This window comes from Nicotiana tomentosiformis, chromosome 12 (assembly GCF_000390325.3).
Source record: "Nicotiana tomentosiformis chromosome 12, ASM39032v3, whole genome shotgun sequence".
Classification (NCBI taxonomy): domain Eukaryota; kingdom Viridiplantae; phylum Streptophyta; class Magnoliopsida; order Solanales; family Solanaceae; genus Nicotiana; species Nicotiana tomentosiformis.
Window position 1 is genome coordinate 92,467,996 of NC_090823.1, and position 72,089 is coordinate 92,540,084.

The 72,089-nt window shown below is 35.7% G+C and overlaps 4 protein-coding genes across 14 annotated transcripts; 1 reads left to right on the forward strand and 3 right to left on the reverse strand.

Moving 5' to 3' along the window:
- The first annotated feature begins 6,737 nt into the window (after positions 1 to 6,737).
- Positions 6,738 to 7,058, forward strand: LOC138903042 (uncharacterized). The gene has a single exon (XM_070190953.1). It carries the CDS (start codon positions 6,738 to 6,740, stop codon positions 7,056 to 7,058), a length of 321 nt encoding a protein of 106 aa, XP_070047054.1.
- An 11,856-nt stretch (positions 7,059 to 18,914) lies between these two features.
- On the reverse strand, positions 18,915 to 24,178 carry LOC104116892 (transcription initiation factor IIA subunit 2). Of its 2 annotated transcripts, none has more exons than XM_009627847.4 (4): positions 24,067 to 24,178; positions 23,784 to 23,931; positions 23,008 to 23,058; positions 18,915 to 19,368 (listed from the first exon to the last, which is right to left on the reverse strand). In XM_009627847.4, exons 2-4 carry the CDS (start codon positions 23,910 to 23,912, stop codon positions 19,228 to 19,230), a joined length of 321 nt encoding a protein of 106 aa, XP_009626142.1. In that variant the 5' UTR covers positions 23,913 to 23,931; positions 24,067 to 24,178; the 3' UTR covers positions 18,915 to 19,227. The 2 variants fall into 2 exon arrangements, with proteins under 2 accessions (XP_009626142.1, XP_009626143.1); XM_009627848.4 differs by having other exon boundaries at positions 23,999 to 24,141.
- A 2,874-nt stretch (positions 24,179 to 27,052) lies between these two features.
- LOC104116890 (uncharacterized) lies at positions 27,053 to 32,631 on the reverse strand. 4 transcript variants are annotated; one of them, XR_690939.4, is made up of 16 exons: positions 32,103 to 32,629; positions 31,922 to 32,021; positions 31,365 to 31,486; positions 31,061 to 31,120; positions 30,611 to 30,730; positions 30,399 to 30,518; positions 29,943 to 30,084; positions 29,665 to 29,835; positions 29,247 to 29,402; positions 29,051 to 29,157; positions 28,869 to 28,959; positions 28,609 to 28,750; positions 28,448 to 28,516; positions 27,980 to 28,096; positions 27,656 to 27,782; positions 27,053 to 27,524 (listed from the first exon to the last, which is right to left on the reverse strand). XR_690939.4 is itself a non-coding variant. In XM_009627845.4 (16 exons), exons 2-16 carry the CDS (start codon positions 31,961 to 31,963, stop codon positions 27,288 to 27,290), a joined length of 1,908 nt encoding a protein of 635 aa, XP_009626140.1. In that variant the 5' UTR covers positions 31,964 to 32,021; positions 32,103 to 32,625; the 3' UTR covers positions 27,053 to 27,287. The 4 variants fall into 4 exon arrangements, 2 of the variants coding, with proteins under 2 accessions (XP_009626140.1, XP_009626141.1); XM_009627845.4 differs by having other exon boundaries at positions 28,363 to 28,516; positions 32,103 to 32,625; XR_690940.4 differs by lacking the exon at positions 27,053 to 27,524 and having other exon boundaries at positions 27,742 to 27,778; positions 32,103 to 32,631.
- A 26,809-nt stretch (positions 32,632 to 59,440) lies between these two features.
- Positions 59,441 to 64,532, reverse strand: LOC104096991 (uncharacterized). 7 transcript variants are annotated; one of them, XM_009603477.4, is made up of 7 exons: positions 64,393 to 64,532; positions 64,121 to 64,189; positions 63,066 to 63,201; positions 61,628 to 61,698; positions 61,425 to 61,542; positions 61,191 to 61,312; positions 59,441 to 59,781 (listed from the first exon to the last, which is right to left on the reverse strand). In XM_009603477.4, exons 2-7 carry the CDS (start codon positions 64,162 to 64,164, stop codon positions 59,622 to 59,624), a joined length of 651 nt encoding a protein of 216 aa, XP_009601772.1. In that variant the 5' UTR covers positions 64,165 to 64,189; positions 64,393 to 64,532; the 3' UTR covers positions 59,441 to 59,621. The 7 variants fall into 7 exon arrangements, with proteins under 7 accessions (XP_009601772.1, XP_009601774.1, XP_009601773.1 ...); XM_009603479.3 differs by lacking the exon at positions 64,393 to 64,532 and adding an exon at positions 63,907 to 63,990 and having other exon boundaries at positions 64,121 to 64,260; XM_009603478.4 differs by lacking the exon at positions 61,628 to 61,698 and having other exon boundaries at positions 61,425 to 61,562.
- Between the last annotated feature and the right edge of the window lie 7,557 nt (positions 64,533 to 72,089).

Below are 72,089 nucleotides of genomic sequence, written 5' to 3' on the forward strand. Positions count from 1 at the left end.
GCGAACGCGAGTAGACCTTCACGAACGCGTGGGCCAAAAATCCTGGCCTTTGCGAATGTATCACTCTCCATGCGAACGCGAAGGGCAATTGGCCAGTTCCCACTTTTCCTTCTTCGCGAACGCGAGGGTCCTTCTGTGTTCGCGAAGAAGGAAACTAGAACTGGAAATTCTGGTTTTTCCAACTTAGCTCCGGGTGGTTCAAAACTTACCCGGGACCCCGTCCAAATGCGCCAACAAGTCTGAAAACATAACAATGACTTGCTCGAACTCTCAAAACACATAAATCAACAACGAAACTAAGAATCACACCCCAAAATTGAATTTGATCAAAATATGAACTTCAAGTTCCTAAATTCCTCTGGACGCGCTGAATCATACTTATACTACCTGGAATGACACCAAATTTTGCGTGCAAGTGTTAAATCACCATACGGGACTATTCCCTGGCTCGAAATTCCAAACGAAATTCAATTACTCCAAAACCTACTCCAAGCCAAATTTAAAGAACCTTAAACCTTTAAATAGTTGATGTTTCACTATTAAGTGTCGAAACGCTCCCAGGTTGTCCAAAACCCGATTCGAACATTCGCCCATGTAACGACCCGACCGGTCGTTTCGAGAGTTATAGCCCTATTTCCTCATTCCTGCTTCTTTATGTGTTGTTCGGTGGTGTTGAGTTGTATCTAGTTGGTAGGTTTGGGTACGGAGTAGTTTTGGAGTGAAATGAACACTTAGTCTCTTAGTTAGAAAGTTAAGTTAGAAAAGTGAACCGGATATGGATCTATGTGTAAATGACCTCGGATTTGAATTCTGATGGTTCTGTTAGCTCTGTTAGGTGATTTTGGACCTAGAAGTATGTCCGAAATATGATTTGGAGGTCCATGGTAGAATTAGGCTTGAATTGGCGAAATTGGAAATTTGGCAATTTTGGTCGGCAGTGGAGAATTTTGATATCGGGCTCGAAATGGAATTACGGGAGTTGGAGTAGGTTCATAGTGTCATTTGTGATGTGTGTGCAAAATTTGAGGTCATTCGGACGGGTTTGGTTGGTTTCGGCATCGGTTGCCAAATTTGGAAATTTAGAAGTTCTTAGGCTTGAATCTGAGGGTAATTTGATGATTTGATGTTGTTTTGAGTGATTAGAAGGTTCGACTAAGTTGGTATATTGATATATGACTTGTTTGTATTTTTGGTTGAGGTCCCGAGGGGCTCGGGATGATTTCGGATGGGTATCGGGGAATTTGAAAGTTGGAAAATGCAGCTGGAAGCTGCTGGTGTAAGGCTACTGGTGTGGCCGCACCTGCGGATTGTGAGCCGCAGGTGCGCGATGATCACAGGTGCGGATGACATGTCGCAGATGCGAAAAATAGAGGCCTGGCATTGAGCGCAGGTGCGGAAGAGAGGATCGCACCTGCGAGCCCGCAGGTGCGAAGAGGCAGCCGCAGGTGCGAAGCTTGGTGTCTAAGTGACTTTTGCAGATGCGCACCTGGGACCGTAGATGTGAGTCCGCAGGTGCGAGAAAGGATCTGCAGGTGCGGAATCCCTGGGCAGATCCTATATATCACACTTCGCGAATTTTGGTGCATTCTTCACCATTTCTATCCGGTTTTGGAGCTTTAGGGAGATATTTGAAGAGGGAATCTAGGGGGTTTCATTAAGGTAAGTTACTTGAGCCCTAATACTTGTATATATGGTGATTTTCCATTGTTTAATCGTTGTAATTAGTGAAAATGGGGGTTAGGGCTTGGGATTTTTGGAGAAGTAATTTAAAGATTTGAAGGACCAAACGATGTCGGATTTTGATGAATTTTATATGGTTAGAATCGGGAGAGGACAAGGTTTATTATTCTGCCATTTTTTACTGATTTCGAGACGTGGGCCCAGGGGTCGGGTTTTGGTCGATTTCAGATTTTTGGCATATTTTTTAGTTTTTCTTTTGGAATTCATTCCATTAACGTATATTGATGGTATTGTACTGATTGTGATTAGATTCGAAGCATTTGGAGACCAGGTCCAGAGACGAGGGCATCCCCGGGTAGGAATTTTACGTTGTTAAGGAAACTAACAGTTTTAACTCTGGCTTTGAGGGTATAAACTCAGAAATTTGACATCACGTGATTGTTTGCAAGTGATACACACGCTAGGTGACGAGCGTGTGGGTGTGCACTGCGAAGAATTGAGACTTGGTCCGTCCCGTGAGGCTGTGAGGCCTAATGGCTATTATCTGTGGTTATGTATTTATTTGTTGTTGAACTTGTTTGCCTTCATGTTAGAGATCATGCTTAGGCTTTATTCATGCTCACATTATTTGTACTCAGTCATAGAAATTATTGTACATGTTACCTCAGTATCTATTATTTGCTAATATGCGGTGATACTTGATGTGGGCTGCGTTCCCTTATTTGTTGGTGATGATAAGGCTAGTGAGGTACATGATTGAGTGAGGCCGAGGGCCTGGTTGTGAGGATATTAATACCATAGCGCGTGAGTTGTTCGCGTAGCACGTGAGTTGACCGTGCGTGTCTAGGTATTGATACCATAGCGCGTAAGTTATCCGCGTAGCACGTGAGTTGACCGTGCGGATCCAGGTATTGATATGATGGCACGTGAGTTGTCTGTGCTTAGCGCTTGGGCTTTGGGAGCCCCTCCGTACTCTGTACACACCCCTAGTGAGCACCGAGTGTTGAGTATTTTGAGTATTGAGTGTTGAGTGCGAGTGATAAGTGATGGAGTGACACTGCTGTGAGGTTGTATTTATTTGTGTTGTTATTTCATTTATCTGTTAAACTTCTTTGTGCCATTTACTGAGTTATGAAATTTACCTGTTTATTCTGTTTATTTTTAAATTGTGAAAATAAATAATTGGACTGTTTTACTTAGCTCGTCACTATTGCTCAGTTCCTTAGTTATTTTTGTTACTTGCTGAGGTGGTTATACTCATGCTACACCCTGCACTTTATGTGCGGATTCAGGTGAGTTAGAGTGCGGCGATCGTTGATTTCAGGCCGACTATCTGTGGAGATTGCAAGGTAGCTGCTAGCGTCCGGAGGACCTTGTCACTCCTTTTATCATTTCTTCTTTTGGATTGTATCGACAGTTAGACAGTTTCATTTCTTAGTTCATAGATTTAGACGCTCATGACTTAGTGACACCTCGATGTTTGGGGCTCGTTTCCATATTTCTAAAATTATATTTAGAGTTGATTTAGTTTATGAGAAATTCAAAAATTTTATTAAATTCTTATAATCGGTTTAGTAGTAATATATTGGGAAGTAGGCTTGCCTTGTAACACGATAGGCGTCATTACGACCATGGTTAGATTTTGGGTCATGATAGCCCAAGTCCAAAATCATCATACAAACCTATTGAAACCGTCAAATCCCGATTCCGGGGTAACTTTCTTAAAATATTGACCAAAGTCAAACTTGGCCTTTTAAAGACAGATTAAAGAACTAAGTGCTCCGATTTCAACCCGAACACTTCCAAATTTTGAACCAACCGTCCCCGCAATTTATAAATTAGTAAAAGCACATATGAGAAGTTTTATTTAGGGGAACGGAGTTCTAAGAGTCAAAATAACCGGTTGGGTCATTACATATTCAGTTATTTAATTAGGCAACTAGACAACAAAGACGATCATAATATGTGTCACGCTCCAAATTGGGGTGAGACATAATTTGGTACCAACCTATTTTAACATGTTGAGTGACTACTGCCCAGTTGGCTGAAAGATACTTCTGACCTTAGCATGTTAAAAAAAAGTTGATAATATTCATTTAATAGTATTTGAAAAGTAAAATTAAGAATCCAAAGCAATAAAATTCTGGAAAAATAAATCTACCAACAAGTCATGAGTCTCTACAAACTAAAATCTAAATACATAATCTAGGGGGTATTTTTTGGAAATATTAAAATATCTGCTAAAATTACGTAAGTTGGATAAAATACTAGATACTGTTGGGAAGAATCAAGGAGCTCACCAACTAGGTCTATGAATGCCTGATTCTAGCCATGAACCTAGTCCTCAATGACTTCAACACCTGCCACACGACTTAGCACGCTCAAACGAATTAAGTACCACTAATCGAGTACCCAGTAAGTCTCGTTGAACAACCCTTAAGCGGAGGACAAGACTAGTTTGAACTAAATAAATATAAAAAGAAATACAAGAAAATAACGCAAGCAGTTCATGTATTAAATTCTAAAATTTGAAAGCTGAAATTGAATCTAAAATCTGAGTGACAAACTAAAATTTAAGTTACTATTGGAATGCATTTATCATAATTATTTTTTACAATCTATGGTCCTACTTATGTGAGATCTAACAACACGTACTAGGAGTGTCTACATATCTCCCACCTCAAATAATAGTACCTGCAAGTGTAGGGTAGCAAACTCTGGCCTCCGGTGGTACTCATACTTGGGGAGATTGACTATTTTTTCCTCTCTGAATGTGATCACACTAATATGAACATGATATGATAATCCAAGCAATACAAGCTCATTCTCCCTGAGTGTTTATAAGGCGATTCTCAAGTGATTTGCGCGATATTCATGAGTCTTTGAATATAATAAAATATCATCAATAATAATAATAATAATAATAATAATAATAATAACAACAACAACAACAACAACAACAACAACAACAACAACAACAACAACAACAATAATAATAATAATAATAATAATAATAATAATAATAATAATAATAATAATAATAATAATAATAATAATAATAATAATAATAATAATAATAATAATAATAATAATAATGAAGATTATTGTAACAAAGTTTCAACTATTCTGTTAGCTTTATAACAGAGACAGAAATGGAGTAAAACAAAAATAATAACAATAATAATTACAATAACAACAATAATAACAATAATAATAATAATAATAATAATAATAATAACATCAATAATAACAATACTAATAACAATAATAACAATATTAATAACAACTCCAATAATAATAATAATAATAATAATAATAATAATAATAATAATAATAAAAATAATAAAAATAAAAAAATAATTGAGGAAAGGCTTGAAACATGGTTCATTAAGTCCATAAACGCAGCTGGTGCGTTCATCAGGCCAAAAGACATCACCATAAATTCAAAATGGCCATAACAGGTACGAAAAGCTATCTTTGGTATATCTTGCTCTCTTATCTTCAGTTGGTGATATCCTGACCTCATGTCAATTTTTGAAAAGAATCTAGCTCCTTGAAGTTGGTCAAACAAGTCGTCAATCCTAGGCAAATGATATTTGTTCTTGATGGTCATTATTAAGTTGGAGATAATCAATACACATCTGTAAAAACCCATTCTTCTTTCTAATAATTAGAACTCGTGTTATATCCCATTTTAAAGTGGTTAAAGTAGGGTATAACATATAGGCGATTCTGAATTTGATTAAAGTTAAGGAGTCGCCACCTAATTATTTTTTTATGGTAAATAGGACACATAAATTAATTAAAGTAATATAATAAAGTATAACTTCGTGAATAATCTACTTAATCTAAAGATTTTAGGCAACAATTCAATTAATCTAAAGGGAATGTTTTAAGGCACCCTTTAAGATACATATTAAATGGCTAAATGACCGAACTAAGTTAATTAACTAAGTGATAAGTTATGTGCCTTTTGTATTTTGATGATTTAACAAACTTCATATGAGAACCAAATAGGAAACCTGTTACACATCCTCAAAAGTGCTTAAGAACAACAAGTCACAGTCTAGCACAAGTTCTAACATGATTAGTCAAAGAAACGGCAGAGGGAACAGATGGCTATCAGTTCCTCTGGTGACAGTACAAGTCAACTCCCTATAGTTGTTTAAGTCGTTGCATTGTTTCTCTGCACACGCAACAGTGCAGCAGTCACTTTATGGAGCATGCCTTGTACCGGATAATTGCATACATCATCCCAATGACCTCATTTATATATATTACCAACATGAGGCAAGGGAACACACACACTTGAAAACCCTAAATCATTAAGTCTCTCTCCCATGTGTGTTGTCGCCTCTGAGTGACTCAAAGGCTTGAAGAACAAAGTAGCAACAGAATAAGGACCAGATCCCAACACTGAGTTTATCATATGTCCTTAGTATTGTTGTATCTTTGTTAAGCTTTATTTACTTGTAATTCCTACCCAGCTTAGTTAGAAGCTTTCTATAGGACATCATTTGTAAAACCATAAACCTTGTATTTGTGTTTGGCAAGAGTTAGTCAAAGTGTGAACTTTGTAATAGAGTTATTACAAAGAGGATTGTAATAGAGTTATTGCAAGTAGGTGAGGGATTAAGAGGTTAATTCCTACATTACAATAGGTTGTAATCTAAAGTTTGCTAGGTTAGTGAAGTTGAAATCCTACGAGTGTAGGTCGTGGTTTTTAATCTCGTGAGTTGGGAGTTTTTCACGTAAAATATTGTTATGTCATTTACTTACTGTTGTGTATGTGTGTGTTCTGTGGGAACTGATAGAGAACCAAATTCTCTATACAGTTTGGTGGACTCTAATTTTTCATCCCCACAGAACAGAGAACCAAATTTTCTATACAGTTTGGTGGACTCTAATTTTTCATCAATTGGTATCAGAGAAGGTTCTTTCTATAAGGCTAACACCTAGAAAGGATCCACATGGCTTCTCCACCAAACTTTGAAGAAGGTCAATCAACCTATAGACCACCAAGATTCAATGGACAATACTACGGAGAGTAAAAGACAATGATGCATGATTTTATCATGGCTGAAGATTCAAAACTTTTGGATGTCATCTGCGATGGACCCTTTATCCCTATGAAGACCATTGGCGAGCCAGCAGTGATAGTTCCAAAGATAACAAAGGAGTACAACGATGCCGACCACAAAGCTATAGAGAAAAACTTCAGAACAAAGAAGATGCTCATATGTGGTATTGGACCAAACGAGTATAACGGAATTTCTGCTTGTCAATCTGCCAAGGAGATCTGGGAGGCTGTCCAAACCGCACATGAAGGAACAACTCAAGTCAAGCAGTCAGAGATTGACATGCTCACTACTGAGTAAGAACTCTTCAGGATGAATGATGACGAGTCCATTCAGGACATGCATACTTGATTCACCTCCATCATCAATGAGCTCCACTCTCTAGGAGACATCATCAAAGGAACAAACTTGTCAGAAAAATACTTAGTGTATTACCTGGTTCTTGGGAAAGAAAAGTCAATGCTATCATAGAGGAAAAAGATCTGCAAAAGCTGACCATTGACGAACTCATTGGAAATTTGAAGACCTATGAAATGAAGAAAATAAGGACCATGAAAGAAGAGAACCCAAAAAGGAAAAGAACCTTTTCCTCAAGGCAGACAGTAGTGATTCAAGTGGTGAGGATGCTGACATGGCCTATTTGACAAAGAGATTTCAGAAAATGGTTCGCGGAAATGGAGGCTATCCGAAAAAATACAGCTCCATCAGATCAAAAGGTTATGACTTGTGTCATAAGTGCAGAAAGCTAGGATATTTCATCAAAAATTATCCTCTCCACAAGCAAGACCAGTACAAGCACAACACAGACAAAACAGCCAAGAGGAACCCTGTTCCTGACAGGGAATTCAAGAGAAAAGATATTGCTGACAATGTTGTAAAACAAGCTCTTGCTGTATGAGGAGACTTCTCCAGTGAATCTGAGGGGGATGATGAACAAGGTGACACCTCTATGATGGCACTAGAAAGAAAAGCAGCTGAATATGACTCCATCTTTGCCCTGATGGCAAAATATGACGAGGATGAAGATAATGATGACGATGAGGTAAACTTTCTTGACGTTCAAAGAAATTTGAAGTCTTATTCCCAAAAAAAGCTTGTATCCTTAGCTAATGTTCTGATTGATGCTTATCACAATCTTATCAATGATAAAAAAATGTATTATCTGTGGAACTAGGAGAGGTAGAACATGCGAGAGATGATTTGGTAGTCGTAGTGGTTGATTAAAAATTAACCATTGAGGATTTAAAGAAAGAAAAAAATGCTCTAACTGAGAAAATTAAAAATGTAGAGTATGAGAGAGATGATTTGTTGGTAGTAGTTGTAGATCTAAAAGAAATAGTAGAAGAATTAAAAAGAGAAAACAGTTCTGAAAACACTTTAAAAGGTAAGGAAGTGGCAAGTGAGGCACAACTTAAACTCAAAAATGAGCTCAAAATGGTGAAATTGACTCTGTGTTCTTAACTTGAGAGAAATAGACACCTTCAGGAAGATCTAGGCAGGGCTAAAAATAACCTAGATAAATCTCTAAAGTGGACCTGATCCTCTGATACAATCACTGCCATGTATAAAAGTAACGGGGGGAACAAGCAGATAATTGGGTTCCAAAAGAAAAAAGCTACATACAACCCACATAACAAGTATGTTATTGTCCCTAATATCTGGATTTGCACTTATTGTTGTAACACTTGGCACTAATAACTGGCTAGATTTCAGTCCCAACTAAAAACAAAGTTTTTGTTGAAAGAGTACCTACTGCTAAGGAACCTGGTCCCTCCAATAACAAAATGTGTGATTCCTGCCTGGATAAGAAGAAGTTTAATTCGCCCTTATCCTCACTACAAAGAACCCAAACTTGTTTGGGTTCCTAAGTCTAATCTCCAATTTCCTTGTGCAGGGAGCAGTGAAAGGAAGCAGTCAAAGTTGGTATATGGATAGTGGCTACTCTAAGCATATGATTGGAATCATTGATGATTTCCTTTCACTTAAAGCCTTGCAAGGTGGGAGTGTGTCCTTTGGTAATGGCAAAAAGAGATATATTTCGGGAGTTGGAAGAGTTGGGAAGACATGCACTCACTCAATTGAGAATGTGTACTATGTGAATGGCCTGAAATACAGCCTACAGGGTGTCTGTCAAATCTACGACAAAGGAAACAAAGTTGAATTCTTATCAAAGACTTACACAGTCACCAATCTTGTGACTGGTGAAGTGGTTCTAATGGCAACAATATTCAAAAACATCTACGTTGCTAATTTTAAGTCCTTGAACAGTGGGGATCTTACATGTTTGAGTGTTGTTGATATTGATGCTAAGCTATGGCACAGATGATTGGGACATACAAGTTTCTCGTTGCTGAATAAGTTGGTTAAGAAGGACCTGGTTCATGGGTTACCTAAGTCAAGGTTCAAGGATCACAAGGTATGCGGTGTATATGTAAGAGGAAAACAAGTTAGGTCTTCCTTCAATCCAAAAAGGGAAGTAAGCACCTCGAGGCCACTTGATCTTATTCATATGGATTTGTGTGGACCTATGAGGGTGCCCAGTAGAGGAGGAAAAAGTATATTTTTGTCATAGTTGATGACTACTCCAGATTTACATGGACCTAGTTCCTCAGAACCAAGGATGAAACCTTTCTAGTCTTTGCTGCCTTTGTGAAGCAGATTCAAGTGAAGATGAACCATAATGTTGTAAGCATAAGATCTGATCATGGCACAGAGTTCGACAATGCCAATTTTGACGAATTCTATGCTGAAAATAGTATAAGTCATAATTTTTCAGCTCCCAGGATACCCTAACAAAATGGTATTGTGGAGAGGATAAATAGGACTCTTGAAGACATGGAAAGGACGATGCTAATTGACAGTGGTGTACCAAAAAGCTTTTAGGTGGAGGCGATCAACACTGCTTGCTATTTGATAAATAGGTGCATGATCAGGTCCCTCTTAAACAATACCCCGTATGAATTGATGAACGGGAGGAAACCCAAGCTGAATCACTTGAGAACGTTTGGTTGCAAATATTTCGCTCTCAATAATTGTAAGGAAGTGTTGGGAAAATTTGATGCCAAAAGTGACGAAGGAATCTTTCTTGGGTATTCTTCACAAAGCAAAGTGTACAAGGTCTACAACAAAAGGACTCAATGTGTTGAAGAAAGCATACATCTAATATTTGATGAATCACACCACTTATGTGGGAAAGATTAACCTGATAAGAATGATCAAGATAGTGAGTAGTCAAAGGTTCTTGGAGAAGTCATTGATATGGCAAATGGAAATGCTGATTCGATGAGTCAGGTCAAGGAATTTAATGAAAAAGATGCAGCAGAGCCTCTAGCTGATACAGAAGAACTTGGTTCCTCCATTACAACAAGTGAAGTAGAAAATAGAGTTGTTGATGTCGTGTAAGGAACTCCTGATGCTGAGCCGAGAAGTGGCACTCACTCTTCCATTGATGCTAACGATGGATCACATTCAGAGGAACTTGGGTCTTCTCACAATGAGATTCAGGTGTCCAACTGGAAGCACAAGTTCACATCCTCTCCAGAATGTGATCATTCACCTTGATTCAGGGATGCAAACTAGATCAAAGACGAGAATCATGTTTGCCTTCTCAACTTTCCTTTCTCAAATTGAGCCTAAAAATATCAAAGAAGCATTGAAAGATATTGACTGGATTACTGCTATGCAAGATGAACTCCATCAATTTGAGAGGAACAATGTATGACACTTGGTTCCTCGACCTTCAGATAGAACTGTTTTAGGAACCATGTAGGTGTTCAGAAACAAGCTTCATGAGTTTGGGAATACAACAAGGAACAAGGCCAGGTTAGTGGTTCAAGGATATAATTAAGAACAAGGTATTGACTATGATGAGACTTTCGCTTCAGTTGCACGAATAGAAGCCATTAGAATTCCCATTGCCTTTGAATCTCATATGGAATTCAAATTATTCCAAATGGTTGTCAAGAGTGCATTTCTAAATGGGTATTTAAAGGAAGAAGTATTCGTCAAACAACTACCTGGTTTTGAGTTTCATGAGCATCCTGAACATGTATTCAAACTTGACAAGGCACTATATGGCTTAAATCAGGCCCCCCGTGCATGGTATGAAAGGTTGTCCAGGTTCCTTCTAGAAAATGGCTTTATAAGAGGAAAAATTGACAACACTCTATTTTTAAAGAAACGAGGGAGGAACCTGCTGATTGTGCAAGTTTATGTTGACGACATCATTTTTCGTGCAACAAATGATTTCTTGTGTGAGGAATTTGCCAAGCTTATGGGAAGCGAGTTTGAGATGAGCATGATAGGGGAATTGAACTTTTTCTTAGGTCTGCAAGTTAAGCAACAGTAAAGACCCGACTTGTCATTTTAAGAATTTATGCCCCGCTCAGCGACTTAATATCCCGAGCAACTTCGTAATACGTATTATGACTTGTATGTGCAATCGAGTTTGGTTTTTAGAAGGTTCGGAATTTAAATTGGAAGAACAATCCTTATTTATAAGGTTAGAGAGACAAGAAAAATCGGCTGCACCCAACTCCCTCCAACACCCAGCCGCCCATCAAATACACACACAAAACAGAAAAAAATAAAAAATAAAAAATAAAAAAATAACTAAACAAAAAGGGACACAAAGAAATGGAGAACAAAATCTCCAAGAACAACCGCCCACCCTAACTTCCCCAAATCCAATACTCCCCTAAGTATAATTTCCCAACCCAGAGACACGCACACACATGGGGTGAGAAAATAAAAGGGGGGGGAGGGGGGGACTGAAAATGAAATAGAAAAGAGAAAGGGGAGGGGGAATGGGCAAAAGGAAAAAGATGCAGTAAAGTGTTCTTCTAGTTGAAATCAAGAACCAAGTGTGATTCAGTTGATTTATATACCATTCTTGTTCTGGGTTTTGCTTAATTAGTTTTTAGTATTAGTAGTTTTAGGTGTGATCATTTAAGCTGAGGTGATCAAGGTTGTTCTGTTGGATGTTCTTTTCACTTGGTCTTTCTATTTAATTAGTTGATCAAAGTGATGGATCTAAGTGATAAAGGAGGGGATTCTGGATAAAATAAAATAAAAAAGGAGCGGAGGGAGATAGCTAGAGAGGGGATCATCGAATTTTCAGTCATTGGAGTAGGGTCGCTACCGGGACGAAGTTTTTCGATATCCGAAGTTGCCGATCGAGGTCTCCGGTCGTAGGTTCATTTGCTCATTTAAGGATTTGTTGGGTGTTCTTTCATTAATCAGGCTTTCAAAGATTTTGACATTGAGATTTGAGCTGTCCAGAGGATTTATTCAAGCAAGATGGCTATTTTGGAATATCGGCATAACTTCAAAAAGGTAAGTATCTTGTCTAATCTTGAGTGGGAAAATTATCCCTTAGGCATCGAATCTTATGTGCCATTTGTGAAATGTAAAAAGCCGTGTACGCGAGGTGACGAGTACGTACTCGGTCTTATATGTGCAAAATTGATTGGGTTAAAGTCTTAGGCATATTGTGTAGTAAATTGGATAATTATTGGCATTTATTAAATCATCTATTTGTCGTGCCTCAATTCACGTTTGTTGAATTTATTTTTATATGACAATTTGATGTGGTTATTGCTTGTATATTTATGTGAATTCCGTGAGTTTGGTGATTTGATATTTCCTGAAAATAATTATATTATGGATTTTCCACCTGCAAATAATTAATGAAATAAGTTTAAACCGAGGCGTTATATAATTATCATGAATTTGGATTAATGAAGGCGTTGCCCTATACTCAGTATTTTTCATCTCTGTTATTGTTTTGAGGTTTATATACATTGTGTGGAGCCTTGGGCTATTTGTTGTGAAATTAATTAATTTTATTATATCTTTGAAATTGGTTGTGGCCATTGGGCAAATTGTGATATGAATTGATTTTGTTATGTTGCCGTGATAATATTCCGTGTAAATCGCTGTGTTATTTGAGTTATTATTTTGAGGATATAAGGGTAGCATTTCACTGTTGATATTATATGGGTATAAGGGTGACATTTCATTGTTGTTATGTGTGTTGGGATATTATCGGGCGGAGCAATAAGAGTGGTTATATGAGAGATAAGAGTGGCTATTGATATTGTCAGGGCGGAGGGATAAGGGAGGCTATAAATATTATAGGAGTGATAAGGGTGGTTATAGGAGAGATAATGATGGCTATTGTCAGGGATGATATATGATGATGTGGAGTTATTGCATTGGTAATTTTCATGTGATGTTGTGATTTTCCTTGTGTTTATTTTTATACCTTGTGCAATTTGTCTTGTTGTTAGTAAATTGATAATAGTCTGATCTATATTGAAATTGGGAGCTTGTGGTTATTGCTAGGCGGATTATGAAATGAAATGTGGGCACGAGGTGTCGTGAGTAAATAATGATGATATTGGCGCATGAACTGTCCGTACTGTTGTGATATGAAATATGGGCACGAAGTATCGTGAGTAAATAATGATGATATTGGCACGTGAATTTTTCGTGCAGCTGTGATACGAAATGTGAGCACGAGGTGTCGTGGTTAAATGATGATGATATTTGGCACGTGAGTTGTCCGTGCGGTTGTGATAGATAAATTGGCGCGAGGTGCCGTGAAAATATAAAAGTGGGCTGAGACCCGTATTTTATGATTTTGAAATGAGGTGTCACATGGTGACTTTTATTCGAAAGATATTTATTTGAAAGAATTATATTTGAAAGATATTTATTTGAAAGAATTATATTTGAAAGATATTTATTTGAAAAAATTATATTTGAAGGAATTATATTTGAAAGAGATTAATTTTTAGGGAGTATATTCGAAATATATTTATTGGAAAGTATTATATCCTGAAAATTATTATTTAAAAAACATATAGGCGAAAGATTTATATTTGAAGGACTTGATTAATTGGTTGTACATGTATTCATTATTTGTTGGGCAATATTTATGGTGTTCTTGTTGCTCTGTTGTGTATATCACTGGTTGATTATTGTTGCCATGATTGTTATTTATTTCCTATTATTTTTGTATACTATATTGCACAGGTTATTAGACTAGTGAGTGTCTTGACCGTACCTCGTCACTACTCCACTGAGGTTAGTCTTGATACTTACTGGGTACCGACTGTGGTGTACTCATACTACACTTCTGCACATTTTGTGCAGAGCTAGGTATTGGAGCTATCGGACTCGGACAGAGTTAGAGTGTGATCGTAAGGATTCAAGGTAGAGTTGCTTAGTCGTCGCAATCCCTTGAAGTCTTTCCATTTTATTATACTGTTAATTATTAATCAAATAATATTGAGTATTCGATCCTTGAGATCATTTCATGTATTCAGTTAGAGTTAGTGACTCACTATTACCAGTCTTGGGAGGCTGTTTGTAATTATTTTCGTTGTTGGTTTCGATTATCTATTTAAAAAAAATTGGATTGACTTGTAATTATAATCGGCTTACTTAGTCTTAGAGATTAAGTGCCATCACGATGCCTGTGGTGAGATTTTGGATCGTGATAAGTTGGTATCAGAGCTCTAGATTAAATAGGTTTTACGAGTCACGAACGAGTCTAGTAAAGTCTTGTGGATCGGTACGGAAATGTCTGTACTTATCTTCGAGAGGCTACAGAACTGTTAGGAAATTTCCATTTCTTTCATTCTTGTCGTGCGGAATTTGTTGAATTTGGAATTTGAGCCTTTGCATCTCTATTCTCTCATAGATGGTGAGGATACGTGCTACCGGTTCAGCTGAGCAGACACCCGCGCATATTGCTAGGGCCGCAAGAGGCCGAGGTAGAGTCCGAGGAAGGGCACGTGTCGCGACTAGAGCACCTGTCAGAGCAGCAGTTGAGGAGCTGCCAGTAGCTCCAGTTGGGGGACAGGTACCAGAAGCACCTGTTGTTACCCCCGGACTTCAGGAGACTTTAGCACAGTTCTTGAATATGTTTGGTATATTAACTGAGGCGGGATTGATCTCTATTGCACCAATTATTTCACAGATTGGGGGAGTAACTCAGACTCATATCGCCCGTGCTCTAGAGAAGAGAGTTCACATTGGTCAGGTTCCGGGTGTAGTACCGGTACAATCTGTTATTCCGGTTCAGTCTGAGGTCAGGCCAGAGGCATCAAAAGATGAACAAAAGAGACTTGAGAGGTTTAAGAGGTATTGTCCACCTACTTTTAGTGGCACAGCTACAGAGGATGCCTAAGGATTTCTAGAAAAGTGTCACCGTATTCTCCGCACCATAGGTATTGTGGAATTGAGCGGAGTTGCCTTTACTATATTTCAGTTGTCAGGCACAGCGTATCAGTGGTGACAAATCTATAAAGAAGGTAGATCAGCCGATGCAATACCACCTACTTGGGCTCAGTTTTCAAAGATGTTTTTGAAAGAGTTTGTTCCCCAGACTCTCTGAGATGCGTGGCGCACAGAGTTTGAACTGTTACGTCAGGACACTATGACAGTGTCAGAATATGCTATCGGGTTCAGTGAGTTAGCCCGTCATGCACCTATCTTGGTTCCTACAGTTAGAGAGCGAGTCTGCAGGTTCATTGAGGGGCTCAATTATGATCTTAAAATATGCATGGCTCGAGAGTTGCAAACTGATACTCCATTTCAGCAAGTAGTGAAGATTGCGAGTAGGATTGAGGGTGTTCTAGGTGAGGAAAGGGAGTCTAAGGAGGCCAAAAGGTCTCGAAGCTATGGAGGGTTCAGGGGATTTTACTCTTCAGCTATGACCCATTATGGCGGAGGCTCGAGCAGTCGGCCAACTCAGTCCGCACATCAAATTACTCGGGGTGCTCCAGTAAGTTCTTATAAAACACCACAGATACAAAATTCTTACAATGGTCATTCCACTTATCCGGCACACACTCAGTACGAGCAATCGTGACCTCATAGGGGTTGTTATGAGTGTGGTGATACTAGGCACATCATGAGAGATTTTTCTAGACTTGGGAGGGGTGGATTTTATCAGAACACTCAGGTTATGGGGCCCAGTGCAGCTACTACCCTACGTGCACAGCCAGTTAGGGGTGGAGGACAAGCGGGATGATATGTGATGATGTGGGGTTATTGCGTTGGTAATTTTCATGTGATATTGTGATTTTTCTTGTGTTTATTTTTATACCTTGTACAATTTATCTTGTTGTTGGCAAATTGATAATAGTCTGATCTATATTAAAATTGGGAGCCTGTGGTTATTGTCATGCGGATTATGAAATGAAATGTGGGCACGAGGTGCCGTGAGTAAATAATGATGATATTGGTGTGTGAACTGTCCGTGCTGTTGTGATATGAAATATGGGCACGAAGTATCGTGAGTAAATAATGATGATATTGGCACGTAAATTGTCCGTGCAGTTGTGATACGAAATGTGGGCACGAGGTGCCGTGGTTAAATGATGATGATATTTGGCACATGAGTTGTCCGTGCGGTTGTGATAGAAAAATTGGCACGAGGTGCCGTGAAAATATGAAAGTGGGCTGAGACCCGTATTTTATGATTTTGAAATGAGGTGTCACATGGTGACTTTTATTCGAAAGATATTTATTTGAAAGAATTATATGTGAAAGAGATTTATTTGAAAGAATTATATTTGAAAGATATTTATTTGAATGAACTATATTTGAAAGAGATTTATTTAAAAAAATTATATTTGAAAGATAATTATTTGAAGGGAGTATATTCAAAATATATTTATTGGAAAGTATTATATCCTGAAAATTATTATTTGAAAAATATATAGGCGAAAGATTTATATAGACAAATAAAACTGTGTGAAGTGTTTAAGCTTAATGTCAAAACTGGGGAAGAGCAAGAAAAGGAGTAGATTACTTTAATGGTTTCAACCCGCCCCGCCCCACTGCCATCACTATAAAGAGGCTTGTAATAGAGTTACTACAAGTAGGTGAGGGATTAAGAAGTTAATTCCTAGATTACAATAGGTTGTAATCTAAATGTTTGCTCGGTTAGTGAAGTTGAAATCCTACGAGTGTAGATCGTGGTTTTTAACCCGTGAGCTGGGAGTTTTCCACATAAAACATTGATGTGTCATTTACTTACTGTTATATGTGTGTGTTCTGTGGGAACTGATAGAGAACCAGGTTCTCTATACAGTTTGGTGGACTCTAAGTTTTAATCAGTAAGGCTAAGTATTGTAAAAAAAATATGATATTTTATAGGTATAGATAAAAGAAGTTAGCATTAAAGATTAAGTCATATGAAAAACTCAAGTGTTTAGAGTATTAGAAGAAGTATATATTTTGATAATAAATAGTTATTAAACTGACAGAGGGTTAGTTAAAATATGGTTTAGGCAAAAACATGATTACTTTAAAAAAAAAAAAAAAAAAGCCCGGTACACTAAGCTCCCGCTATGCAAGGGTCCGGGGAAGGGCCGGACCACAAGGGTCTATTGTACACAGTCTTACCCTGCATTTCTACAAAAGGCTGTTTCCACGGCTTGATTACTTAACTGAGCTCAAAATAGAGTCTAAAACTCATCTGAAAAATCTTAGAGTAAAAGATTTCGTGCTGTTTTGAAGAAATTGCCGCAACATAAACGATGTCTCAGAGTTGCTTCAAAACATTTTGGACATTAACGTGTTAAACCAAAATGAGACAAATTGCAGTACACTAATCTTTCAAAAATATTAACTCAAAAACCTTACTGACAAATAAATAACTAATTTAAGTACCTAAAAGGTAGATTTTTGGGTTAACTAAAGGTCAAGATCCCAAATAAACTTGTCATAGTAATTCTTAGCTGAACAACAATCATGATACAATTAAAGAGAACGTTAGTCGCATAAACAAAACAGAAAGGAAAGGAAACGTTAGTCACATAAAATAGCAAAAATGAAATGAAATAGCCAAGAGCCATGTAAGCTCCCCAGAAGATTTTTTATTTCCTGTATTTTTTGTTGTATAGAGAAGCAAGGGCGGATTTATAGGTTTAATTATAGGGAACGTGAACTCATAGCCTTTCCGTAAAATTAGATATTTTGTGTACATATTTCCTAAAATTCATACTTTATAATATTTACTGCTCGCACCCATGCTCCGAGAAGGTTGAATGGTGCACTTAATTGAAGGTTAAGTTATTTACCAAGAGGTATAGTGATCGATTCTCACTAAATACATTTTTGTCTCTTTTTTTTAGTAGTACACTCATGTACTAGAAATCCTAGATCCGCCGGAAGTAAAAGTTGGACACGAGTGAGGATATGCATGACTCTTTTTGGCAGCGACGTCGTTTTGAGTCTCAAAGTGAAACTCTTCAGCCCCGCTGTTCATGTGAAAGAAAAGAAAAGGATTGTAGAGTTAGAAGGAGAATTCGATTCTCAACATAGTATTGCCTATACATATGGTGTTGGATCAAACAACTCTTGTCGAATAATCATGTGATATAATTATATAAATGCATTTATGTTGTTCTCTATATTTTGCGGTGCTGTTGCAATTAACAAATTGCATAATATGCTGTTGGATAAAAAACGGGAAATTGAAATTGAATTTGGTAAAGGTATAGGTTTTGTCTGGTGTAGCTAGAGAAGTGTTCAGTAATAGAACGTTTAGTTTGTGTAATGCTTTTGGTAACTGTTGGAACCTTTGCTGGTATGGTTGATCCAGTTTTTTGCTTGATCTTTTGCCTTTAAACCAGTGAAAATGAAAATTTAAGTAGGCATTTTTATCAACTTTTGAAAAAATCAAAAACGTCCTTGGAAAATTTAAGTAGGCATTTTTATCAACTTTTTAAATTTTCCAAGGACGTTTTTGATTTTTTCCTACTTGTATCTTGCAATTAATATATTAGTTTACTGTTATTATTATTACTCAATCACTACATTATTTAAATTTTGGTACTTGTTAAAAGATGAGTAATATTGTGTACCAGTTCCACCTCTCTTCAAGATTGTTCTTTATTTGCCTTCCCATATTCATCTATAGGGATGAGTTCCATATAATTGCCTTACATGGAGAATATTCTATTTTCTTGAATTTGGACGAACAAATTCCAAATTTTAGTCAACAATTTCAACTATGTAACATATAACAAATTCTTTGTCGTAGAAGTGTTTTCAAAAGAACAATTTCACGTGCTGATATATGCTGAAGAATTTCACTTTCACCCCAAAATGAGCAAGTTACAAGATTTCAAAAAATATAAGAAGTTCCAGATAGGATAAACTAAATTCGGTAGCTCATATCAACGTCAGAAATACTAAAGTTTTAACATTGTACAGAAGGTCCATCAAATACATTGGCATCATAGATATAACAGTTTGACTACTGATAGCTATAGATGTTTGCTGGTTTGTACAAAAATAAATGTAAATGGCTGCCTGGAAATATACCCGGAATGGATATAATCACACCTCCTGCACCATCTTCTCCCAGATTTCTCTTACGTCGATTTCTATATTAAAGATAGAAATGCAAATCTGTAGCAGATTATTCTCTCCATCGGCTGTCTTCTCACTGTGTGAGCAGCTTTGAGTCACATGCCACAATCTTAACGCGGCTAACAGTCTCTTGGCATTCTTCGCTCTTGAACACAGCATCTTGTAAGATAAATGTCCACACATTGTCACAGAATCTGTAGGTATGAAGATGTCCCTGCACCAATAGTTGGGCAAATTCAAAGAATATAACTGAAGCTTTTTCATGCTAATAAGCCCCAAGAAACCATAGAAAGAACAACCAAATTCAGTAACAGTTAAAGGAGAGAGAAGACAAATAAAAAGGGTTGAAAGGCCTAACAGACAAAAATCCGTATTTCATTATTTAAAAAAAAGAGGCCTAACAGACATAAATGCTGGCAAAAGGACAACATCAAGGGCAGCCCGGTGCACAAGGCATCCCGCGTTCATGCAAGGTCCCGGGAAGAGGGTATGATGTATACAGTCTACCCTAATGCAAGCATTAGTGGCTGTTTCCACGGCTTGAACCCGTGACCTATAGATTACACAGAGACAACTTTACCATTGCTCCAAGGCTTCCCTTCCAAGAGGACAGCATCCTTCACAAATAATTCTGACCATAGTATAGCGAAAATCAAAGAGATCACAAAAGAAAGGAAGGACCTATCAACAGAAGTCCTAGAGCTCAATTTCAAGGTTGCAGAAACTAAACACACAAGATCTCATTCCACAACTAATGAAATGTGAGCACCTTCTTGAACACTTTTTTTTTTATGATACCTTGTTGAACACCTATCCCACTTGCAGGAACAGTCATGCATATTTTAGCATCCAACAGAATGTTGTTCTTGATATATATATCACCTCCAACAGACCGAAAAGTGTGACCTAGAGGTCAACTGTTAATGAAGCTAGAATGAAGACCATGGAAGAATACGATCAAATCCAAATTGAGACCTAAGAAGCCCCGTGATTAATCCTACTGCCTAACCCTTGTGGGTAGAGTTACCTGATACCTGTATTAGTAAGAGGTTGTAGGTATCAAGTGGAATAGTCCAGGCGCGTACGTTGGCCCAAACACTACCAGCTAAGCTATAAGCTAATTACAAAATTAGCACGGAAAGGATGACCAATATCCCTATGCCAAATAGTTGACATCCAAATGTTAATGTTAAAGTTCTATCCTATTCCCCAGAGGAGTAGAAGTTAGTTAGAGTAGGAGTTAGTTAGTGTCTGGCTGGACTCTGGTGAAAGGCAATCGCTTTTGCTTGTGCATACTTCAATCAATTATTCTCAAGTTGTGCAATAGCTTTCTAGTCGAAAATTTGTAAGGCAGCCCTCATGGTAAGTGGAAAGACATGTTGGGTTACAAACAGGGGCGGATTTAGGGGGGCAGATCGCCGAAAAATTACAAGCAAAATCTTAAGAATGGGGGAAGAGAAATAGGAGAGCTTTTGAGGAGATTGAGTCTCCTTTTTCACATCTTAAGAATAGTCTTTTATCATTGATCGCTTTTTGGTGCACTCATTTAGCCCCTACTTGTATAGAAGATTGGGCGTCTTTTGTAGAGAATCATGTTCTGATGTAAATTCTCTACGTCTTTGGTATACTTCGTGTACACGGGAGTTCTCTCCCTTTGGATTAATACAATTTACCTTATCAAAAAAAAAAAATATAAGGCAAAATCTGTTTTTTACTTCTATATATTATGTTTTGAATCCCCTTGACACGGCCCAAAAGCATAGCTTAGTGGTCAAGGGGGTTCAAAACCTTTGTAAGGTCTTTAGTTCAATTCCCACTAGTTACAATTTTTTTTAACTTTTTTCTTTTTTGAACCCCCTTAGCGGAAATACTGCCTCCGCCACTGGTTACAAAGATAATAGAATAAACAAGGGAGTGGAATGCACACAGGAATCGAGATAAAGAGCAAAATCGGAGTCTACATATAAACTTACTTTGTAAAATCAACCTGAAAGGAGGTGGTCTCTTATGCTTCAGGTTCAACCACAGCTTTTATTGTGACAGTTGTATAATAATCAAAGCAGTATGACTTGAGCCTTATTGTGATAGTTGTCAAGTCAAAGGCTGTTGTGCAATTTGTGATTTAAAATTAGCGATAACTTCAAGTCTTCCCTTATGTCTTTCTTGTCATCAAGAAGGATCAGACAGTTAATCACTTTATTTCGAGTAAAGTACCAGATCTTGAAAGATTGCTGTATTTTAGTGGATTAAGTTATTTATATAATTTGCTCTTCTTATAGGAAAGCACTCTTCAGAATCTGTTAAAATTTACAACAGTTTTTCTTCTAATTCAAGCTCAACTACTGAGCAATCATCCACCATACCTACTACCTTCAAAGACATCAACTGAAAGACTTCTCTGCTCATTTAACCACTTTAAGATACCTACCCCATTTAGTTGGATTTTCATGACTCCTGACGGTCAGGAGACACAATTTGGGTATAGTACCTACCTATATGTTGTAGATGTCTATTGTAAAGAATAAGCAAATCAATAAAATCAGCCTCATCGCTCTGATTGCAATCACTTGGCAATATGAAGATAACTAAACTCTACTCCTAGATGTTTACGATGCCAGTTATATCATATAAGACGGAAAAATATAGCAACAAATCATCTATCCTCTTCAAATCTTTTTGTTTTTTTCCTAAAGGAGAATGATAAGCTTCAGTCAGATGGATTAGAACGAGCATGATTCAAGCGGAAGACCTCAAGTTTTGCAACTGCAATACTTATGAGGTCCATTCTCAAATGTTCTTAGACAAAGAAAGCGTAAAATATATGTGCTTGATCTATTGATAATATAAAAAGGAAAGGAAAAGATCTGCAAGTGAATGCTATGTCTCAAAAGTAATATGCTAGATATCAAACACAGCACACAAATCCAGCAGGATGCAGTCAACCAAAAGTTGCTTCTAAGTTAACAATTTTGGGGCGGGAACTTTATCAACCGAGTTTTGAACCATGCGCCAGCTGACACTCAGGGATTTCTCGGTTATCAAGAAAAAAAAGGTCCGCCTTATACTCTTTTTGGTTTTTTTCTAGAACAACGTTATTCAAATTCATTGATGGTGTTAAGAATGAGAGGAACCAGCTGATATCCTAAATTTTCAACTAATGAGACACAAACATTTCAATTTATGGTGAAACTATTTGAGATGCCAAAGATATCTTAACAGAAAACAAGCCAATAACCCATAACAACATAAGTGAGGTTTAGAGAAATGTTGCTCATTGGTAGATAACGTCCCATGTTCTACTGTATATCTTAATTCGAGTCCTGGCCAAGTGGGGAATATTGGACAATAACCCCCCCCCCCCCCCCCAACAACCCCCAAACAACTAATAGGACAATATGGATTATGAAAATAACTTATGATGATGCGACTCATTGGACTGGACAAATGAAAATATTGTGATGTGACCTCGTATTATGGATGTAAACAGACACACGAGTGAATTCATCAGCTTCTTCATCTTCCATTCTTTTAAATAAAGCCAACAGAGACAGTTTCAGCCACAACTATTTCTGCTTCTGTTTTGTAACACTTTTGCATCTTCTTGATGCCATTAATGAAACCAATTACTTCATTAAAAAAAACAGAGACAGATTCAGCCACTACCACTAGTAAATTAGATCATATAGTAAATTTTCACATTTATAAAAAAGACCCAAAAAGCCAAAAAGAGTCAGTGATTCTTAATTATGTGAGTCATAAAACTGATCCAATGATATATCATCGGTGTGAGCTCATATTATGGATCTAAACTGACAAACAAAGATAACATCAAACAAAAGCAGATTACAAGTACCTTAATAGTAACCTTGGTCTTTACTTGACTCTCCAAAGCTTCAGTCATTGACTGCAAACAGTGCAACAACAAAAGAGATAAACGTGGCCTAAACTCCAAAAAGCCAAACAAAAGAAAAGATGTTTTGACTGCTATACATGATTTTAGAAACAGATTATTTGTATGGATATGTACATATATACATGCATATAAAGGCCAGTATACACTTACAGAAATAGGTTGCCACTAAATGCGAGGGAAGATGCAGTACTTGGAGCCATTGCAGTAGACTTGAACCATATACATAGTTGAACAATTTCTCAAAAACGTAATTTTATTTTTAAGTTTGCACCCAGTAACACAAAATGGAAGTGGATACAATGACATCCCACGCCTCTAGCTTAAAATCATGGAGACTAAATGCAAGGAGATTTAGTCCTTGGGCAGCGGGTTCCAGTCCATTGGCCTCAACTTAAACCACATACATAGTTGAACAAATTTTCAAAAAATATAGTTTTGTGTACAAGTTCACCTTCGCTACACGAAAAATTAGTGCTTTATTTTTAGATATGTTTAAATATTAAAAACAAAAGTTATAACTTATACAGACCCGGTGTTTACACCAACCGAATGAATACTAAATCATAGTTAATCAATACACATTCTCACCTTAATTAATGACTTAACCATGATATATTAGTATAATTAGGTGGAAACGTTGTGTGCGGGTAAGTGTTTTAAACTGCACCTACTGATTTAAAATCCTGGATCTATCTGTGAGGGAAAAACAAACTGACCTTGTCAAACTGAACAAGAACTTGAATGGCGAGTTCTGGGCTAAGGATACCGTTGGAGACCATCTCATCAAGTGTTTCAGTCAAACACATCCCAATCGTTGACCTCCTGTACAGCTCGAATGTCGCCATTTTTAGTCCTTTCCAAGATCTGCAAAAATTAAGAATCAATTCAAAATAAAAGGCAAATTTTCAAGAGAAAATTAAATACTACTTACTAAATAGGTTTCAATAATGTACAGTTATTAAATGATGAATTAATGAATTCAGGTTTTGAGGGAATTACAATTGAAGGTGAGAGAATAAGGAGAGAGAGAGATAGGAGTTCGGTTCGAAGAGAGGGAAGAGATTTGGGGCTTTTATACCCTAATATTCGTAGCGGATGGCATATATAGGCGAGCGGTGGAATCGTTAACCTGAATTGACCAAACTACCCTTCTATTGCTCTCTATTTCCTAAAGGAATTCTATCCCAAATACAAAACAATTGAAGTACCTTTGAGGAAGATAAATTTCCATCAAACTCTTCATTTTATTTTGTTATCACGACTATGTTCAAGCTAGTTTGTATACATTTAAATTAATTTATTGAATATTTGTTATTTTTTGCTAACACAAATAATTTTATTTATCAAAATTTATAGAAGAATTATCTAATATTTTTTTGTCTTCACTCTGCTGGAATTTGTCCATCAAACTCTTCGTACTAAAGTAAGTTAATTTTACTTATTAAGGGACACTTGACATACGTTAAAATTCATTAATAAGAAATTGACGAGGATGAGACTAAGATTAATGCAAATAAAAATATTTAAGATTTAACTATTGATAACTAATGTTGGATTATTTTTTTTTTTTAAATCCAATCGGCCATCACAAACATAACCAAGTATTTCAACAAAAGGAAAAAAGAGATGGTGACTAGTTTTAAAAATTCGTATATTGGAAAATAAACTTTTGAAAAATTCTAATGAAGTATCTAGTTCTACGATGCGAACCATTTATCAATATGCTCAAAAAAAAAAAAGCATTCTCAACTAACGTATAAAATAGTAAATTACGATGTTTTAGTTCTATCTTTAGATAGCCCATTTGTCCGGCAACAATTGAAATCCAAAATTTATTCTGTAATTGCACAACTTCAATAGCCACAGGCGTAAATTGATCATTCTAAACGCTTTTACTTATCTTCTTACGTTCTCAGTTTGGGTGGAATTTTATGATCTGAAATTAGTTTTAGAGTTTAGGATAAAAAATGTCCACTTTTGTTATACATACTGCTTAAATTAAGTGTTGTACATCAGGGACCAAAATAGTTCAACCCCTATTCCTAAGGACTATTTTGAGCATAGTATTAGTCTCTTTTTTTTCCACAAAAGTCCACCATGATGGTGGGGGTTTAGGTTATACCCCAACCTTTAGATAATCAAAAAGATAAGTACACAGAGTAGGACATAAACCATAGCCTCCAAAACATGATGGAGAATGATAGTACTCATTCTTGCGTACATTTGATCAATAAGATATTGCCTAGCTTTGGTGGTTACATACTTTACCGTATTTATACATCGAGCTTCACAAAAAGATGCTATGAGCATAGTTGTAAAAACTACACAAACATCATCACTATCTAAGGTTAGCATCATTAATTACAAAATAGTTCTTCCTTGGTATGAATCTGGAGTTTGGAATGATCTGTCGATCCAATTTCACAATTGCCTTCACATAATCTGGTAAGGAGCTCTCATCATCAAAGATAACTCGATTTCTCCCTTTATCACCCATGTTTGCTAATTGATCTGCAGCCATATTACCCTCTTTGAATGTACGGACAAAATAAAAATTACCATTACTTGAGAGAAGAATAATCTGGTCTATGATATGTTGGATGTGCCAAGGAACCTTCATTTTGTTGTTAATCATGTCTACTATCAATTGGGAATCAGCTTCAACTATTACATTGCAGTATCGACCAGTAATGCACATTTTTATACCCTGAAGCATAGCTTTGGCCTCAGTCATGTTGTTACTACAAGTGCCATAATAATCAGCAAATGCGAAAATGCAAGTACCTTGACTGTTTTTGAGTATTCCCCCTCCGCCAGAGTTTCCTAGATTCCCTTTACTGCAGTCATCCGTGTTTAATTTTATCCATCCATCATCAGATTTATACCACCTTACTAATTGACTGGTAATGACCTGTCTAGCCGTCTCCACTGCTGCGTATAAAGCATGCCAAGGATGAGGAAGAGTAACTTTGGGGAATTGAGTTTTTAAAAAGAGAGTATTTAAAGCATGCCATGTGAATGTTTTCAAATTTGGAAGCACACCTATTCTTCCAAATCTCATAACATATGACTAATGGTAGGCATTGTAACAAAGCAGCATGGATTTTATTCTTTGTTTTTGCTAGCCACCAACACATTAGAATCTGTCTGATATTATTCATTCTCAAGGTGATACCATAATATCTACCAAAGAATAGCCAAACTTGTGTAGCAATCTGACTTTTGCAAAAGAGATGAGTGACAGTCTCCTCATTGCGATTAGTACAACAGGAGCACGTGGATGGAACTATTCTATCAAATTTCTTAATCATTTCATCAGTAGGAATTCTGGACTGAATCATCCTCAACATAGAAAATGAGATTTTAAAAGGAATTCTCTTGTGCCATATCATAAATGCAGTGAAAGATCAGACAGATTCTAAGAGTATTAGTCACAACTTTAGAATCTGTTCATCTCCTTTTCTTCTTGACATGTTATCACTACTAAAAAAAACTAAAATTAGCTACGAACTTCGTCACTAACCTGTCGCTAAATTGCTCATAGCTAACAGAATTTTTTGATAATTTATTGTTAATCCGTTGCTAAGTAGGATTAGCAACGGATTTTGCTGTTTAGTTATAGAATTTATCCGTTGCTAGTTCTCATTTTGTAATAGTATATAATCCATAAATCTCAAATCATTTTACTGGACTGAATATACAAGCTAATTGACACCATAAACTCCAAGTTTAGATCATTAAGTAAATTGGCGGACAACAACCAGAGGCAGATCGATCCATAATTTAAATTATATGAGTTCAACCTTTAAGGTTTTTAGCATTGAACTCATTATATTTTTAAAACTATGGGTTCATATCTACTATATGTTACAATTTTTGTAGATTTTTGCATATAAATTTATGCTCCACATCGAAAATTATGGGTTCGAACCTGTCATCTTAATGCTACAAATGCCCCTGATAACAACTGAATAATAAGTAAAAGTGAAGACCAGGGAAAGGAGAGCATTTTATTATTTGATGCATAAAAGTTGCCTCCTTATGTAGTAGCCAAATATTGGAAAGTAAAATCCATCTCAGGCAGTCCAACTTGAAGAGATCTCTATCAAATTACTGCAGCTCTAGTTAAAAGTGTGAGAATGCTGTAGAAATGTATAATCTTTTTTATTTGTGGCAACAAATGAGTAGTTCTCTGTGTGGAAAAATCAAAGGTTTTCACTCTAGCACGAGGGACCTTCCAAGCGAATATAGTCATACATAATCCCTTGGAAAGCGTTGGCGGTCTTTGTTTGTGTCAATAATATGATGTTTTCTCCTCCCAAAAGTAGAGAACCAGGTATTGTTACATTGAACAACCAATAGATCCCATGAATAGCATGCCTTGCAATTGCATTGTCTCCTCCGATTTCTCCACTTGAAAATAGGGGAGGATCTGCTGTTGGATCATTGATCCGGACCTTTTACAAAAATATTCAACTCATGTTAGTCTTCCACTAATTAAGTTGAAACATAAATTTACTAGGTGAGATACAACGCCAACCAATTCAATTCATGTCCACATTATTTGAAGAATTACTGATATGATTACCTGCAGTTCAGCATGATTGGCAGCTGCAAGCGCCAAACGCAATGTGTATGCTCCAACCAGATTTACATTATCAATCTTGAACTTGATTTTCCATGTAGTACTTTGATATGCATTTTCGCCTATCTTCCTAAACATCAAGTAATTACACACTGATCAGTTCTGTGGAGTCTTGGGATTAACTCAGGAGTCTATAGGAAATTATCGGTAGCACTAGATTTAATCTTTCCCCTAAATTAAGTGGATTTCATGAAAAATGATTTCGTATCGACTAATACAACTCATAATATGAGTGTTTTGGAAAAATATTAGACAAGGAGTTGTCACCTGTTAACCTGAGCAAAGAACCAGTCCTTTTGATACTCATTAACTCCAACTGTGTAGACTAAATCATTATCAGGATATAACTCTGCATATCTCTCCCACAAACCATACTGTCTAAATCTGGGAAAATGTTACAACAGAAAATTTCTTTGAATTACCAATTGTACAGAAGTAGGGAAACAACATCAGAAGTATTCCTTAAAGTGTTAAATTTAGTGGTATTTTCGCATGTCTTCCATAATTTGAAATTCTGAGAAAAGTGAAGTGCAACTGATTCAAATTAGTTTGATGGTCTAAAGACATATATGTAAGTAAATTTCTATATTCAGTTATTGCTTCTTGAACACTAGCGTGGTTAACTTTATGAAGTTGTTAAGAAAGCTCACTTGTCTTGATTTATGTAAAGTTTGTTAACATATTTTGGGTTTGGATCGGGAATATAAAATTCTGCAGCAGAGCGATCAGGGATACCGATCTCCCACAAGGTAGGACCATCTCTTGGAGGCTCATAAACAAGCTCACCCAACTCAATATTACAACCTGCATTTGCATTAATGCTAATGGTTAGATCCTTCCATAAAGCATAAGTTTCAGCATAGATTCTAATCAAAAATGCTGCTACTTAATAGAACCTTCTGTTATAGTTATTACAACTTCATACTTGTAATCCCCGATAAATCCAGGTACCAATGCATAAAGACTATATGATCCTGCACGTATGTTCTCAATGACAAAGTAGCCGTCTTCATCTGTTGTAGTCCAAAATTGGTAACCCTGGTAAAACGGTAACATGACTGTTAGTGCTATAAACTGGTTTGCATCCATGTCAGATGAGCTGGTTTACTTGAAATGCTGTTTTTCTTGTTTAGTCTAAAGTGAAGGAGGCAATTACCTTATTCTCTCTTTGCCATGATCCAGCATCTCCTGGAGCTGCGAGTCCTACATATGCATCTTTTCCAGGTAAATTTCCCTTGCTTAAGTATCTTTCCTTAAAATCGTGGGACTTAACTTAGAAAACATAGTTATCGAACCTGGAAATGCAAAATGTTGAATTAAGGTAAGAGAGGACGATACCTGTCTTGTACTAACAATCGACCTTTAACTATGCCCCTTTGACCACACTTAGGAAATTCTTCAGAAGCTGGGAAACTATAGGGCCAGGACTGGACTTCTTTGTTCATCTAAATAAATTTGAACGTGAGATTATGTCAAGTTATAAAAATACTATACTGCTTTACTGTTGTGGGTTCAACTTCTCTTTGCCCCTAACCTGTCTTTTTGCATCATCCCAAAGTGTTAGAGCCATTTCTTTGTCTGATACAGAATTAAAATATGTGAACACGGGCCCGAGGACTTTCTTCCACTCCTCACCAGGCTCGAATTTTACCAAAAGATCTGGACCAGCATAGTGGGAAGTTAGAAATATCTGCAAGCAAATCTTAAGAAATTACTTGTGAGAAGTAATATTTAGAGGAATCATATTAGTTAGGTCAGAGAAAGTTCACTATGTGATTGTGTTCATATAAACTAATGTATGGCTTTGATTGCTGATCAATTTATATACTAGAAAAACTTGAGAGATACTGAGGATTACAAAACAATTGAATGCATATTTTTCACTGAAATGATGCATACAGTTATTTGTCTCTAATTTATAACTAGAAATATTGATTATGTTAACCGCTTACAGCAAGGGTAGTCGGGTTCACATGCGAGGTTAAATCTTGTTTGAAGGGTCCTCCTGTTCTAAATTCATTGCTAGGAGTGATTTGCCAAAATCCCACAGGAGGGTCAAAACATATCCATCCATGCACTTGATTATCTTTGTTTTCAAGTGAATATTGATATTTGTCATCCACCTGCACTTGCGGATCCAAAGAAAATACAAAATTAAGTGCACTATTAACTTTTTATTTACAATACAGGCTTCCTCGTTTCATGCTGTAATTCACCATAAGTATAATACCTCTCCTTTGAATTCAGGTTCTATAGGATCAACAAGGAGAACTGCTTCAGGATAGGCTAGCGCTTGGCCTCTCTCTGCAAGCCGGTCTTCTGCACTAGGCATAAATCTTTGTCTATCATCTGTTATGGCCATGTAGTGAAACCTGGTAAAGCCATAAAGATAGTAAAGAGTTTTCCTCTGGCTTCTGTTTTCAGTGGTCATCTTGTAAGAATTTGTCATTCTATATCCTTAAGGACACAACATTCTTCTTTACGAAGACAGCTTTCAAAAGAACGTTGGACAAATGCATTTTGGACTACATCCTAGCTTTTCCTTCCTTTCTTCCGCCTATTAAGGTAATTCCTTTCCCATGAAAGAATATCGAATAAAAAGAGAGCACGACCGTTGCAAATGAATCAAGTTCGTTCACTTCAACATGCTGCTTCATTTTAAGAAAATAGCTATGACGATTCTTACTTTTCTTTATTGAGCATGAAAGCGATTCTGGTTGTGTTAAGGTTGAAAGAAGGCATGTCTTTCGTGTGCTCAAAGATGGCATATGAGTAAAATCCTGGGACATCACGAAATACTACAAACCTGCAAATAAGTACGAATCCAAGTTGTTTGTCATCATTTATGAGAAAATGAAATGAAACTTCAAAAGAAACTATCTAACTTCAAGCAAGAACCTTCTATCAATATATAAAGGAGCTTGTTCACCCTGGACTGCTGGATTCCACATTCTTGTGAATGACAGCTCAATCTGCTTCTCATTTTCCACTATAACTTGCAAATCTGTTCCTTCTATCCTGCATTAATAATCCACACAACAAAACAAAGGACGATAAAGCAATCTCTATACTTCTTAACCTTGGTCAATTAACTGTAGCTTGGGCGGAGCCAGCCCTTCGGCTACGGATTCGGCCGAACCCAGTAGCTTTGGTCCAAACCTTATATTTGTCTTAAGAAATTATTAAATATGCACAAATTATTAAGTTAGAACCCACTAACTTAAAAGAACTAGAATTCTGAAGCCATAAACTTCAAATCCTGGCTCCGCCTATGACCGTAGCACCCTAAAGCTGATACACTAAGCAATATTAAACTTCTTCTATAGGAAAAGGATAAAGAGTACATACGTGTCAAACTTTCCCCTTGTTTTTGTACTACCAGCCTCACTCCAATTAAGGTCCCAGAACCTGTTTGTTTCAACAACATCAAATAAATCACTATTTATTCAACTATGGTTGCAAAAACACTGGATTATCATCCTAATAAAATGATAGAAAGACAGACTCGGATATTGTACGTCCAGAAATACATTTTTCTTTGATCATCAGAATACATAACGACTTTAAAGGCCTTAAAATAGTTCTTAAGAGGAAAGACCAGAGCTTGAAACAGAAAACAAAGGAGTTGTGATAACACCTTCTTTATACTTACCCTCCATTCAAATCTTTATTGTTTAGTTCGAGCAAGTTGTCAATTCCCTTGTACTTTATCCCTCTGATAATTCCCCCTGGATTTGTCCATGTTATTTCCACTACTCCATTGTTTATCACCACCTACAAAAGTAAACACTCTTATAGAAAGAAAGAAAAAAATCAATCTTTTTCACAAAAATGTGGTGCGATAGATGAGATTCCTTAACTACAAGTCTCGTATTCGAATAGAGGAATCTCCGGGTTTCGGACACAAGAAAAATCAATCTTTGCACATTTCCCCCCCACCCCACATAAGTAGTCAACCTTCTCTGCAGATCCCCCCACCCCACCCCACCAAAAAAAAGGAAACCTAACCAGCAAAACAGAGTTTTCGCTTGTTCCTGAGATAATTTCTCATAAGGCAGATACATATAAAAGCTAACGAAAGAGGTTATTAAGTGTATGATTACCACCTGGAAAAATAGAAGGAAATTATTATGAACAGCCAAAGTGAATAAGTTCTAAAAAAGGAAATTTTGCATGATTGGATTGGAATAAAAAAAGATAAAACTTTACATAGTCATTTTGAGCATTTAACCGCAGTCCTGTAGAAGACATTGTTTCTCTTATAACAATTTTTTTCCCTCTGTGTCCCCCCGTACAGCAGATCAACCACCTATGAAGAATAACCATACATACATATATCAATATATACATATATGATGAGAGAGAGAGAGAGAGAGAGAGAGAGAGGTACCAGTGTGGTATGATTCTGAATATGCTTCAAGATTTGAAAAAAGAAATGTTGAACTGCCTTTGGTTATTTATAGGTTTGTAGGAGAGGAGAGAGATGCATATTAACAGCATCTCCTAATAGCTGCAGTCAGACATTAGTAATAATAATATGAAGTAGTACTATGAATTATGAACACCATTAACACATGCCATAACTGTAGTCTCAGCAGCCAAAGCCAGAAATTTGAATTCAAAAAACGTCAAAGTAACACATCTAATGCTTTAACCTATGTTATACTATATGTTTTTATCCATTTTACATGCGTAATTTTCTGGACAAAGCAAATTCAATGAACCCCTTTACTAAAAGTAGCTACGTCTCACAGTGTATTAACCTGAATAAATCTTTTATATTATCAAGTTAAATTGACCTACACAATGACAAATAGTTCCTTTTAGCAAATCTAATATAATAAGCTAAAAGATAGAATAATAATTTACTTAATCCAATAAAATTACTAATACTGCAAATATATAAAAATTAAACCCAATTTAAAAAACTGATAATTAATACAAGTGTTCACGAGTGGAAAATATTGAAAAGCATAATAGTACGAATGCTTAACGTAGAAGAGATAATTCTGATATCTCTGTCTCAAAAAGACAGAGGCAGAAAAAGTGATATGGTTTGGTTCGATCGTGACATTCTGTCGTATGTTTCCCTCATTACATCTCTCAATTACAAAAATCTGTCAATCTTGTTCCATTCTCTTTTCCTCTTTATTTTTTTCTTTTTCTTTTACCAACTTGTTGCGTTGTGTTCTATCTATTCACTTGTTCTCAGTACTACTTTATCTTCAAATTTTACGGTGTTAATTTCTAACCATCTTTCAATTTCACTAAAGTCACATAACTATTTTTTATCACTTAAAAGTAACTAAATTTTATCATTGTCACTTAAAAGTCATTTTGCCTCAAACTCCTACCATAAATATGACATGGCATTAAATTTTATGAAAAATTCCAAAAATAAATGTCACATAAGCTAATATGGGTCATACCCATTTTAGATCCATTTATTCTTTAATGTGATTTGATCCATAATCCAAATGAGTTTCGATAAAAAAAATATTAAATCCACATTAGTTTAAAATGATTATCCTATACTACAAAGTTTTGTCTTTTCTGTCGCAATACATTCATAATTATTCTATACTAAATAATCTATGCTAGAAAATTCTTATCTTGTTTGTATGCCCCATCCGAATCATTCATAATTATTCTATACTAAAATAATCTATGCTAGAAAATTCTTATTTTGTTTGTATGCCCCATCCGAGTCATTTTAAAATACTATTGTATACAATAGTATTTTAGCTTCAGTAGAGTTATAAAATGACTCAGATGAGGCATACAAACAAGATAAGAATTTTCTAGCATAGATTATTTTAGTATAAAATAATTATGAATGTGCTGTGACAGAAAAGACAAAACTTTGTAGTATAAGATAATCATTTTAAACTAATGTGGAATTAATATATTTTTTTATCAAAACTCATTTGTATTATGGATCAAATCACATTAAAGAATAAATGGATCTAAAATGGGTATGATCCATATTAGCTTATGTTGCATTTATTTTTAGATTTTTATCATAAAATTTAATGCCATGTCATATTTATGGTAGGGGTTTGAGGCAAAATGACTTTTAAGTGATAATGATAAAGTTTAGTTACTTTTAAGTGACAAAAAATAATTATATGATTTTAGTGAAATTGAAAGATAGTTCAATGACCATAAGTAAAATTAATCAAAACTTTATGGTTATCTTTATCAACTTTCGAGTAGTTCCTAATTCTGTCTTTTCTTCGTTTTCTTTTTTTGGCTCACTCCTAAAACAGTAGTAATATAACTCATCCATCCAAGAACTAAGATAAAAAGGAAATGTTGGTAATAATGACATTTTCATTATGAGAAGTCTTATAAGTTGTTTATGTTAAATATAAGTTTTAATGATGAAAAATTACATATTGCTATGGTGCAGGATCACGAGGGATAAAAGAAAAGGACTCAAAAAGCTCTATCATTCAAGTATGGAAGAAGTAAAGAAGATTAAGAAAAAAATCTCTCAACGGAAGCAAATAAGGAAGGAGAATGATGGAAACTCAAGAAGCAAAGGAAAGGAAAAGTATCAAAGATTAGAGATGAAAAAGGAACAAGTAGTGATAATCCGAAAGAAGAATCAATCAATGATTTGATAGTAGATTGACAGAGGATATTATAGAAAGGTCCCAAATTAAAGGAAAACGAGATTGCGAAGCTCTGTACTTGAGATTCCTCGATCAAAGGCAGGTCGTTAAAGCCCGGAATCCTGGGATCCAACTTTGAACACTCAAATAACAGAAAGATCTCCTTAGCAGAAGAAAAGTCCATCAAGGCCATAAGTCAAAGAAAATCAACGAAAACTTCACTTTATTCTTGGAAAGAACTAGTCTTCCACTAAGAAACAGCCTCTCTACCCCTTCGAGGTCGAGGTAAGGTTTGCGTACATTCTACCCTCCACAGACCTCACTGGTGGGATTCTACTGGGTTGTTGTTGTAATCAGTCTACGATTCCTTTCAAGGATCAACTTCATTGGGTCTGTAATCTCTCAAGATTCACGTCAATCAAGAGTCAAGAAGGCCTCACAAAGTATATATATATTTGTACCAAGCTTGAAGCAGATATACTTTGAACGAACCACCATCACTTTTTTTGTTCTACTCCAAACAAGCATTGTAGTTCTCTTTAGATCTGTTGTGTAATTAGTGAGAGAAGAAAAATAAATAAACACTGGTGAGGCATTGTATCAAGAAGAGAGAAGTGACATAGTGACTAAGCTGTTGGTGTAAAGCTACATCAACTCTCTTATAATCGAAAAACTTCAAATACTGAAAGAGAACACCTTTGCAACCCAAAGGGACTGGACGTAGGATTCACATTGAATCCGAATTAGTATAAAAATTCCGGTGTCTTTAATTCCTACACTTTACTTCTACTTTACTTTTATTATGTTCTTATCTTCAGTCGACTAATTGGTAAACTAGTCAACTACGTAGAATACAAAAATAAAAATCGACAATTCACCCTCCCCACTCTTGTACTTTCAATTGGTATCAAAGCAATTCTCACACTTTTTATCTTTTATTTAACAGCTAGTGAGAAAAGATCATGTCAAATCAAGTAATGATTGGAGCACTCTTTCAAGAAGGAACATCGCAAGTAAGGCCACCATACTTCAATGGACAACATTTCTCCCACTGAAAAGTGCGCATGGAAATTTATGCAAAATCCTATGATGTCAAAGCATGGCATGTCATAAAAAGGGAAACTATCCACTCCCAGCAGCAGCTCAACCACCGGCTGATCCTGAATATATAGATGAATACACAAACGAGCAAATATTTATCGTTCAAGTTAATGCTAAGGCACGAAACTTGCTCTATAATGCTATAAGTAGAGAAGAGTATGAGAAAATTTCAAACTGTGATACTTCCAAAGAAATGTGGGACAAACTGAAAGTTACTCATGAAGGAATCAGCAAAGTAAAAAAAAAACTCGGATAAATATGTTGGTTCATGATTATGAACTCTTCCAGATGAAAGAAGGAGAATCCATTAAAGAAATGTTTGCAAGATTTAGCAAAATCATTGGCGATCTGAAAGCCTTTGGTAAACCCTACTCAAGTGGTGATCAAGTTCGAAAAATATAATGACCCGACCGGTCGTTTTGAGTATTACAACCTCGTTTCCTTATTTACTGCTCAAATTGGGCTTTACAGTTGTTGTGTGACTTGTCGGGGAAATTGGTTCGGGTCCGGTGAGGTTTTGAAATGAATTGAAACACTTAGTTTCAAGATTTAAAGCTTAAGTTAAAATAGTGACCGAATGTCGACTTATGTGTAAACGGCCTCTAAATTTAATTAGGATAATTCCAATAGCTTCGTATCGTAATTTTGGACTTAGGAGCGTGTCCGAAAAATTATTTGGAGGTCCGTAGTGGAATTAGGCTTGAAATGCCGAAAGTTAAATTTTTGGAAAGTTTGACCGGGGGGTTGACTTTTTGATATCGAGGTCAGAATCTGATTCTGGAAATTGGAATAGCTTCGTTATGTCATTTATGACTTGTATGAAAAATTTGAAGTCATTCCAGATTGATTTGATGTATTTCGGCACAAGATATAGAATTTAAAAGTTCAAAGTTTATTAGGCTTGAATTGAGGTGCGATTCGTAGTTTTAGCGTTGTTTGATGTGATTTGAGGCTTCGACTAAGTTCGTATGATATTTTAGGACTTGTTGGTATAATTGGTTGAGGTCACGAGGGGGCTCGGGTGAGTTTCGGGGTGGTTTCAGACCATTTCTAGGCCATTTTTAGTTGTTGGTTTCTACCTACAGAGGTGTGCACCGCGATCGCGAACATTGGGTCACGTTCGTGAAGAGCAAACAGCAGTTTGGAACCTTGTGAATCGCGATCGCGAAAGCTCTTTCGCGATCGCGTAGAACAAAAATCTCTACTGCACTGACCCGACTTTGGAAGCTTACATCTCACAATCTATAAGGAATTTGGAGATAATTCAAAAATAAAAGTTGTAGCCCTTGATGTCTAGTTTTCAGAAATATAAACCATTGTCATTTGGAGTTGTGTATAAAAAGTTGTGGTGGATACACTCTAGGCTGTCTGGGAAGAATTTGGAAATCTCTGTTGCATAGGATTAACTTTGGAAGCTTATATCTAACAACTATAAGAAATTGGGAGATGAGAAACAAATGAAAGTTATATTCCTTGGTATCTAGTTTTCAAAAAGTTAAACCAATTGCAATTTAGAGTTTTGTACAAAATGTTATGACCATTATACTAGAGGTTGTCTAGAAGAGTTGGGGAGTTTGTTCTTCGCAATCGTGAAGCATTTTCCGCGATCGCGAAGAGCAATTTTGGGGTTGAAAATTTTTGTGCTTCGCGATCGCGAAGCATTTTCCGCGATCGCGAAGAGTAAATGCCTGGACAGAAGATATATTTTGAGGTTTCGGTCATTTTAACATATTTGGAGCTATGGAGCTCAGATTGAAGCAATTTTTGAGGCGATTTTTACCATATGGATTGGGGTAAGTGATTCTAACTCGGTTTTGGTTAAATTACACGAATCTATTATTGTTTTTTATCAACAAATTAGTATTTTGGGTTGAAAATAGTAGAAAAGTTTATATACTTTAATTGAGGATTTGAAGGCCGAGTTGTGGTCGGATTTGAGTAATTTTGGTATGGTTGGACTCGTGGTTGAATGAGGGTTCGGATTCTATAAGTTTTATCGGATTCCGAGACGTGGGGGTGATTTTTGGGGCGTAATTTTGGATTTTTAAAAAATATTAATGTTTTGATATGGAATTAATTCCTATAATTTTTGTGAGCAGAATCAAATTAATTGTGACTAGATTCGAGCCGTATGGAAGTTGATACGCGCAGAATGGAATTTCTGGAGCATTGCTTAGCTTGCTCGACATTGGATTTGGCTTGTTCGAGGTAAGTAACTCTTCTAATCTTGGAGTTGAGGGTCTGAACCCTGAATATATGTATTTCGTAAATTGTTGGGAGGTGACGCATATGCTAGGTGACGGGCGTGTGGGTGTGCACTATAGAAATTATGACATAATTGTTTATGTGAAATTTTGTAGTTAAATGATCTTGGCATTTTCCATGCGATTTTATGAGTTAAAGAAATTGAGCTGAAAAGCATATTAAAAATCATGTTAAGGCTATGTGCCAGTATTATTGGGACCCACAGAGGTCATATTGTTGTGAAATATTTAATTTAAATTGAAAATCATATTCAGTCATATTCATTTCATTGCATATCATATCTCAGTCTCTGTTGTTATTTATTGATACATCATATTATCATTTTGGGCCATTATCATGACATTGTGAGCCCATGAAAGAGAGACTGGAGAGATTGATGACTGAGGGAGGCTGGGGGCCTGATTGTGAGAATATTTTTGGGATCGGGCTGCATGCCGCAGCAGGCCATGTTGGCTTTATAGATATTATTATAGCACGTGAGTTGGCCGTGCGGATCCAGATATTATTATAGCACATGAGTTGGCCGTGCAGATCCAGATATTATTATAGCACGTGAGTTGTCCGTGCAGCACGTGAGTTGTCCGTGCGGATCCGGATATGATATTATAGCACATGAGTTGTCCGTGCAGCACGTGAGTTGTCCGTGCTTATAGCGCTTGGGCTGTAGGAGCCCCTCATGAGTCTGTACACACCCCTAGTGAACTATAAACAGGGATCGGGCTGCACGTCGCAGCAGGTATTATATAGCGCTGAGTGATTGAGTGTGTTGAGTATAGTGAGAGAGAATGCGAGACAGTGAGATTGAGTACTCTGAGAGTGTGAGTACATGAGTACAATCTCTGAGATACATTGCATTGACATACACACATGACATATATGCATAGAGATGTGTTTTCCTCATGTTGTACGGTATCACATTATTCATGATTTCTCACACATGTTGACAGATGGGCATAGTGATATATTTGTTTTACACTGGTTATCTGGAAAGAAAATGAGATATTTTATTTATTATTGAAAGGATTTTGGAAAAAATTCTGTTTTCAAACATATTCACATTTTTGGTAACTTTGGCAAAAGATTTGGATTTTCACTTATGTACTTGAAAGGAAGAACTATTATTGCTGAAATCATGAGGTGACTGAGCATTTTATCCCTGAGTTACTTCTGGTATTAATTGCTTTATATTTTTATGGAGTGTTGTGGACTATTGGTTTTGGACCCGACCTTGGTGGAAGCTCGTCACTACTTTCAACCTACGGCTAGGTTTGTTACTTACTCAGTACATGGGGTCGGTTGTACTGATACTACACTTCTGCACATTTCGTGCAGATGTTGGATGTTGTTGTTGATGTGCTCGATGGTTGCAGGATCTGAAGATGTACCTGCATTCCTGTTGTAGCTGCCTCTTGTTCAGGGTAGCCTTAGATTTATAAAAAGCTCTGTTTAAGTATTATTCAAACAGACTATTTATTTATTTTATTTCCGCTTTGTATACTCTATTCTTAGAAGCTCATGATTTGTACTACCAGTTATTGGGGATTGTATAAGATTAAGATCTTTATTCACTTAAATTGCTTTAATAACTATTATTGGAATTGAATAATTGAAAGTTGGCTTAACTAGCGGGTTGGGTTAGGTTCCATCACGACTAGTTGGATTTTGGGTCATGACAAGGTAGTATCAGAGCTCTAGGTTCATAGGTTCTACAAGTCATAAGCAAGTGTCTAGTAGAGTCTTGTGGATCGGTATGATAACGTCCATACTTATCTTCGAGAGGCTACAGGGCATTTAGGATATATACTTTCCATCTTTCTTTCCTTATCGTGCGGAATTGATTCATCTTGAAATATAACTCTTTGAATTCCTTCCATGTATTTGTATGCGCACATGAGCGCTCGGTATCAGCTGTGCATCGCCGGCTTCTGATTTTATAAACGAGGTTCAAGATGTGTATTCTGTGTTTTGGTGATGAGCCAGTCTGGAGGAATTGAGGCCAGGTTTAGACCGCAGCTTAAGCTCGGTAGCTTCAGTTGTAACATGTACAATTGGACTCATATGTCCGGTAATGATCCTGCAGTGGAATTTGTGGCTCGATGAGTGGTGGAATGGCTTTGTGATGAGTATGATGTAACTGCGGAATATATTAAGATGATTTGAATGTGACGAGAAGTATTTCCTTGAAATGTAAAGGAAGGCCATTGGGTGCTTGATTTTCGTTTTGATATGATGTACAGTCTCGAGTAATGAATATTTTGAAGGATCTTTCACGTTATTAAATTGTGGGACAAATTAAATTCTCATGTCTTGTTAATGAGTTTGGACTCAAAAAGATTAAGTGATTGCATAGTAATTGTGGTTGCGAAAGGGTATAACAAGATGCCAATTTGAGGCTGAGCAGGTGGGTTATCTTCTGCAGAATAATCTACGTAGGTGTGTTCCTTATAATGTTGAGTGAAGAGTTTCTTTTCTACCAGCGGAGGGTATGTGTTGAGATTTGAATTTGAATCTGGTTGATAAAGTTGAATTGACTGTCAAGAGAAATAAACGCATTCTTAGCGGATGATTGAGGTATTTTATGGTTGGTGTTGCATGAGTCGTTGAACTCACTATAGTATCCTGGCAGTAATACGGTATGGGTGTTGTGATTTATTGAATGAAATGATTTATGGCTTTGAGCCAAGTGGGGGAGCCTGCTATTGATAATTCAATTTCATGATTATATGTAAAGGTTTAGTTTTGGGCTGAGGCATATTGGTGGGTCAGTTATGACTTGCAGAAGTTGAGATCGATAATGACTCAAATAAGGAAATTCCTGGATACAAGGGTTATATTGCACTTATGAGTATATGAAAATCGTGGGATGAGTGAGTTGTTATGGGTGAATGATGTAGTGTGTACGGAGTATGAATTTGATAGGTGGTGTTAAAGTAGAGTTACTTCTTTGAGTGTTGTTGTGCTAATGGGGCACGTGTCTTTTGGCCCATTTGGGCGGTGCAATTAAATTTGAGCAAAGTGTGTGACTTCTGAGAAAATTCTAGTGGGTATGAGAATTATATTTAGCAATTGAGAAAGTTTCCGTACTTGCGTATGGTTAAAATATGAGATTTTTGTTTGATGGTGCCTGGACTTGCGGGAATTTTGTATGACTATGGATTCTACACTTTTATATAAGGAAGGTAAGAAGAATAATTTCAAATTCACATAAGGTATTCTCATAGTAAGGGTTACAGTTGTAGTAGTTTTGAAGGTGCTTAAGAAGAGTACAATTGCTTATGGGCCATAGGGCGTTGTGGTTCTATGTTAGGTTGTGGGGTGAGTTGTGGTTAAAGATCGTGGTGTTTTAGCAAGGACGAGTATCAATTTGGAGGCAAATTCGGAAGGGACTCGGAGAAATAGGACAACTGGTAGTAGACTGGACCAGTATGGTAATGGTAGGATCGGTCCTTTGGTTAATTACGACGTGTAAGACTTTACAGATGTTTTGGTGGCAATATTCTTGGGTTTGGTGACCTGCGTGGCTTGGTTGAGTTGGAGAGATTCGGTCCTAATGGCTAGGTTGTACAAATGGATTTCAAAGTATTCTTGATGGTTTCTACCGGTGTGGAGAACGTGTTGTGTATTGTGATTTTCTCTTGGAAAGAAGCAAGAGAAAGTTTTCTAACTAAAAGGGTATGTAAATTATTAGTGACTCAAAGTTGATAATGGGATTCTTGTGCTTGTCACATGATGGCATAATAGATGTGGTGTGTTGTGTGGGATTAAGGTTGGCATGTGCAAGGTCATGGTTTGGCTTTGAAAGGGAGGTCATAAATTCTTAGAGGGCATAAACAGTTTTCGATGTTTAGATGAATGCTATAACTATTTGGTATTGCGTGAGTAGAGCGTACATTTCAGAAGGTGCACTATGTTTTGAATTATGGATATTTCATAGGTATTGCGGCATTTTCCTGGTTGATCGACTGCTGATGTTCAAATTTTGTCTTGTGGCACAGAAGAATTTTAGAAATATTCCTCGTGGGATGATCGTGTATGAGAGATGTGTTAGACATTCGAGCGGTGGAGATGGGACCAGAAATGGTGATGCGTGTGTTCTATGGATTTGGAGACTAGGAGTTGCGAGGAACAAATTGTTTCATGGTTATGGACTGTGAAGTTGTGGTCGGAGCTAGCCAAATGATAGAATGTATTATGATTCAGTCATTATGGATTTTTGGAGGGATTTTATCTATTTGTAGGTAACCAGAGTGATTTGGGGGTCCATTGATAGGCCAAATTAGGATGTATATTCTACACCGAGTCGGGATGGTTGGCTCCATACTGCTATTGTTGAGGGATGTGCCATTCGGTTGATGTTGAACTTATTCGTGTTCTGAAATGATCTGTGAGTTACTCCTTTATGATATGATGAGTTGTGATTCATTGGTTATGTGCACACATGGTGCGGTTTTTATTCGGGGCCTTATGGCGGAATTTGAACAATATGAGCATTTGAGTACATTTGAATTGTTGCGTATGGGTGCACAGATGGCACGGGTTGTGGCTCTGAGTTATATTGGTGCGACATATCTGTAGAATAGATGTGTTTATTAAAATAAGGTCATTGGACCTGGAATGGGTACTATCAGGTTTGAAACGGTATATTCGGGAGGATAATATTGAAATTCGGCTTAGAAAGTGATTATGGTTCTGGTTGGGGCGAGAGAGCTCTATGACTTGTTGATCTGATAAGGGGTCATGATATTTCTGCGTGTTTCTTTTATTATCAACAGTGTACGAAGGTTTTGGGATAAAGTTTAGTTCGATATGGGTTTAATATTAGTACTTGGTTGATTTTGGATTAGTTACTATGATCAGGAATGGTGCTACGAGCATGCGAGTTATGTAATATGCTGGGTGATTATATACGTGGTTATAGTTATAGCTCGATACAGCTTGTTTGGACTTATACAGTATGTAGATGTGAGATTCAGGTCTTGAAAAGAATTGTGGATGTCAGAAATTTTGCTTCATGGGTTTTGGGCTAAGGTTAAATTAACGATTTTCAGTTATATTGTGTGGTCAGGCCTATATAGAATAGGGTGACGTGAGATCACCCCGAGTACATGTGTGGTAAGATGGAATAGTGATTTGATGGCTTGGAAACAACTCTTGGCATGTTCGAGGACCGACGTATGTTTAAGTGGGGGAGAATGTAACGACCTGACCGGTCGTTTTGAGTATTACAACCTTGTTTCCCCATTTACTGTTCAAATTGGGCTTTACAGTTATTGTGTAACTTGCCGGGGCAATTGGTTCGAGTCCGGTGAGGTTTTGGAATGAATTGGAACACTTAGTTCAAAGGTTTAAAGCTTAAGTTAAAATAGTGACCGGATGTCGACTTATGTGTAAACGACCTCGAAATTTAATTCTGATGATTCCAATAGCTCTGTATGGTGATCTTGGACTTAGAAGCGTGTTCGGAAAATTATTTGGAGGTCCGTAGTGGAATTAGGCTTGAAATGCCGAAAGTTGAATTTTTGGGAAGTTTGACCTGGCGGTTGACTTTTTGATATCGAGGTCAGAATCCGATTCTGGAAATTGGAATAGCTTCGTTATGTCATTTATGACTTGTGTGCAAAATTTAAAGTCATTCCGGATTGATTTGATGTATTTCGGCACAAGATATAAAATTTGAAAATTCAAAGTTCATTAGGCTTGAATTGAGGTGCGATTCATAGTTTTAGCGTTGTTTGATGTGATTCGAGGCTTCGACTAAGTTCGTATGATATTTTAGGACTTGTTGGTATTATTGGTTGAGGTCCCGAGGGGGCTCGGGTGAGTTTCGGGGTGGTTTCAAACCATTTCTAGGCCATTTTTAGTTGTTGGTTTCTGCCTACAAAGGTGTGCATCGCGATCGCGAACATTGGGTCGCATTCGCGAAGAGCAAACAGCAGTTTGGAACCTTGTGAATCGCGATCGCGGAAGCTGTTTCGCGAATGCGTAGAACAAAATCTCTGATGTACTGACCCGACTTTGGAAGCTTACATCTCGCAATCTATAAGAGATGAGAAACAGATCAAAGTTATAGCCCTTGGCGTCTAGTTTTCAGAAAGTTAAACCAATTTTCAATTTGGAGTTTTGTACAAAACGTTATGACCATTATACTAGAGGCTGTCTGGAAGAGTTGGGGAGTTTGTTCTTCGCGATCGCGAAGGGCAATTTTGGGGCTGAAAAGTTTTGTGCTTCGCGATCGCTAAGCATTTTCCGCGATCACGAAGAGTAAATGCTTGGATAGAAGATATATTTCGAGGTTTCGTCCATTTTAACACATTTGGATCTATGGAGCTCGGATTGAAGCAATTTTTGAGGCAATTTTCACCATATGGATTGTGGTAAGTGATTCTAACTCGGTTTTGGTTAAATTACACGAATCTATTATTGTTTTTATCAATAAATTAGTGTTTTGGGTTGAAATAGTAGAAAAATTCATAGACTTTAATTGAGGATTTGAAGGGCGAGTTGTGGTCGGATTTGAGTAATTTTGGTATGGTTGGACTCGTGGTTGAATGGGGGTTCGGATTTTGTGAGTTTTATCAGATTCCGAGACGTGGGCCCCATGCGTAATTTCGGATTTTTGGAAAATATTAATATTTTGATATGGAATTAATTCCTATAATTTTTGGGAGCTGAATCAAATTAATTGTGACTAGATTCGAACCGTTTGGAAGTTGATACACGCAGAATGGAATTTCTGGATTATTGCTTAGCTTGCTCGACATTGGATTTGGCTTGTTCGAGGTAAGTAACTCTTCTAATCTTGAAGTTGAGGGTATGAACCCTGAATATATGTATTTCTTGAATTGTTGGGAGGTGACGCACATGCTAGGTGACGGGCGTGTGGGCGTGCACTATAGAAATTATGACATAATTGTTTATGTGGAATTTTGTAGTTAAATGATCTTGGCATTTTCCATGCGATTTTATGAGTTAAAGAAATTGAGCTGAAAAGCATATTAAAAATCATGTTAAGGCTATGTGCCAGTATTATTAGGACCCACAGAGGTCATATTATTGTGAAATATTTAATTTAAATGGAAAATCATATTCATTCTTATTCATTTCATTGCATATCATATCTCAGTCTCTGTTGTTATTTATTGATACATCATATTATCATTTTGGGCCATTATCATGACATTGTGAGCCCATGAAAGAGAGACTGGAGAGATTGATGACTGAGGGAGGCCGGGGGCCTGATTGTGAGGATATTTTTGGGATCGGGCTGCATGCCGCAGCAGGCCATGTTGGCTTTATAGATATTATTATAGCACGTGAGTTGGCCGTGCGGATCCAGATATTATTATAGCACATGAGTTGGCCGTGCAGATCCAGATATTATTATAGCACGTGAGTTGTCCGTGCAGTACGTGAGTTGTCCGTGTGGATCCGGATATGATATTATAGCACATGAGTTATCCATGCAGCACGTGAGTTGTCCGTGCTTATAGCGCTTGGGCTGTAGGAGCCCCTCATGAGTCTGTACACACCCCTAGTGAACTATAAACAGGGATCGGGCTGCACGTCGCAGCAGGTATTATATAGCGCTGAGTGATTGAGTGTGTTGAGTATAGTGAGAGAGAATGCGAGACAGTGAGATTGAGTACTCTGAGAGTGTGAGTACATGAGTACAATCTCTGAGATACATTGCATTGACATACACACATGACATATATGCATAGAGATGTGTTTTCCTCATGCTGTACGGTATCACATTATTCATGATTTCTCACACATGTTGACAGATGGGCATAGTGATATATTTGTTTTACACTGGTTATCTGGAAAGAAAATGAGATATTTTATTTATTATTGAAAGGATTTTGGAAAAAATTCTGTTTTCAAACATATTCACATTTTTGGTAACTTTGGCAAAAGATTTGGATTTTCACTTATGTACTTGAAAGGAAGAACTATTATTGCTGAAATCATGAGGTGACTGAGCATTTTATCCCTGAGTTACTTCTGGTATTAATTGCTTTATATTTTTATGGAGTGTTGTGGACTATTGGTTTTGGACCCGACCTTGGTGGAAGCTCGTCACTACTTTCAACCTACGGCTAGGTTTGTTACTTACTCAGTACATGGGGTCGGTTGTACTGATACTACACTTCTGCATATTTCGTGCAGATGTTGGATGTTGTTGTTGATGTGCTCGATGGTTGCAGGATCTGAAGATGTACCTGCATTCCTGTTGTAGCTGCCTCTTGTTCAGGGTAGCCTTAGATTTATAAAAAGCTCTGTTTAAGTATTATTCAAACAGACTATTTACTTATTTCATTTCCGCTTTGTATACTCTATTCTTAGAAGCTCATGATTTGTACTACCAGTTCTTGGGGATTGTATAAGATTAAGATCTTTATTCACTTAAATTGCTTTAATAACTATTATTGGAATTGGATAATTAAAAGTTGGCTTACCTAGCGGGTTGGGTTAGGTGCTATCACGACTAGTTGGATTTTAGGTCGTGAAAAAAAATCCTAAGAAGTTTTCCTACCACATGGCAGAAAAAAGTAGTGGCACTCGAATCCCAAGATCTAAACAAACTTTCATATGATGAACTACGAGGAGATCTTATAGCATTTGCGAAAAACCATCTCAAGAAAACAAATCAGGAATAAAAGATAAAACAATTGCTTTCAAAACTATAAATGAGGACCTGAAGATGATGTTGATGACGATGTAGAAGCTCTTGAAGAATAAATTGCCATGGTATCAAGAAACATGAATGGATTGATGAGAAGATATAGAAAAATAAAAAAGGGAAGGATGTCATCCAGACGAACTAGGAATTCAACAATCTGAGGAAGGAACTTTTGTATGTCAAACTAAATATACAAAGGAATTGATTCAAAAGTTCGGCATGAGCAGTGCTAAAGCAATTGGTATACCAATGAGCCCATCAACAAGTCTTGACAAAGACAAAAAGGGAAATCCAGTGAATGAAACGAAATATCGTGGAATGATTAGCTCCTTACTTTACCTAACTACTAGTTGGCCAGATATTATATTCAATGTGTAAATGTGACAGGTTTCAGTCAGTTCCTAAGGAATCACACCTGACAATAGTAAAGAGAATAATTTGTTATCTCATCAGAACTATTTCATATGGACTGTGGTACCCACGATCTAACAATATTAAACTTGAAGGTTTTTCATATGTTGATCTTGCAGGTGATAAGGAAGGCATGAAAAGCACCAGTGGAACATGTCAATTACTGGAAAAGGCATTAATATCCTGGAATAGTAAGAAACAAGGCTCAATTGCATTATCCACAACTGAGGCAGAGTATATTGCCATTGGACAGTGTTGTGTACAATTACTATGGATGTCTCATCAATTGGGTGACTATGAATTATCGTTTAAACCTATTCAAATATTCTGTGATAATTCTAGTGCTATATGCCTCTCAAAGAATCATGTGCTTCACTCTAGGGCTAAGCATATAGATATTAAGCATCATTTCATTAGAGATCATGTCATAAAGGGAGATATAAAGTTATCATTTGTTGGCACCGCTAATCAACTAGCAGACATTTTTACTAAGCCTTTGCTTGAAGATAGATTCTGCTTTTAAGAGAACTACTTGGCATTATTTCGCTTGATCATAAAAACTAGGCTTATGTGTTAATTCTAATTCCTATGTGACTAATGTTTTTAGTTTTCTTTTCTTCTGTAAGTACGCATTAATTGAGCACCTCCGATTTCCCTCTCTTTTCCCATCAGTCATAACTTTCAAGAAAGGAAAATCAATATCATGTCCTTTCACTGACGCTCTTTCCTTTCCTGTACTCAATAGTCAAATCCTTTCTTTTTAACCCTCTAAATCATCTTTCCTCTTCTTCATTGTTATTATCACTCAGAAACCCTTCTCCAAAAACCCTTCAATGACAAAACACTCCAAGAATCCCTCTGCCTCCACCAGAAAAAGTACTCGTTCCAAGGGAAAACCCTCCTCTCAACTTGTAGAACAAGTAGACCTAGGGTCCGACCAATCTGAAGGGTTTGCATATTCTCAAGCAAAACCATCTGACCACACTCACCGAATAGGCGAAAAAGCTCTTGGAAAAAGAACCGTGGAAGACCCCCCCTTCCCTGAATCTTAACCCCCAAGAAATCCAATGTAGACCTCTCGAGTTCTCTAGAGTCATACCTCAATTTCTGGGATACTCCAAATAGAGACTTCTTTGTTTCCCTCTAAAAGAAGCCCATTGCCCACGGTAGAGTAATCGACCTTGACGATATGTAGGTCCTCAATTGTAAGGTAAATGATCTGTTTGTTTTTCAAGGATGGTCAAATTTTCTCTCTTTACCCCCTCCCAAAGTCTATGAACCTCTAGTGAGGATGTTCTATACCAATCTCCGCTCTAGCAAGCCTGATAAGTTAGAATCCCTAGTTTTAGGAAAATACATTGTTCTTGATTGTGCCATGTTTGACTCAATTTTTTAGTGTAAGTGCTATAATTTTTCCATGCTTTTCAAAAATACCTGGCCTGAAGACTTTGAAATTACTTTTGATCAAGCAAAGCGTTGTATAGCTGAGTGTCCCTCTGATTTCCTCCCTAACTAGTTAGGTCCTAGTGATATTAGTTTCAAAACCCATTTCTGGCCCATATTGTTGCAACTATTTTTCTTCCTCGCACTGGCTCATTCTCCACTTTCTCTCATTGAGACACCTTTCTTGTCTATTGTCTAGTAACCAAGCTTAAGGTCAAACTGTCCTTATGAGTCATAAATTTTATGGTTGAAAGTGCTGATGACCCTACCAGTCTACCTTATGGTATGATTATCACCTATCTCTTGGAAGCCCACAACATCTCTATCTTAGAATACCCTTTTGTCTCTATCTCCAAATCTTACAACTCTAGAGCTTTTTCTATTATGGGGTATGTGTGTGTTAGGGGTTCCTGGGTGAAGAAACAGGAGGGAGAAATCAAGAATGTTTATCCTGATTCAAAGTTCAAAGCCTCTGATTCCCATCATAATGTAAGTGATCTTGATCTTGTAGACAAATTGACTGCTATTGATAACAAGTTTACCATCTTCAAGGACCTACTTGTTGCAACTCAATCAATTGTTGGGGACATTCATGTCATCTCCAAAGAGACATGGTCCGATGTTTCGAAGATAAGGGTCAAAATTTTCTAGCTAGCAGAAAATGCAGTCAAAGCCTTCAAGGAAGTATATGACAAGATTTATGGGGTGACAGTTTCAGCAAATGCCGGCTTTGATCGTCTAAAGGAGGTGATTTGCAAGACTCTCACTTATTTCTTGAGTCGTTAGTTCTAGATGTTTCAGATAATTTTTTTGTTGTTTTGGACTGGATAACCAGTTGTTGGATGTTTTCTTTATTTTTGCTAAACCATGCATGCTTATAATTGCCTATATTTGCTTATGTTTATTTATTTTATTCTATACATGTGAATATCCCCTCTTTGTTGATGCCAAAAAGGGGGAGAAAAGGTTAATTATATAGTGCAGGTCAAATAGCAGCACTTGTTGAGGGGGAGTCGACTGCAGCATATGATGTTACAAGCGTAGCACAAACAGCAGCACCTTTTGAGGGGGAGTCGACTGTCACATCATGGAAGTCAACTTAGAAGTTGACTACAGCAAAACAAGCACCAATTATAACAAGGAAGTAAACTGCTTTTATATGTTATTTTGTCATCGTAAAAAAAAAGGGAGATTGTTAAATATAAGTTTCAATGATGAAAAATAACATATTACTATGGTGCAAGATCACAAGGGATAAAACAAAGGACTCAAGAAGCTCTATCATTCAAGTATGGAAGAAGTAAAAGAATTAAGGAAAAAATTTGTCAACGGAAGCAAGTAAGGAATGAGAATGATGGAAACTCCAGAAGCAAAGGAAAGAAAAAGTATCAATGATTAGAGACGAAAAAGGAATAAGTAGCAGAAATCCAAAAAAAGATTCAATCAATGATTTGATAGCAGATTGACGGAGGATATTATAGAAAGGTCCCAAATTAAAGGAAAACAAGATTGTGAAGCTCTACACTTGAGATTCCTCTATCAAAAGCAGACTGTTAAAGCCCGGAATCAAGGGATCCAACTTTGAATACTCAAATAATAGAAATATTTGCTTAGCGGAAGAAAAGTCCATCAAGGCCACAAGTCAAGAAAAATCAACGGAAACTTCACCTTACTCTTGAAAAGAATCAGTCTACGATTCCTTTCAAGGAACAACTCCCTTGGATCTGTAATCTCTCAAGATTCACGTCAATCAAGAGTCAAGATAGCCTCACGAAGTATATATACATCTGTACCAAGATTGAAACAGATATACTTTGAACGAACCACTATCACTCTTTTTGTTCTACTCCAAACAAGCATTGTAGTTCTCTTTAGATCTGTTGTGTAATTAGTGAGAGAAGAAAAAGAGATAAACACTGGTGATGCATTGTATCAAGAAGAAAGAAGTGACATAGTGACTAAGTTATTGGTATAAAGCTACATCAACTCTCTTGTAATTGAAAAACTTCATATTCTGAAAGAGAGCACCCTTGCAACCCAAGGGGACTGGACGTAGGATTCATTGAATATGAACCAGAATAAAAATTCTGGTGTCTTTAATTCATACACTTTACTTCTGCTTTACTTTTATTCTATTCTTATCTTCAGTCGACTAATTGGTAAACTAGTTAACTACTTAGAATGCAAAAGGAAAAATCAACAATTCCCCCCCCCCCCCCTTGTACTTTCAGTTTAAGCATTTTAATAGCAGTTGTTATGTCAGCCAATTTGTAATTTATGTGTTTGATTATTTACAAGCATTTTAATCTTTCTGGGATATTGATATTACTAAAGAGTAGACTGTCAAAACATCGAATAAACGTGTGTGTATATATATATATATATATATATATATATATATATATTGGTAATTAACTTTTCTTTATTTACCAAGTAAATATGTACAAGCAGATCGAAACAAAACCAAATCAGGTTTGGACAGATGGACCCAAACCTGCATCTTCATATCATTCTAATACTTCTATCCCTATTGTTGTGCTATACTACCTACAAATTCAAGGGTAAAAATTCAACTCAGTCATTTTCCTTCGTAGCCTAACACATGAGGCACCTCGACAATACACCTCCTGAATAATGTGCCTTACTATACTCGTCATTTTTTGCTCTTTCATTGGAACATTCTCATATTCCTTTCTATCTTTCTATCCATATAGCATAGATAGTTACTGCCAGCGTCATTTTGTAAATATGAGCTTCAACAGTTTTTCCTTTCCCCTGTTTTATAGCCCATTCCTTCTCAACTTGTCATGCCATAGGCTACCTAGCCAAACCTTGCCAATGCAGAATCTTCTTCCATATAGCAGCTAAAATTGTACACTCAAAAAATAGATGTTTAATGGTCTTTGGTGCTGCTTGACATATCATACACCTTAGATCCCCAAACTGCTTCCATTGTGCCAATCTCTCTCGCGTGAGCAATCGGTTATTTAAAGCCAAATACAATATAAAAATTCATCTAGGTGACCCTTGATTGTTGCATATAAACCGTCTCTATTAAACCTTAGGAAACTCCCTCTCAATTTGTTATGAACCACCTTCGTAGAGAACTATTGCATGCACTGTATATCATCATCCACGTAACCTGCATTTGTATAAGTTTCCTTGGCCTTCAATATTTTCTTCACCACCCATGCAGCTTGTGTTGCTCGTGCGTTCCAAATAGCTGCATCTTTTCTATAGTAGTTATGGATCCATTGGACCCATAGCTTATCTTTATTTTGACAAAGATTGCAGAGCATTTTACAAATGACAGTCTTGTTCTAAGTACAAACATCCAAGAAGTTGAGTCCGCTTGTTGTCTTGGGACAACATAGTTTGTCCCATGCTATTAATGCTTTCTTGGACATGTGTGCATCTCATGTCCAAAGAAATCTTCTACACAATGATTCAATTTCCTTCACCACTTTCTTTGGCAAGATGAATACTTGAGACCAAACCACATGTACCGAGAATAGGATAGATTTTATCAATTGGACTCTACCAACATAGCTTAATAGTTTTGAGGTCCAGGAAGTGATTCTACCCATAATCTTATCAAGAAGTGGCTTGTATTGTAATGTTGATGTCCTTTTAGTATTGAGGGGAATCCCTAGGTACCTAAAAGGCATATCTCATGTTGCAAAACCCAGCACCTGTATTATATTGTTCTGCTCTTCTTCATGCACTCCTCCAAAATAAATGGAGCTTTTGTCTATGTTTTCCTCTAGACCAGATGCTTTGGAGAACTTTTGAAAACACTCAAACACCGTCTTTACAAATACTACATCCCCTCTGCTGAATAACACTTAGGGTGATAGTTGAAATCAAGTTGCCTATTTAGTGTCTTCAAGATTCTAGTGAGGTACTCCATGGCTAACACAAACAGGAAGGGAGACATTGGGTCCCCTTGCCTCAATCCTTTTTTTGGCCGGGAAAGGGGTAGTAGGGTGCCCATTTATGATGACTGAATATGAAACTGAGCTTATACATGCCATCATCCATTGTACAAATTTAGCAGGAAAGTGAAGATAAGTGAGGATTTGTTCAATAAAACACCACTCAACTGAGTTGTAGGTCTTTCTCATATCTATCTTCAACATGCACCTAGGTGATACCCCTTTCCTTCCATATCCCTTTACTTAATTCATGACTCATTATAATATTATCTATGATCACTCTCCCAGGAACAAAGGCTGATTGGCATGGATCAACAACATCATTTATTAAATCTTGCATTTTATGTGTCAGTACTTTAGAGATGATTTTGTACCTTTGGGATCAATGTTATAGTAGTGCAGCTGATAGTTTTACACATGACCCTTGTATCAAAGAATTCCAAGACTGCCTTAGTAATATCCTCCCCTACCACATGCCAAGTGTCTTTGAAGAAACAGGCATTGAAGCCATCACACCCTGGTGCTTTAAGGTCGTCAATATCTTTGAGAGCTTGGACCACTTCCTCTGTAGTTACAGGTGCAATGAGGGCTAGTTGATGTTCTCTGCTCAGTACTCTTCCATCTTGCATAATAATGGGATTTAAAGCTGGTAGTTGGGTAGCAGAAGATCCCAGTAACTTCCCAAAGAACCCCAGTACTTTACTTTTTATGCCTTCTTGATCCTGCACCATATTTCCCTCAGCATTGATTAAACTCTTGATCTTATTTTGTGCCAGTCTATTCTTCATGTTAGCAAAGAAAAAAGCATTATTTGAATCTCCTAGTTTCAGCCAATGTATTCGAGCTTTCTGACATAATATATTTTCTTCAATATTGCTCCATTTGTCTAGCTCAGATTTTAGTGCTTCTTCCTGATTAAATAATATATGCCCAGGTCCCCTCAATTGAGTTTGCAGGTCTGCTAGTTGTTGTCTTAGACGACTCACTTTTTTTCTTATCCCATTAAATTCTGCTCGATTTAATTTCTTTATCTCCTGTTTAACTACTTTCAGCTTCTGCCAGATTTTACTCATACCAAGCCCATTATTTCTTTGATTCCAAGTTGTTGCCACTTCCTGGAGGAAGCTCTCATGTTCAGCTAAACAATTAAGGAATCGAAAAGGCCTAGGTCCTCTATGAAGTTCTTCTTCAAGCTTGATACATAGGGAAGAGTGGTCAGAAAAATTTGGATCCATGATGTTAACCTCCAAGTGGTGATATTTGATAAACCATTCTGAGTTGACCAATGCTCTATTAATTTTGCTGTAGATATGAGTATTTGTCCAAGTATACTCTCTCCCCACTGATTGCATTTCAGTCACTCCAGTATCAAAGAGATAGTCACTAAAATCCTTAGTTTCTATCTCAGTGACAGGATTTCCATACTTCATATCTTCAACATGTAATACTGCATTATAATCATCCATGGCAAAGCCAAGGGCCATGCTGTGAACTCTCTATGCTCCTTAAATCTTCCCACAACCATCTCTTATCTTCTATTGTGTGCAAGCCATACATAGCTGTAAAATGAAAATCCATGCCCAAGTTACATACTGTAACTCTTCTATGAATAAACTGTTCTACCGTCTGCTCAACATCAAATTTTATAGCATTTTGATCCCATACTACCCAAATTATGCCTCTCCTATTGTTGTTGTAGTTGTGACACCAGCTCCACCCATTCACTATCTTCCTTAGAATTGCTGTAACATTGCTTTCTTTGACTCTATGCTCTATTATTGCTATCATTACTATATTATTATTCTTCATAAACATCTTGAACTTCTTTTGCTTATATGTCTTATTAAGACCTCTCACATTCCATGTAGCTAACTTCATGTAGGAATAAACAGATGCGTATCATTTTCAGCCTCCCATTGTCTTCCTCCACTCGTTCTTGTGGTATTTATCATCCCTTCTTCTTCCAGTAGTATATTAGGCATACTTAGAGGATCAAATCCATTCACCACTTCAACAGGTTTCTCTCTCCCTACTAGTACAGTAGGAGTAGTTTTATCTTCACCAAAATTATTACGATGCCCTGTATTATAGCTCCCATTTGTAGCTGACTTGTTTCGAAATTTGCCATTGGCCTCCTTGTGATTGATCAGCTTCATCATTGGATTCTTTGCTTGTTTCTTCTATCTCATTTTGCTTTCCTTCAATCTGTTTTCCTTTTGACTTTCCCCTTGCATTTCTGGGGCATTCTGCCCCTCATTCCCTTGATTGTTTCTTGTGCGTCTCCCCCACTCTTGCTTTGGTTTGGTAGCAACACCTCTTTGCTGCCCTGCAAGTGGCTTCTTATTCTGAATCAGATTGCTTGAAGGCCCAACTTGTAAGTAAGTATGGCAATACTCCGGTACCCAATCATATACTATCTCTTGGTCATAAACATCTCCAGTCGGATCTTTGACCTTAACAGTCTTTGGTAAGGGCCTAGTAACATCCACTTCCACTAATAATCGATCATATGAAATCCTTTCCACTTTTATTGTGCATTCATCTGCATAAACAGGAACTCCAAGTACACTTCCAATTCTGCTTAGTGTCTCCCTTTCCCGGCAACTCAGAGGCAAGTTCGACAGTTTCACCCATAGAGGGATCGTTTGCAAAACTTCACTATGAAAATGAAACGTAGGTGCCCAAGCTTTGATGATAATTGGTTTACTATTTATCATATATGGCCCAGAGCATAGAACAATATCTTTATCTTCCAAACAATTGAAGCGAACTACAAAGTATCCATCATTATGGTAAACTACCTTTGGCTTTGAGGCAAAATTTCATCTTGCAACAATAAATTTTTCTAGGGCCCCAATAATCGGATCCTCTCCCACAACATTTAGGATTAGGGCTTGCCTCCATTTTGCGATGCCTTTCTCAATTTACTCTTTATTAAGCTCAACAATCTTCTCTCAATCTTGTATGGTTGGGGCGATATATAGAAGATTCATCCCCCTTGCTGCCATTTTGTTCCTATTAAAGAGAGTTGCCCAGCCCCTCCTCGCCCCTGGTTGTGCAATAGGAAGCTTATTATTTATTCGCATCAATTTGTAACCCCCCTGGGGTCAATAGACAGGCCAATTGCTCCTACTCCGATTGATAAGCTCATCTTGCTAGAACCTTCACCTCCTTGAATAGCAATTTGGATTTCCCCTCCTTTGGATCCCGTTAGAGGCTGGTTGCTTAGGGTTTTTCCTTGGATAACCACTCCTACGTCTGCATGTGGCGTTTACAGTAGCATAATCCGTTGTTGTTCCGGCACCGGCTCTGCAACTCGTATACCCCAATTGGTGTACCACTAGGTGTTTTCAGTCCGGTGTTACTTTTTTCCAATTTCTCTATGCTAAGAACTCCCAGAGCTTCTTTGATTACCTCCGCTGCATGTCTAGCAGCTACTTTGGTAGCTTTCGGACGCCCTCTAGGCATCTCCGATCACTACGCACGTTAGCTCACCTAATCGTACGCCGATAGAGAATTTCTAGAGAGAGACTATTAGTTACTTCTCCTTTAATAACTAAACGTATATATATTATTAACACATCAATGTCTGGTGAAATTAAACAAATATTAGTATTAAACTTTGGGCGCATTATTATGTCAATTTTCGAATCACATGCAGAGTAGTCGTAAGGCCCTACTTCAGTTAGTTGACATTATTATAACAACTACACTCTAATCATTCGAACTACAGGTTGACGACATATTTTAACAAATATGTCATGTTATAGATTCACTGTGTTAACTTAATTTGAACATGATGTGGTAAAAGGGCTCATAAATTTTTTTTTTATTTTTATTTTTTTTTTTTTTTTTGTGTGTGCTGAAACATGAAAACGAGGCCTTAGCTGGGTGGCTTCGAAGTCCTAGATAAAGTTATTGAGACTAAGAGGTTTTAAGTTTAATTCTCATCGAATATAGTGATTTTATGTCCAACTGTGTGTTTATATTCTTTACTAAAATGTGCTAGAGTGTGATAATTTGCATAATTTCCTGATTTAAGAATGATGTCGCAGAGGATTAAGTTGGAAGATTAATCCTATGAGTTCGCAAAAGATCTTTTTCCTTGTCCGTTCATTATGAGAAACATAATGGGCATTTTGTTTATGTAAGATTTTGGGAGTTGGTTTATGCTCCCTTATTCCAAAGGGAATAAGCCTAAGTTCATATATTCATTTTTGCATTTTTTATATTGTGTAACTAAAGATATTAGTTTTGAAAAACATAGGCTAGTGAGTAGTAATGCTACAATAGGAAGAACATGGAGGCCTCGTTTGTTTTTATTAAGATTAAAACGTTTAAATCTAAAATTAATATGTGTATATATTAAGATCTAAATATTAAAATGTTGTATTAAGATCTGAATACTAAATAATTAAGATTGTTTGTTTACTCTACATCTGAATATATACAATTTATTTTTATTTAAAAATTAATAAGTATAGGTTCAAATCAAATAGTACTAATAAATCTAATACTGTATTAATTAAATATTTTTAAAATTTATATGATAGTTAACGGCGGCGATGGCTAACAATGGTAATTGTGGGTGTCGACTCGGTAGTAGCTGGTGGTGGTATTGGTTGAAGATGGTGATTATGAGCAGTATATGGTAGATGACAGTAGTAGTTAATGGTAGTTCTTGATGGTGGTGATGACTAATAACAATGATGGGTGATATATAGTGTTTATTAGTGATTGTTGTGGTAATGGTGGTTGGTGGTGATAATTGTAAATGGTGGCTAGTGATAGTAACAATTGACAATTGACATTTGTGCTTGGCAGCGATAGTAGTTGTGGCTGAGGATGATGGTAATAAATGGTGGATATTGGGTGGTGGTAGTCTGTAACGGTGGAGGAAGGTGATAGCAATGGTGGTGGTGGTTAGCGGTAAAAATATAGGAGTAATAGTGAAATATCATTTTTACATAAATTTTTGAATGTGTAACATCTTGATGGTATTAAGACTCTATTATAGATCTATTAGACTCATTAAGTGATTGTAAAAGTAAAAAAAAACAGACTTAATAGTTAAAATCTAAATAATTAAGATTAAGATCTAAAAAATAAACGCACTTAATGACTGATATATCTGAATGATTAAGATTTAGACCTACATTAAGTGCAACCATATGAGGCATTAGTTTGTTTCCACTCAACTTGATCTACATGCACAGTTAAAGCTTGCCTCAAACATCAATAGAAGTTTTTGAATCGCTGAGAGTATTTTCAGAGGGTAGTGTTGAGGTTTGCATGTTGAAGACATAAATAAAAGTCTCTTATAACGGTTTAAATATTTAAATAAATAGTCACACAATTCAACATGATAGCAGCACAAGTATAGGTCCTCGGATAAAAAATCACTATAATTCCATTATTAAAAAGAAGAAGAGATTTTTACCTATATGTATTACATAAGAAACTAATTTACCTTCACCGGTTTTAACTTAATTATAAGTTAATATACAATTTACCCGTTATATACAAATAAGTTTTAGGTATCCTTGATTGTAGCCTTTTAATGTGGATATCAAATTCCACAAATCTACCGCTTCTACATGTCTCTCCTCTTCCCCTCTCTCTCTCTCTCTCTATATATATATTTTCTTTTTTCTGCCCCACTTATTCTTATTTGGATCTCTATGATTCTCTTCTCTTTTCTCATCTCCTTTTTCTTTTTTTCTTCATAGAATTCAATAATAGATTTAATATGGTCGTTTATCAACGTCGAACCAGTCGTTGTCCATTGCCCCGCCAGCTATTGAAAGTCATCAAAAGCTTCGAAACTTTAATTTTGAATTCGATTTTTTAAAAATAACTATTTGTTTTGATTGGATGTTGTTGCAAACAATCGGGAATACTCTTTGGAGTTTATATCTCAATTTTGAGGGTGTTTGGTGAAGATTAGAGTTAATTTTGGATGAATTTTCATATTGAAACTCGAAGATGAAGAAGAAGATGTATTAAAGTTGTATTATAATTGTATGTAAATTGTATTTAAGTTGTTTTCTGTTGTAGTTATTTTTTTTTTATTTGAATGTTGTATGAAAGTTGAAAAATAGTTGTATAATGTATGAATCGTAGTATGAAATTTGTATTTAAGTTATCCCATACTTTCTTTTTATATAAAGTTGTTAATATATATCAAAATTATATTAAGAGAGAGTTTTGATTGGAATTTCAGATAAGAAGAACACACCACATATAAAATATATACAAATCATACACAAAATACATACAAAAGACATTTGTATAAAATTTGTATAAAAACTGTATTTTAAGTTGTATGATGTTGTAGCTATTTTTAACCGCGTAAAAATGATGTATGAAAGTTGTAGATAAGTTATAAATAAGTTATATACTATATAATTACTTGTATCAAATTTGAATATTCCGGCATTCAACTTGTCTGGTTTATGTGTTGTCTATCATCTGCTTTGGTTTGGAGCTACTTTCTAGTTCAAGCTATTAAAATAGTTTTATAAGATTTGATTCTCAATTAAGTCTTGAACTATTTTACGCGTGGTTCGACATTATTGGAATTGCTATACTACAGTTAAGGCACTATTGGAAAGAAGAGAGAAAAAGAAAGGAAAAATGTGTAACTGAATCCCATAATTTAAGGGACTAATAATGGATTATATAAGAAGAGAGGCGGCAGAGAATAGGGAAAGAGGAGAGGAGAGAAAAAAAGAAAAGGGTATAACTGCATCCCTTAAATTAAGATACTAATAATATATTGTATATAAATTATAAGCAATCCTTGTTTAGTGCAGGTAATATACAAAATTAGGACAATTTTGATAAATAAATTTTAGATATTGTATAAGAACGGAAATTATCACGTGCTCAGCTCATGAGACATTTAAATCTGCATATGAGTCAGTGCAATGAAGACTTATTTAAAAGTGTTTTCCACTAACCTAAAAATTAAGATAAGATAATCATGAGGTTCAACATTGCAACAAGTAATTGTGCTTCATGCTTGTTCTGACTATGCAGTCAAGGATAGTTGAATCTTTTGACAGAAACAACAGTAACTTAAGGGCATTCAGTCTAGTGTTCATGAGTCCTCCAACAGTTCAAGTACATATATAGTGGAAACTCAGTTCGTAAAGTTTCTTCCAACCAAACAAGCCAAATAAGGGAAACATTCTGCAGTTGTGACTCCAAATAAATCATTGCATTCCATAGCTCTAGAAGAGTTCTTCTTCTTTTTGTCATGGATGGGATGTTTTCAAGAAGGCAATTACATTATTTTGATCAGCTTCAACTGTACATACAACCATATCTGTTCATATATTAGTGGAACTCATCTTTGATTTGCATGTTAATTGCTTTTAGGTACATTAGGAATTGTAAACGCAGATCTGATAGTAAGATAAACAATCAGTTAACGGATTACAGTAAAGCTGCTAGGGCACTTGACTGTTTTCAACTTTCCTCTGGAAGATGAGCGAGCCAAACAAAACAGCAACGCCCGTTATTGCAATTGTAAATAGAAGCCGCTTCTTGGAAAATTCATGTGGCTGCCTTCTAGGAGCACCACGATCTCTCTCAGCTGGACTAATGTTCCTTCAAAAATACCAAAAGCGGGACAAAAGAAGTAAAGACCAGAGCACTTGGCATACAACACAAGATATAGCACCAGAAAAGTACAGTTAAAGAGTAGTGGTAGATGGTTTAGAAGTGCATAGCAGGGCAGATGCAGCCCTTTAGCTACGGGTTTATCTGAACTCACAACTTTCGACACAGAGTATAGATATATATGTAAAAACCTACTAAAATCTTAAAAAATATTAAACCGAAACCCATAATTTTAACAATACAATGAGTTCAGTGTTGAGAATCTTAGAAGTTGAACCTATTAAATTTAAATCCTAGATCTGCCTCTGGTGCATAGCATTTGTTGATCAAGACATATGATGGGAACAATTACAACGGGATTAGATGGCAAGTTGCAAAGAGAAATGCATAATGTAGCGACATGAAAGACCACATGCGGATATCTAGGTGCAACTTGAGTTTTACTAACTTCCACAGAATGGTGGTAAAATCACACCCTTTCACCTGTATTATTTTTCTAAAACCATAAAGTTTCTGCATAGGGCATAGCATGAGCTAACAGTTGCTCATTTTCTTATTGAGTAACTCTTGTAATCCTTGATTTCAGGTTTCACATGTAGTGTACTATTATGACTTGTGAACGTGGATGCCCATTCCAAGCACTGTAATATATCATAAAATTGATAAACAAAGAATGCCAAGAGACTCTAAATATGTGAGATCCATTTAAAGATTCTTTCCAAAATGAGATAATCAAATATATAAAAGGGGGACGAAGCTGGCAGAAAACCAGACACTTTCTTGATTAACATAGATAAGATAGACGAAGAAATAACGTCAAAGAGAGAAGAATAAGTTCAAGTGTAACCTTAAAAAATTTGATCAACTTTTACTGGGTAGGTAAAACATAAAGGAAACAAGTATATACATATTTATATGCACCAACTGCATTATGGATGAGAAATAAGGAAGTGTATAAACATATGTCACTACCCAGTCATGTATGGCCTAGATTTTATTAGAGATTCTTATGCTATATTCATGTCCAGGTAGGAGAAATACTGATTTTCATACATAGCTCAAAAGCAGCTTATCCAATATCCTTTTAGACAATCTTATCGGAGGAACTCTGTCTTATAAGTCAGTGTTCACTAATAACTGAAACAAGATACATAGACTAGTTGTACCATAAGCGAGGAAGGCAAAAAATAAGCATCATAAATGCATGTCTGTGCAACAATTACGTTAAGGTAGGAATGACAGAGAGATACATGCTTCCAATGGGCTTTGACAGTTGGACCTCATAAACATCACCAAAGAATCAAAGCCAAGATCCACTCAGCATAGAAAGAATGGCTCAAAACGACCAAGGGGACATGCAAAATGCAAACTAAATAAACATTTTAGGTCCATAATACCTGGAGGATTCCGCAACGATATTTGTGCCTCCATTGCATCTACTCTCATGGTCATCTCTTTCATGGAGCCTAATATATCTGCTACACAGATGACAGAGTTCTGTTCTATTCCCACAAACTTCCTGGTAAAGGAATGCAGATATTATAAAAACAGCAGGATACTGAAGATCGATCAATTAACCAAAACAATTACAAAATAGAAAAAGAAGCCTAATCATAGATAGTCATTATAACCTGATGCTTAAATAAATCAATTGCAGGTAAAGGAAACTCGCAATACTGGCATGTCACAATCCTTTGTGGGCAATTTTCACCTTTGTGAACAGTTAACACCTCACGCTCCATTCTCTCGCTACACAAAGAACAGGCTACCTGTAAATTAACATGCATAACAATCACATTGAGAGGTTGTATTTGGCTTATTAAAGAACTCATACCATGACGAAGTGGGAAAAGAATGTTCCTGTAAAACAGAACAGACTGGTAGAAGCAGAAAAGGTGGGAAGACCTACAAAACATGTGTTCATCGAATGCAAAAAATCGAAAAGGAAGTAAGAGGTATAAGTTAACACTAAGATAGAATGTTGTAAAAGACAGAGATATAAGTTAACACTAAGATAGAATGTTGTAAAAGACTATGTTCAAGTACTCTTAAGCCCTGAACTAGGTGCAGTACAGGCTGAAGGCTTAGCCTCGTATAGACACAGCTTTGATTCTAGCACCAAGGCGATAAGGTGTGCACCTCATTGCCCATGGACTTTACATTGAAGAAGCCTACATTAACAATGAATATAGTAATGTGATGTATTAATTGTTAAGCAAACATTGAGTATAAAATTATTAGAAATAGGAAATTAGATATTTAGTATAAGAAGACAAGTCACTGGACCCGAACTAAAAACTAAAATTTCATCTTTGTATCTGATCAGAAATTCAAAATGGTCTTTAAAATTGATTCACATGATTTTTACTTCATATATTATACTTAATTGTGTAGTTTTTACATATAATTGTTGTTTGAGTTTAAAGTAATTTTTTCTTACATGAAAAACACATTTTAATTTCTTTCATTTGTATTCACTAAAACTCATGCTTCAATAGCACGTTGCGCTTTAAACTGCAACAGATCTTGGCTATTTTCTGTGCACCTACTTGGTGCTTTCACACGAAGAAAATTCTTTACTTATCAGAACAAAAAAAGGATCTTATTTTTGTTTTCTTAAGGTAGTATATAAGACAAAATCAACTTAAGGGGAACCATAGAGAAAAGGTGCCTCTTTTCTTTACCTAGAGCTTCAACCCCTGCAATAAGGATGTATCATGATTTTAGTAACCCCGAAAAGTTTAGCTATTAATATATCTTTTGAGTGGGGTGGGCTGGCATTCAATCATCAGAGCACTTCACCTCTTGTGTTGTTTAGCGTTAATCTGAAGTTCTTAAATTATTTATTTAATTTTCAAGAATAAGATCATATATTTTCCATTTAAGGTCCATTCTTTACGCAAGGACTTCAATTGCAATGCCTAGCACCGTACATAACATCATGAAAAATGTTCATTGCACAACCATGAAATGATGTACAAAACTATGTATTTACAAACACGTCAGCTGGATGAAAGTGCAGATTCACATAAACAGTTCTGGGAGCAAACTGGAAGGCAAATAAATGCAATTGAATGGATCAAATTTAGAAATCTATCTTAGAAAGGGACTAACATCTGTTGGACCAAATGATACAGTTAAGGTAATTGAGAAATCCTTGCGTCTAAAAGTTGAAGGTTCAATTAGAGAAGGAGAAATAAAGAACTTTTTCCCTGTAAAATCTCTCGGCATCATCCACAAAATGACGAGATCAAATAAATTGGTTCACTTACTGCAGCATGAGTGCTCAAGAAATGTTCTTCTGCATGTTTTTTTGGAACCATATCCCCACAGATTTTACATTTTTCAAGTTTCCGGGAGCAATGAGCAACATGCAAATCAAGATTGGAAGATGGAATTTCTCTGTCACTGGAAACATATAGATTCAAATTAGCAATTGATGGATATACAAGCACATAGGAAAAGATAATATGTAGAATAAGAAGCTGACAAATATACAAGGTTGAAACATGAATAAAGATGACATCTAGCATGGTACGACTGGTCGTGCACGAATGGCAACCCGCTGTTAAACTATATGTCGTATAGCTTAGATTTAAATATAGAGCTGTAAGGTTCATCACTTCATTGTCGAATTTTATAGTGTATTATCCACAACGCATTAATTCATAATCTATTAAAGACCTGAACTCTTCAGTTTCCATTGGCAGCAAAAGGAGGGTACTCAATAAGGAATTCACTTCCGCCAACATGGCAATCCACAAGTAGACACCAATAAACTAGCTAGTATTTACTTTTCCAAAATTGGACCTTATTCACATTGCAATCAGTAATAGGAAAAAACAACTTGCAACTAATATATCCCATTAATCAAGCTAAATCATGATCAATATTTGCTGATAAATCAATAGTATTTCATTAAACAACACACCAAGATGGTGTCAGAAGAGATTACAGACTCAAGCACAGTTATCTACCAAGTATCACAATCATCAAAACACACTTGTATACTGTCTTTATACAATTCTCCTTCTTCAATAGAGGCAGACAAACCCAAATATTGTCTGCATAATTTATTTTATGACGGTGGTATCTGAGTCAGCTTGCGCACACCTTTGCTATTGCACCGGGTACCTGCTACCCCCACCAGCATAGATACCATACAAGTGTGCCCACGCTAGGGGCATAAAACTGCAGCTACAAACAAACACAAATATTGTCTGGATAATTTTCACAGCCTAATTACGGGGCAGGCTTAGCCAGATAGTAATATTGGTATAAATTCCAACAAAATGGGGAGTGGGGGGGGGGGGGGGGTAGAACTTACCAGTGACTGCAGATGGTTGTGGCTTGATCAGAAGCTACAGCCATTAAAATCTATCTTTGATTAAAATCTCTGATATAATAACAAAGAAAAATGGATAAATCAAATATCAATAACTGAGAAGGAAGATGATATAGGAAAACTAATTAAATTAGTTCGATTGAATCTTCTATATGCATTTGGCTCTATTTGAATTCTTTACATTCCGATTATATTTATATTTTCAGATAAATTTGGACTGAGATTTCAATTGTTTGCTTAAATAGAGAAACAACCTATGATTCTCTGAGTTGGAATTATCGATTCGTAAATTCACTTTCACGATGTTGTACTATAATTTGGTTCACTTACGGGTCGCGAACTTTTATGAGTGCTAACTGGTCGGTTGGCCACGTTCCCTTTCTGCGCGTGTTAGGGACTCGCTTCGACTCATGATTGATTGATCCGCCTTGATTGGGCTTCTTTAGCGGTCTGGGCTTGTTGGGTTTAGTTGGATCAGCTGGAGAAACTGTTAAAGGGCAAAATTCGGCCGGCCGAAACTAAGTAGAAATGGTGTGGTATAGCCACTTTTTTAATTGGCATGTACTTTTTAGCCAGTGCTTTTAATGTTGAGCAAAAATAGTCACTACTCTATTAAAATTGATACGAAAAGTCTTTTTTACCCTTTCTTCATGAGTGATGTGTAAATATTAAGGATATGGCGTCCTTAACTTCATGAGTGATGTGTAAAATATTAAGGACAACATGTCCTTAACATTTACAATGCACATATGAAGTTAAGGACATGATGTCCTAAAGTTTAACAACAGAACTTTCAAATACAAGTTAATGATATTATGTCCTTAACATTTACATTGCACACATGAAGTTAAGGACACCATGTCCTTAATATTTACACTACACATATGAAGTTAAGGACACCATGTCCTTAATATTTACATTGCACATATGAAGTTAAGGATATGATGTCCTAGAGTTTAACAACATAAGTTGCAAATACAAGTTAATGATATTATGTCCTTAACATTTATATTGCACACATGAAGTTAAGGACACCATGTCCTTAACATTTACACTGCACATATGAAGTTAAGGACACCATGTCCTTAATATTTACATTGCACATATGAAGTTAAGGACATGATGTCCTAAAGTTTAACAACAGAAATTGCAAATACAAGTTAATGATATTATGTCATTAACATTTACATTGCACACATAAAGTTAAGGACACCATGTCCTTAACATTTACACTGCACATATGAAATTAAGGACATGATGTCCTAAAGTTTATGAGCAGAAGGTGCAAATATATGACACTTTGTCCTTAATATTTACACATCACTCATGAAGTTAAGGACACTATGTCCTTAACATTTACAATGAACACATGAAGTTAAGGACACCACGTCCTTAATATTTACACTCCACATATGAAGTTAAGGATATGATGTCCTAAAGTTTAACAAGAGGAGGTGCAAAAACAAGTTAAGGACATTATGTCTTTAACATTTACATTGCATACATGAAGTTAAGGACACCATGTCCTTAACATTTACACTATACATATGAAGTTAAGGACATGATGTCCTACAGTTTAACAACAGAAGTTGCAAATACAAGTTAATGATATTATGTCCTTAACATTTACACTGCACATATGAAGTTAAGGACATGATGTTTTAAAGTTTAGCAGTAGAAGGTGCAAATACAGGACACTTTGTCCTAAACATTTACACAACATTCATGAAATTAAAGACACCATGTCCTTAATATTTACACAACACCTATGTCTAGCACATGGGTATTTTTGTCTGGCGGGTAAAAATTTATTAAACACTGGCTAAAGAGTAAATACATTTAAAATAGTCGCTAAAAAGTAAAGACATCTCTTATCAGTGGTTATTTGTGCACTTCCCCCCGAAACTAATTATATTTACTAGACAAAAAGTATATAAATATGTATATTATATGTATATAATACACATATATGAGTGGCTCGACTATAAGGCCAGTAAAACAATTGCTTGGGCCCCAACTTTTTGGAGGCCCCATTTTTTTTCGTAAAGATGTATTATATATGTATTATTAAAAAAATGTGTGTACATTTAAATTTAAAAAGAACTTTTGGAGCGAAAGTACAATAACTTTAATGTGAGGATCGTAATAATAATTAGAGAATGGAATAATTTTTAATGAATTGTTTCCTTACATGGGTAGGGTAACTATTTTTTTTTTGTCTCATTTATGTCCTAAATCCTAACTAATAGGGGCCCGTATTATTATTTATATATTTACCTTTTTCATTCTCTCTTTTACTATTCTTATTCTTAATGTTGAAAAGTTTCCAAATCGATAACTTACCGCGACTTACAAGTTGTCTTCTTCAAAGCATTACCAGAAGCAATAATTATATTGAAGCAATGCAATATTTTTCGATATCATTATATCAACTTATCTTGATCTATAGTTTCTTACCCTTTGATTTCTGCCATTATCTATTGTTTCTGGTACTTGGATTATCTTATTTATGTGTGATAATTGTTGCTCCTTTTTAGACTACTTTATCATGACTTACTCGCTTTCGTTACTTTCATTTTCATACTGTATTGAATTGATTATCCTTATCTAACCTTTTTTTGCCATGCTTTCTCTTGAGCCGAGGGTATTTGAGAAACTACCTCTCTACCTTCTAAGTTAGAGGTAAGATCTGCGTACACTCTACCTCCCGAGACTCCACTTTATGAATTTTTAATGGGTATATTATTATTGTATATCAACTTATCAAATTCTTGAGTCGATAAAGTATTTCAGGCCCAATGCGGAAAGATAATGAATTTATTCCCCTTTTGGTGTTTATGAATATCTAGCTCGTTCTTGACTGCTGAGTACTAACATAATTGTCAATACTGCAACTTGCATTATGTTCATCATGTGATGCTGCAACTTGCAGCTAATCAACATTTTTTTATTTTTATATTACCCATCTTTCGGGCAGATTACTTAACTCAGGAAACTGGTTATCTGCCGAAAAAACAAGTATTCTTTTGGGCATAATGGTATATATTAACAAGCAATATATTTTGTAGGAAGTCCAATAATTTAAATATATATATATGAAAGTAGGTGAAAGAGAAATGAACGAGGGATTACAAGGTTAAGAATCAAATTATCACGGACAAGGTAAATATTAGGTAGCCAAGCAACTAAATTATTAAGATTCTGGAAGCCCAATGATTAACTTTCTTGTTTAGAGCTATAAAATGAATCATGATAATAACAATCAATAACATTATCCAGGATAAACCTTCCTAGATTGGCTATAAAATCTCTGCTTTCCTTACTAGGTTTTAAATACTAATTTTGGACTATCTAGTTCTCTTAGCGTTTGTTTGAAGTTTGCAAATTTAATTTTGGAATTTTCGGGAAAAGTGTTTGCTTGACCTGCTTTTGCAAATTTAATTTTTCTTTTTGAAGATTTCTAAGTCAATTTTCATATCTTTTAAAAACACAAAAAAGGAAAAAAAAAATCTTTTAAAAGGTTGGAAAACAGAGTTTGCAAATCTTCCATTAAAAAAATGTTTTATGTCTTTGCGAAAAACTAAAACAAAAGCTAACTATCAACTTAATCTGGAAAGTACAATAAACATGATTTCGTAAGATTTCCTTTCCTTTCTTACACATAGAAGTAAGTCAAAGCATAATAGGAGGAAAAGGAATATATCTTTATATCAAAGATGTTATTCATTTGTCTTGCCAATAAATCATATAGGCCAGCCATTACTTTTAAACCACATCGAAGTAGAAGTATATTCCTAGATTTCAATGAAACAATTACTTCATTAATAAAAGGGAGAAAAACACTTCACTTCATGGATACTCGGAAGGTATTATCGACTGAGACGAAGTTATGATTTGAAATTTATAAAATTATAGTTCATATTAATTACTCTCTCTCGTCTACAATAAGTGACCAATTTATTTTTTTTATTTTAGTCCAAAATAAGTGTCCATTTATATAATCAAGAAAAAATTAAATTTATTTTTCTAAAATTACCCTTATGTACGTATCTTTAAAAAATATTTTACTCCTCACATTAATTATGCTGGAATATTTAATTAAGGATAATTTAGTCATACTAATTATTTTTGTTTAATAACTTATTATGAATCAGAAAGAATACTAATTTTATAATTAAATATTTATATATATTTAATAAATTTTTAATATAAATATATGATCTAAACAAAAATTTCTAAGTTAGCTCGAAACCATATACTCAACCTCTGGGAAATCACATTCTTGGTCTTTGGTGTGTCTATTTGTAATTCTACTGATGATTGACACTTGTCCGTCTTTTTTAGATGGACGTGCAAGAACCTTAAATTATCATAATAATTAATTAACTTCCCTTGGTTTTCGCTTAAAACCCTCCGTTAATGAATTGTTCATTGTAACAAGGAATCTCATTGGCCCCCCCTCACGTGGGGCTCATCCAAGTTCCAATTACTAAAGACTCTCTGTTTTAATTTATGCGAATCTGTTTGACTGGACACAAAATTTAAGAAAAAATAAATATTTTTAAAATTTGTAGTCTAAACAAATCAAAAAGGGACCCAGAATATTTATATGGTTATAAAAACTTCTCATTAAGGGTAAAATTATAAATTTAAGCTAAATTGTTCAAATTTAAAAAGGAGTCATTCTTTTTGAAATGGATAAAAAAGTAAATATGTTCACATCAACTGAAATAGATAGAGGATTAGTTTGGAAACCCTAGAAACATATTTGATTGGAGCTTTATACTCCTATAATATATGAGTATATTAATGTGAAAAGTACACCAAATCTTATACTAGTTTGGTATTCCCGGTCCATAATATGTGACCAATTTATTTTTTTATTTTGATCCAAAATAAGTGTCCATTTATGTAATCAAGAAAAAATTCAATTTATTTTTACTCTTTTACCCTTATGTGCATATCCCTAAAAAGTTTTCTTACTCCTCACATTAAATCCACTATAACTATGTGACCAATATTTAATTAAGGATAGTTTGGTCATACTAAGTATTTTTGTATAGAATTTAGTATTTTCTTAATAGGCGTGCCTAAAACAAACTGGTCACTTATTGTGGCTTGAAGGGAGTACTTAGTACTAATGACAGATTCCTCTACAATAAGCTTGTTATTTTACCATTATAGTGGAGTAAAGTTTAGTCATTTTAATCTCAGACAAAATAGTTTTATGACTTTACTGTTATATTAAGTAAAATTTAGTAATTATAAGTTATGGAAAGTAAAAATTAATTGCTTTAATGTGATAAATATAATTATATATATAATCTTATTAGTATAATAGATAAATAAATCGATCAGGGGCTATATGGAATTAACCTCAAAATCTCAGAATATGCGGTTTTGATAGTAAGGATTCTTTGATTTAGTCCTTTTCCTTTGACTGTTTATTGATTAATTTGTTCTCGTGCTTCTTTCTCATATGCACACTTATGAAGAAGGAAAGAAATTAGAATTGTTTTCATATGCAACATATTGTACTTCCGGCGGAGCCTAGAAACTCGGCTAAGAGTTCGGTCGAACCCAGTAGTTTTTGTTCAAATAGTACATTCGTGTTAAAAAATTCATGTTATATGCACAAATTGAACCCATAAAATTGAAATCCTAGCTCCGCCTCTGCTTTCACATAGATGAGTCTATCTTCAAGTTGTAGAGTAAATTCATTGGAACATGTTGTTTTGAGTCATTGAATATTGAGATACGAAGGGGGTATATACATGTTTTAAGGTTGAAGGATGAATTTGATTCTTCATCTATCTATCTATCTATCTATATTATTATAAAAGTATGAATATAATGTTGGTTTAAAAAAATAACTTTATAATATTAATCATAATAACTCACAACAAAAGAACATAACCAAAATTCTAGACATTAGCCTTATAATGCTATTAGTTTTAGGACATAATACTACACGTTAGGAATCCTACATGATTACTTTTTGGAATTCTATTAGTATAAACTTTCGGGCATAAACATATAATATGTTAGCATGTAAACATAAAATATTTAGGAACACGTTAGGTTTCCTATTAATATAATTACGTTCGAGATAGAAACATATATTTAGCCATGTAATACTAATTGCTTTTAGGATATATTTCTTAAATATTTCTATTACTAATTTAATTTGAAAACGTATTATATTGTCCTATTACTAATTTAATTTGGGAATGTATTATATTATCCAAATTAATTTAGAAAAGGTGAGCCTATATTATTATAAAAATACGAATACAATAATGATAAATCAAAATAGCTCTAAAATAATAAATAGAATAACTCATAGGACATAGCTGTATAAACCTATTTTTTGGACTATAATACGTTTTATGTTATTTTTTTAATATTTAAGATTTTTTAAAAAAATAATAAAATTTTGATTATTAAATTATTATTAAAATTATGTAGGAAGGCTTAATAGAATCAATTTCATGAGAATTCTCTGTATTGACAATACATTACCACTCCATAAAATCTAATATAAAGAAAAATAAAATTAATATTAAATGGACTGCACAAAGCGTTGATTGAGAAAAACAAATATTCCCACGATAAAATATTCTTAAATTATATTAAACTGCTTTCCTACTCAAATAATATTATTTTACTATTAATTTTTCGTGTAATATTGAAAAGTATACCGAATTATTAAAAAATAACTAAGAAAATATTTGAAAATATAAATGTGTCGGAAAGAGAAAGAAAAATGATTGGTAAGAGTCAATAACACTAATGATTCTGCAAACATAAAGATCTAAAAGTGGAATGTCCGATCGATCTTTTTACTCTTTGAAAATAAAATTTACTGTGGGTAAAATTATAATTAGGATTAAAAATTCAAAAAATGATGAACTGATATTAAGAATCTGAATCAACCTAAGATAAATTATTTCTTTATTTTAAGACTAAATAATTAAATCTTTCAATTAATTATTTAGCAAGGGAATCCAATTCAAGTATTTTTTTGAATTCATCATATGAGTAAAATTATTTTTCAAGTTAAAAATAATTCTTAGGGTACATAGATTTATTTCATAAAAAGAGCGTTAGAGATTAAAAATATTAGAACACAAAGTAAAAAGGGTTAGTATAGTATTAAGAATCAAAAGGTCATACAAGTGTCTCGGGAAGCACAATCAAAGCTAAATCCTTAACAAGAACAAGCTTTCAAGACTATATTATAAAGTGTAACGACCCGACTTGTTGTTTTAAGAATTAACGCCCCGTTCAACGACATAAGGTCCCGAAAAACTTCGTAATATGTATTATGACTTGCGTGTGTCGTCGAGTTTGGTTTTCGGAAGATTCGAAATTAAATTGAAAGAACAATTCTTATTTTAGAAGCTAAAATGAAAAGAGTTGATCGGAGAGTTGACTTGTCACGACCCAAAATCTGACTAGTCGTGATGGCACCTAACCCAATCCGCTAGGTAAGCCAATTATCCACTATCCAATTCCAATGTGATTTAACAAGACAATTAAGTAAAAGAAAATATCTAAATCTTATACATTCCCCAAGGACTAATAGTATAAATCATGAGCTTATAAAAATAGAGTATACAAAGCTGGTATAAAGTAATACATCATCTGTTTGAAAAGTACATAAATAGAGTTTTATGAATCTAAGGCTACCATGAACAAGAGGCAGCTACAACCGGAACGCAGATATATCTTCAGATCCAGCTCCCAACGAACGCAGCAACACCAGCTGCCAATATGTGCACGCAAGGTGCAAAAGTATAGTATGAGTACAACCGACCCCATTTAATCAATAAGTAACAAACCTAACATTAGGTTGAAAGTAGTGACGAGCTTGTACCAAGGTCAGAGTCCAACTTCCATAACTAACAATAGTTCATAACAATATCAAATAAGTAATTGTCACGACCCA

Excerpts from the sequence above, each read along its gene's own strand:
- LOC138903042 (XM_070190953.1), top strand. The coding sequence starts at position 6,738 with ATGATGCATGATTTTATCATGGCTGAAGATTCAAAACTTTTGGATGTC.
- LOC104116892 (XM_009627847.4), bottom strand. The coding sequence starts at position 23,912 with ATGGCGACATTCGAGCTGTACAGGAGGTCAACGATTGGGATGTGTTTG. Across the intron at positions 23,059-23,783 it reads TTCTTGTTCAGTTTGACAAG|TCAATGACTGAAGCTTTGGA; the intron begins GTCAGTTTGTTT and ends CACTGTTTGCAG. Across the intron at positions 19,369-23,007 it reads AGACCAAGGTTACTATTAAG|GGACATCTTCATACCTACAG; the intron begins GTACTTGTAATC and ends CTATTGGTGCAG.
- LOC104116890 (XM_009627845.4), bottom strand. The coding sequence starts at position 31,963 with ATGTCTTCTACAGGACTGCGGTTAAATGCTCAAAATGACTAT. Across the intron at positions 30,085-30,398 it reads TTCATGCTCAATAAAGAAAA|GTTTCACTACATGGCCATAA; the intron begins GTAAGAATCGTC and ends TGGCTTTACCAG. Across the intron at positions 29,403-29,664 it reads TGAACCCGACTACCCTTGCT|ATATTTCTAACTTCCCACTA; the intron begins GTAAGCGGTTAA and ends ATTTGCTTGCAG.
- LOC104096991 (XM_070191736.1), bottom strand. The coding sequence starts at position 63,413 with ATGAACCTTACAGCTCTATATTTAAATCTAAGCTATACGACATATAGT. Across the intron at positions 61,313-61,424 it reads TTGATTTATTTAAGCATCAG|GAAGTTTGTGGGAATAGAAC; the intron begins GTTATAATGACT and ends TTCCTTTACCAG. Across the intron at positions 59,782-61,190 it reads ATCGTTGCGGAATCCTCCAG|GAACATTAGTCCAGCTGAGA; the intron begins GTATTATGGACC and ends GTATTTTTGAAG.